Below are 72,089 nucleotides of genomic sequence, written 5' to 3'. Positions count from 1 at the left end.
CTTTTCGTGACAGGGACAATTCGATGAAATTCGGATTCAACAAATGCGAAACAGCGATATTTCCATATTTTCGTTGCCCATTCTCTGGATGATTTTGTAATACTTTTATCGGCTTTATTCTGTAAGTATCTATTGTGACGATTTTATTCTCGGCAAATGATTTCGTTTTAAGATCCAGCGCGAATTTTCAAATGGTGGAAACTCGAGTTTTGCATCTGCTCTTCGGAACAAAGCATAGAAATAGGAGCAGTAAATAAACAAACAAGAGCGGTGATTGGGCCAAGAGTATCATCCAAGTCTCGCCTTAGTTTTACCAAACACTTCTTTAAAAGTTTTTTCCTTTCCATTTTTGAGGTATTCGGAGGAGATTATTTTGTGAGTATGAACTGAAAATCAAAGGAATACTTAGTTCATTAAAGAGGAGGAAGTCATGCTTATAGTATAAGTAAAAGTTATAATGTGGGTCAAATTTGAAATATAAATGAATTTTGTATGAAACTATTAAGAACACATTACAGAAAATATTTAACTGACATTTTAGCCATCATCAATCCCGGCGAATCAACAGTGTGTGTGTGTTTACATTTCATGGAACCTTCTCTTTTCCGAATAAATTGAAGATTGTTTCGTGTACATCTCAATGATCTTTATTTTCCATTTTTCTCTTTTTTCTCAACCTTCTCTTTTTTATTTTCCAGTTTTGTTAGAGAAAATCTATTTTTGCTCTACTGCTCCACTTTTCATACTCTTTTAGTTTTAAATTCCTCTTGGATATATAATTAAAAAAATAATAACAGAAAATCTTTTGGGAAAAAAATAAAGCCTTGTTAAAGAAGCGAAATATAAAAATTATAATAATATATATATTCAAAAATGATTGTGATTTCCATTACAAAATATATCTCTCTTCATATACAAATTCCTATTAAATTTTTCAGCCTTAAACGATATTTTATAAAAACTGGTGCTACTTCAAACTAGATAAAATCGTTGGTCCAAAGCTCTATGATTAATGCCCCAAGCTATAAGCATTTTGAAGCTATATGAAGGTTATTTTAAGACAGAGCAAGCATGATCAGATGGCCCAGGCAATCTTTGTTCTAACTGCCACCCACGCCATAAGAGGTTTGACAATCTATATATTTAAAGCGTAAAGTTATTAGAGATTCAGATATTTTTGCGACTCCAGAAAATGAACGTCACGAGGCTGCTTTGAACAATTTAGTTTCACTTTTTTAATTCATCATAAAGTTAGTGAGTATCTTGTCTTAAAAAACTTTTTGTGACTAACCAAGTGTATTTATTGTCTCCAATCATGATACAATAGCACAAGGAAGAAGTAAGAAAGGAAGATCATTTTAATCTCTAACTTTCATTATAAGACTAGCAGTACCCGTACAGCGTTGCCCTTGGCATAACATTCAAGATGAAAAATTAGCTTTAAACTTAAATCTAGCCTCCACCAGATATGACATGGGAATGCCTGGCAACGTCAAAAAAATATATTTAGAAATCATCAAAAATAACTATAAAACATATTTTGGCTAAATTTTGATATATAGTCATCTGGCGCCTTGCGAGGTTGGCAATTTTTCGGTGGCGCTTTTGCTACCGTTACGCCGCTACTGCCGTTCGCGCCACATTTGGCCATTTCGCTAAAATTTGGTGATAAACTTTTTTTTTTTTGGCTAAAGTGACTGTATATCAAAGCTGTTCTCAATTTTTTATAAAACACATACGAAAACATTTAGACTGTTAAAAAAGTAAAAATGACATGCTCATAGACAAAACTAAAATTATTCACTAAAAATATACAATAGAAAAGCTGTTTTAAAATTTTAAAATATACAAATAACTCATTGTACCCACTGTTCCACACTTTTTATCAACTCTGTATATTCTGATATGAAAATAAAACTCAACTTGCTTCATAATATTTCTTTGTAATAAACTAAATTGGATGTTTTTCCTCCTGGTGCCAAGAAAAAAAGATTTTGTTTGGATGTAACTCTAGAAAGCGCCACATAACGTTGTCCATGGACTTCAATATAGTTAAACTTTCCCCAATAAATGCTCTATAAAATGGTACAAATATTTCCAATATCAGTTAATTTTTTGAGGCATTATGAGTTTTGAATCTCTTTTTAAAATCAAACGTAAACATAAAAATGTATCGCATACGCATTCCACAGCTCTTGCTTTTGAGATTTGCAGAAACAATCCTTGAGCCTCATTAGCTGGCATTGTCGGAAGAAGAATAGCCTCATTCTGCGCCAATAGATGATAAAGTGGAGGTTAACAAAGAAAAAAGTAGAGAAGTAATGACGTCATTAAGCCAGGTTGATGATTTTTCTTCACGAGTCTTCAACTACTTTTCAAAGTACACGAAATGATGGGTTGGATACACAGATTTATAGGGAATTGCCAGAAGATAAAAGAAGAAAGAGAAGACGCCGATTTAAAGGTCAATGAGCTAAAAATGGCAGAGAAATCTATCGTAAAGGTTATTCAACACGATTCATTTTCTTCAGAAGATATAAAGAAGCTGAAGTCACTTAGTGTGTTCAAAGATAAGGAAGACATTTTATGTGTTAAGACCAGACTAACTGAAAGAAAGGACCATCACAATTTTATTTTTCCCATGTTGCTGCCGAAGAAGCATGCCGTCGTGGAGAAGTTGATACTTCATAAACATCTATCTTTGCCTCATGCAGGAATACATGTATTAATCTCCAAACATCGAGAAACCTTTTGGATTATCAAAAGCAGATCAACTAACCTAGGAGCTTTGTCTCGATGTGTTAGATGCAGAAGGCATGAAGCTAAAGGACTGTAGACAGTGCCCGAAAATAGAGTTAGAGATGCTAAGATTTTCGAAATTGTGGAAGTAGATTTAGCCGGCCTTCTAGTTTTAAAGATCAAGAGTAAAGCCTGGATCAAACTTTTAACCTGTGCTGTTTTCAGAGCGTTTCATTTGGAACTGATTTTGAACCTCTCCATTCAGGGATTTTTACTTGGATTAAGAAGATTTATTGCGCGTAGAGAGCGGCCATCAATAATTTACAGCGACAATGGTAGTAATTTTGTCGGATCCAACAATCTCTTTGAATCAATTGATTGGAATATCATTGGAAGGGAAGCTGCCATGCTTAAAATATACTGGAAGCTTTGTCCACCAGCAACACCATGGTAGGGCGGTTTTGGGAACGACTTGTGCAAAAGATTAAGAAACTTTTATGTCATATCTTGGGCCAGGCGTCTTTAAACTACGAAGAGTTAATGAGTATGTTGTGCGACTGCGAATCGACTGTGAATTCCAGACTCCTTACATATGTGACAGAGGACTCTGATGATCTCATTCCTTTGACACCAATTGGTTTTATGTGAAATTCCAGAGTTTGGTGTACCTGACTTGAATCACCTAGATCGAACTGATTTCAACAAGAGACTTAGGCATCTTCAAGGTGTGCGAGAACTTCTGAGAAGAAGGTTTAGATTGGAATATCTCAGCTTATTGGTTCAACGTCCATCAACAATTTTAATTTCCAGACAGATTAAAATTGGGGATATAGTTCTCGTCGAGTGTGACAACAAGCGCAAAGTGCTATGGCCTCTATCCAAAGTGACTGAGATATATCCAGGAAAAGACGGCAACGTTCGTGTTGTCCGTGTCAAAACCGCTTCCGGTGAATTAGTTCGACCAATAAAGAAAATATCCCCCCTCAAAATACCTTCATCTATAGAGTCAGATGAGAAAAATGAAACTGAAACACTTGAAAAGGAAAATATAGTTTCTGAATCACCGATGAACAATTCTGTTCCAGAGTTGTCCCAGAAGCTCAGAACTATCGTGAATAAATCCGGAAGACAAGTTGAACTCTCATCCAGATTTATTACTTGAACTCTAATTAAGTAATTTTAAAGTTTAAATACTAAGAATTGAATTTTTAACTATTTAACTTCAATAGATTCATAATTGTTTCATCAGTATTTTGATTAATTTATATGTCATTAATCAAAAGGTGGGAAGATTGTTAAACAGAGACTGAACTGGTGAAAGCAAGTCTGAAACATTGTCTTATTCTATCGCGTAATGTACTACTTTCACTGTTTTAAAAGTGGCAATATGTAAAAAAATCAGAGTCAAAAATAAAAGAAAAGAAGGAAGTTGCTCTCAATTTTGATGCCTGATCATTTTACTTTTTAAAAGCTTTATTAAGAGAAAGATAAACAGTTTGTTTCTGCAAATCTCAAAACTTGCTATTTGCGCATGTGCGGACAAGTGCAATGCACAGACACTGCTGTTTTAAAGCATGCGTGAATCGTAGCAGGAAAATAATTAAAATCTCAATTATAAAACTCCTTTTTTTTACTTTGATATGACTTCAATATACTACAACTTTCCCCAATAATGCCCTACAAAATGGTACAAATATCTCTAACATCAGTTAAGTATTTCTCGAGTTCAAACATACAGACGCTTTCGGGAGACTTTATTTTATACTATGTATAGATGTATCAAATTTCCTGTCATCCTTCACCATTACACCTTTTTTTCCCCGACAATAATTTATTGCTTTCTACGTGTTTCAGTCATATAAACTGACTCATTTTCTTTATCTTTTAAGGTAAAATCAATTTTTCTATAAAAGCTGCACCTATATAATTCGATGTGAGAGGAGCAAGTAATCAGATAAAAACTACGAATAAATTTACCTAACAAAAAAAATGGAGCATTTCCTCCACATAAAAATGTACAGGGAAAATCATTCTGCCTTTATGATTAACGTTTGCAATAAATAAAGTATCTTTAAGTTTTCAAAAATACATTTTATACTGATCGATTATCTTAGATTTTATCGACTGAAATTTCAGAAGTCATTCTATGATGTGATTTTAAATTTAAAATACTTATCCAGTCATTTATGATTGTTTGATTACTTGGATATTTTCCTCTTATTTTAAATAAATCCATTTCAGTTTCAAGCTATAACCTGCACATAAAGAAATATATCGAATATTCTCATTGGGAGAAGTGGCAATAGCATTGAAATTAATTTCATAACTTAAAATTGTTATACCTAGAGTCAAAATTTGGCTTTTTGGAGTTTGGACCTTTACTTTGGAGATTAAAAATGTGCTCCTCGATGTGCTTTTTAAAATTTTAATTAATTAAAAATTAAGCTCAATTTTGAAGTTTTTCCATCCTGACTACCAAAAATACGATATTGTTTAATTGCTACATAGATTTTGCCCATTTTTAATTAATTTTTAAGAATATTTTTAGGTTTATATTTCACTGCAGTAATTAGTCAAATCGTATTAACTGTATTGTTTCATATATTTCATTCTAGTTTTTCTTATTATGTTGACAATAAAGGTATGAAGATACCGTTTCTAAGCTGTACAACTCTCCTTGTAAAGCATGATACTAAAAAGAAATTGTTTTTAATTGAAATTTTATTTTATTTTAAAGTAAGGCTTTACATCACAAGTTAGCAATGATTGAAAATTACTAAAGGGCGTCTATGTTTAAACACTGTTGCTATCTTTTGTAATGTAATTGGATGTATAAAAATATATTAACTCTATTTAAACATGAAAAGTACTTTCTTATTATAGCACGCTGAATTTTTTTGTTTGACCAAAAGAATATTTATTGAATAACCCTCGGAGATATTTTCAAATTTTGGATTCCTGTAATTTATACAAAAGTTCAAATATAGACTATTCTAATTTCTGTCCTTATATTTTTAATGGCGAGGTTTAATGTCATCAAGAAAGATATTGTATTAGTTGATATAATTTTCAATTCCACTTCAAACTGAAATTCAAATGTTACATAAAGTGATCAGTAATTAGGGAGAAATATACGAGTTGCATGTATATTCTGAAACCGTAGTAGGTGCACACCTATCAGAATTTAAGGTTTAAAATATTTTACTGATTAAAGAGCAAATTACACGAATATTTTGTAGCATTTGAATTTTGGCAGCCATTATTCCAGCCATGTAGTCGTCAAAAGTGGCATTAAAATTTTAAAAAGGAATGTGTTTTATATTCACTGGAAGTGACAACCCGCGCATTAAAAAAATTATTAAGCATGTCTCCATTTTGAATAGTTACTATGCATATACGGAAAGTATCTGCTACTTTTGATGAATTTGAATAAAGAACTAATACATATGATTTGGTATAAAATGCAGTGATAAATACTACCAAATGCCAAATTTTATAAATTAATTTTCGACTATTTTTATTGAATTTACTTATTGACGAATAAATATAAAGCTAATTTTGTTGACAATGAAAGATTTGAACTCTTTTAAGATTTGTGCGTCACTATTTATTTAATGTTATTATTTATTAGGTTTATTTTGTCGTTTCAATGCCTTTCTGTTTTATCAAATTTTTATTTGAATGGGGAAAATTATGTTTACATAATAAAGATTTCTTTTAATGAATTTATTTATTTGGCAACTAGACTATGATATTTTCAAATCGATCTGCTTGGGGCCCTCTCTCAACTCAGCCGTCTCGTCTGCTTAATCTGGAAACAGCCATTGCTTATGATTATGTGGCGTATTACAGTCACTCTTTTCATTCCAGAAACGATTTTTGGAAAGATACACAAACTAGAAACAGCAATTAAATGAAAATTATGTCTTCCTCTTCTTGCTGTTCCCCATATTATCTAATAACACCATTCCGGATGTTTTACGGAAAGATCCAAAACAAGTTTCGTTTTCTTTCTTCTAATTTAAATTCATTGCAGTGCATTCCTATGCTGTAACGATTATGTAAGCGGTAAACAAAACCTTGAAACACATTCGCGTGACACGTACCCCTCATTTCCGAACACACCTGGCAGAGCGGGTCAAGATGCGAACGTCTTTGCAACGGACAACTGAGTCATTCGTGGAAATCAATTTCATTTCATCATCTGTTGGAGTTGAAGGACGACGCTGAAGATGCATGAAAATTCGAAAAACCCGGTTGCCGATTTACCTTCTGACCTGGGCCGTGAAAGTGGCCTAAAACCTGTTCCAGACTTCGAATTCGTATTTCACTCATCCAGCTTAAAGCGAAAGGGTTTTCGTTTCCCTGGAGGGTAAAATTGGTTAAAAAAAAAAAAAAAAAAAAAAAACATTTTTTACAGTCTTGTTCACTTAAAGAATAAAACATTTTGACTTCAATGCCGTCCCTACTATTGAGTGAAAATATTTTTAAACTCTTTATTTATTTATTTCTAAATTGTCACTTGCAATGATTAATTAAATGTTATATTATTAATTATATTATTAATTAAATGTTATTTATTAAGGAAACACATCAAAATATTTTTATCTCTAACAATACCAGATGTATCACCTAGTTTCTATAGGCCACAAAAGAAATTTTTTAAAAATTCTGTGATTTATTCAGCCTAATGAAATGTCTATATATTGCGCGGATCGTATTAATTGATACACTAACATTTCTTTCTTCAGTCGTTCAAAGAAAATCTCCAAAATGACCTTTCATCGTCGAATTCTTGGTCCTACAGCCTTCAATCTATCTTCTCTAACTCTGGCATCCGAAAACAAAAGCATTTTCGATTTTGTCTTTCACCAACAGAATAATATTTTTCAACTGGACAGACTTCTTCTTTGAAAATTCTGCTGCTATTCAATTTATTGTAAGCGAACTCTGCAAGTCTGACTCTGAGTTGCTCAAGAATTTTCTTCCGTCTTTCAAGATGCGAACTTTGCCTTCCTCTGAAACGTTTTGAATTTTAAACAACAACAGTCATTTTTTTATTATTTCTTTTTGTCATATATTTCTTTTTTAATTATAATACTTTTTTTTTCTTTCTTTACTTTTCCTTCTCATTCTCTTTATTTTTTGATTATTATTTTCTGTATTTTTCTCCATTTTTTACCTTTTTTCTTTTTTTTCACCGTGTGTTTGTCACCTAATGTCTTTGTTCTCTTACTCCGCAAAACTTATTTTTTCTTAAAGCAAAATTGTGCAACGCAGTTGTTGACACACGCTCATATTCATCCATTTTTCCTTGTCGTTCTCTATTAGAAGGTATGTAATTTTCAATAAAATTTCATATCCGTCTCAGTTTTTTCCCTCAATAATGTAGAATAACATTATTAAATTTTAAAGTTCGCATTTTCATGAAACTATGGAATCATTTCAGAAAATTAAAGTTCTTTATTTTCAAATCCTATCTTTCATAACTAAAACTATCTTTGGCAACATATTGGATATCACTGCGAAAAAAGTTCACAAGATTTTTTATTCGTAACTCGGTCTTAATCATCTTAACAAAATATTTTCAAATTTCAAATTTTGATAGACATAGAATTTAAATTATTTAAGAAGCTTTACATCTGTTTAGCTGATGGTTCTGTGCAAATGCCAACTCTCTCTGCCTATTCGTCTTACCTAAAGTCTGAGTATTAATCTTAAACAGGAAATGATGATGCTTTAATGAACCCAGTAACTTGGTAAATCGAAACAGGCTCAGTAAACAATAACGATATCATTCAACGTCGAAATTTCTTATAAAATATCGAATATGCTTCATAAGTTGTGTAACTTCTCACAAAATTTTTAATTATTGGTTCAATTAGAAAAAGAAATGACGAATTTCCGTAATTATTCATCAGACCTTAAGTTCAAAGTTTAAGTAAAAGTTTGTAAAGGAAGCTTCAAATATTAATTTTTTAAGGGAGAAATTTTCTAGTAGTTTGATTTCATTTTGTAATTAAATCACATTAAATCGAATTAATATTCTTAAAAGTATTCTTTTCAGTACCATGATAACACTTTGGAAGTTTAAAAAAAGCGACATACTAATACATATTTCCGACTCTTTAAAGGTTTCGGTTGGGAAAATAAATTTTTAATGTTTTTCTCGTTTACTTAATCAATAAAATCAGTTAAAAATGGAAATAAATTTATTAAGAAAAATAGGAATACAGTCGAATTACGGTTATGGATCTTAAAAAAAAAAAAAGAAAAGAAAAGAAAAGAAAAAAAGGGGGGAGGGGTGGAAAATTTTAATTTGAAAATGACAGACCAAAAGAGAAACAAAAATTGTTTTAAAAACTGAGAGGGCAGATAGTACTAATAATCTAGTGTTATCCTCTTCCTCTTCCAGAATGATTGCGGCAATCACAATTTTAGTTTAAAATAATGTGGCCGCATTACCCTCACATTTTAATATATAATCATAACGAATGGGAGTGGTCTCTCAAAACTTTCTCGCATGCCTTCTATTGTTATAGGCGAATTTTTTCCCCAACCGATTGAAACAAAAATTTGGCCTGTAACTACAATTGCAGTCAAAAAATCATACTCCAAATTTGGTGAATGTAAGTCATTTTGTGTTTGAACTACGGTATTTACATGCTTCTTCAAGTACAGACCGACAGACGTTCAACCTGTTGTTGGATTCGGTCTCGCAGATTGTGCTCAAAATTTGATAGAAATCTACCAATCTGGTGTAAAAATCATATACCAAATTTCATCCCTTTAGCTTAAAGCGTTTTTGAGTTATCTTTGTCTCGTACAGACAGACATTTTCCAAAAAAGTGTGTTTCGAACTCAAGTGTGAAAGAGATGTGTGAAACGTTTAGATGCATCAAATTCTCGAATTCGAATTTTTTGATGATTATAATACTTAATACTTCGTAAATGAGAAAATAAAAATGACAGTTTCAGAAATGGAAATGTCGATTCTATTATCAAAATATTTCATTATTCAAAAAAAAAAAACTTATTGAAAATTATTTTTAAGTTCAGGGCAGAAACAATTGTTTATTCCAACATCTTACTCAGGCGGAGAATTGCTGTTTTGACTTTCATGCTGTCTTGTGATCGAGGTCACAGGATTTAGATGAACAAATCCTCTTTTCATGCAAGGAAAATAATTTGTGCTACCAAAATAATAAAAGCACTATGCAATTCTTTTATTATTATTATTATTTCAAGAGGCGCCTAAGACTGGATGCAGAACAGTAGAAAAAAACCTCCTACACATTTTATTTCATACGTCTGACAACGGAAAATACAGTAAAAAGAATTTGCAAATTTCATGGAACCCTTAATTTATTTTTAGTCTGATTCACATTTCAATTGAAGACAAAATGACTTGTGTTTTCTTACTAAGGAAAGCGTAATAAAAAAATTTAAGTGAAGAGCTCACTGATGACCGAATGAATGACGACAGCTCAGTTTTATGAAGGTTGCTGGAAAGAGGGAAAAAAAAATATTTGTTGATAGAAAAAAAACGATAATTGACAAATCCTAAATTGTAAAACTTATCTAAAAATATTTTTTTATAATTATTTTTGTATAGGCAGAAATGCAAAACTGACATTTATTTTCTTTCTAATGAAATGAATAATTAAAAGCTGTTGTCAAATATAGTATAACCCAAAAGTTTTCAGTTTTAATTATATTTTTCATTCACCAAATTCTAACTATTTAATTCTCCATTTGCGTCAGCAAAATTTCTTGAGATTTTGGGTTAAAAAACTCATTGCAAAAACCAAATAAGAAAAAATCTTGTTTTTTTGAAGCAAAAATGTTTATTTAGCTTTAAAAAAGGCATCAAATACACAACACAAGATTTTTACGTTGAATATTTAAAGTTCTGAACTTGCTCAGAAATAGTCTGGAATTTAAAAAAAAAAGAGGGAGCTATTTTATAAATTTAATTTTCTGTACAAACATTAAATTAATTTCAATCTCCATTGTTGCCCATGTATGCGGTTTTGTAATTTATTTCGCATAAAAGTTTTCTCACATGATTTTAGAAGAATTTTGTCAAAGAAAAATCCTTTTCCCCCGTCTAAATATTTATATAATTATTAAATTTGACTGCTAAAAAGTCTACAACTTGCATGAATGAATATATGTTTCCTTTATTATTTTTGAAAAGACAAACTATACAAAGGGCAAGTATTAAATCGTCAACTAAATCAAGTGCGAAATTTTCAAGAATCTTCCACGTTTTGCAAGTTAGAAAAACGCAATTTTGAATGTCAGCCTGTGACTAGATAATCCAAAAACTCAAATAGATAGATAAATGTAATTAAACATATCAATTTATAGTTAGAATTATTGATCTGCTCCAAATTTTGGACTCTGTCCATCAGAGGATAATTGTGGGTCGGTTTGCATATTTGAGAATATGTGGGGTAAATCACACAGAAACACGATGATTAAGACAACCTTAAACCGGCTACTCCGACTCGCTGGAAGGCACACGGAAAAATCTGAATGATCAGACCACTTCAACACATGGCAGGAACTGTGGTTGAATCATAAGGGCCATCATAGACCAAGGTACAACTCTTCCCTTGGGAAGTACATCCCACCGTCGATGGGAGGAGCCAGCCCCCGAACTTTTAGTGTACACATCAGGATGGCGAGAACCAACCACCATGCCGGAGGCTTCTCATCCTGCATTACGAGTTACCCCAGTGGGAGACGACTTAAACAAATGAGGTCTACTTAACAGTGATGTAGAAAGGGAAAAAAAACCATTAAATGCAATATCAATTTAAATTTTCTTTGCAATACAAAACGCTTCATATTGGATCAATATAAGAGGAAACGCTGAAAAGAATTTTCCCACTTTTTCTTGATTATATGAGTGCTGTCTCTGACCGTTCCTGGTTTTTCTGGATAACTACATTATATTTTCTCTACTAATAAAAAAGATGAAGATGTGTGTGTTTGTTGAATCCGTGTGTATCCGGAAATTGAACTGTTTGACCTATAATTACCAAATTTAGTACATATATACTATCGAGACTGTGAATAAGCACATTAAGTTCTAATTCTAATGTAGTGAAATTCATTCTGAATTTTCTGGGTTTCCAAGATAACTTCAGAAATTGTAATTGCTCAAAATTAATTTTTACTCTGTTTCAAAATTTAAAAAATTATCTTCTAAATTATATTATTCACTTGTACAGATTTTTCCTGAATTTTGGCAAATTTTAAAAAAATATTTCTTTTATAATTTCTAAAAATCTTTGCCATGAAATTCAAACGCTTTTTTATTGTTTCATCAAATATTTTATCTTGTGATTTTCGCCTATTGTTGAAAGCTATGGAAGAATGGTTTTCTTTAATATCTGTGCAATTTACCAGACGAATAAAAAACTAAATTTAGAGTACAGAGAAAGTTACAAGATAAGTGAACCGGACAAGTGCGATTTTATACTCTACCCTGTCCTGGGATTGATTTCATTCGAAAGACTCATGTACATAATTAATACCTATAAGATTTATTATAATAATACTGCTTTAACATCTAGGACAAATTTAATGCTCTAAAATAGTCTGATGACAGATTTTCGGACTTGAAGTTACGTCTAAGAGATTTAATTCTAAGGAAATAGAACTAATACCATCGGCTGACTAGCGCGTAGTCAAAAGGGGTTAGTTATTTATTAAGTGAAACAATATTACATTTGCAGATTCAAGAAAAGTATGAATTAAGCTAAAAATTACGGCATGAGAGATTTATTATAAAATAATCTGATTGAAAAAAATTTTTTAATTTTTTTTTTATTTATTTATTCGTAAATCCGTAAGTATAAGTTTAAAAATTAGATTTAGCGTTTAATTAAACTACCGAAAATAGAGAAATTTGAATTTTTAATTTATTTCCAATTGATAAATTATTGATTATTTTTTCCATGAATGGGAATATAGACTTAAATTACAAAATGCCATTTTGATATCAAAATGCCAATAAATCATTAAACAGTCGTTTCTTTACATTAATTATTATTTTTCATTTAATATGAGATGCGACAATGATTAAAATCAGTCAAATGATAATTTGAACTCATTAAGCTAGATTCTAGTTCATGGGGGAGAAAAGGGTGGATCTTCGAGAATTTTTTTGAAAAAAATGTAGGAATTATATATTGTATCTGCTGGGAAAAAATGTATTTAAGTGAATATAAACTAGACAAATTTTTTTCGCAATAAATTGGTATTAAAAACACGACAATACATCAATTAAGATTATTACGACTAACAATATGCTTTTTCTTAACCAGGGTATAAAACAAAAAAAAAATTATTTAAGCAGATTTATTTTGATTTGCATCCGTTACTTAGCATTCACTGATTTCACCCTGCTGTCTGTAAAAATGTCTGATGAAATGTCAAACAGCGGTTGCATTAGATCCAAAGATGATGCCATTTGGTCATCCGTTAAAAAAAAAAAAATGCACCGACAATCGTTAGGTAATAAAAGTCGAAGCCGGTGGAAACACGTGATCATCACACCGCGAACAGCCATAATAAAAATAAAACGAATAAGAAGGAAGTAAAAAAAAAAAAAAAAATATTATCCCCCAGTCGAATGAAAATCTTACCGAAATTTCAACTGTGAGTCGGGCAAACAAAAAGCATTCGGAATCCCCGAAAAATAACACGTGTACTCCCTTCTAAAAAAAAATCTAAAATTATGAACCTATCCACACGTGGCTATTAGTCGCATAGTTTTTTTTTTTTTTTTTTTTTTTTATTAACTTTCAAATCCAAACTCTATGCTAGGAACTCACCATCACGCCATAGCAGCCGATATTTCGCGTGGCTGCAAAAGATCACGCCATGTGGTTGTATGACAATCGTTACAGCCAATTGGGGGAGACCCTGTGCGTGACGTCACAAACTACTCTCTATTCTTCGTTACTTGAGCGTGGATTTCGAATTCTTATTTTAGAAATGCCGGTCTTTCGCCTGACGTAAGGACAAGTGGACTTTCTTACCTCGCATGGCTCTTTCGCTATCTGATAAGCCAAAAGCTGATTTATTTTGATCTTTTTTTACTCCCATCAGGATGTGTTTCTAAATTTAACAGGCAGTCAACCTTTGGACTCATCTCGCTTTTCTTTTTCTGATTAAAAAAAGCATGTTTTGTTTTCAATAATATTGGATTTCTTTTTTTCTAAATTCCGGTTGCAATAGTTCAGGTTAGAAATCAATACACTGAACGATGGACTTTGTATTAGCAAATTTTATATAAAAGAAAATTCGGTCAATTTCAAATATGATTTTGGCTTTGTAAATTGGCGAGAAATATTTGATCGGCTAAGCATTTGTAAAGGTTTGAAAAGGAGAATTATAAAGAAGATTTGAACATATAAAATTCTACATTATTATTGGTGAGTAATATTTTTTCTTGTCTTAGTCATTTTAATTTTTCTTGTCTTAGTTATTTGCAATTTTAAAAAAAAATTTCAAATAAAGTTCAAAAAAATTTAAGCTTATTCAAATAAATTTTAGTATGCCATTAATTATGAGCATTATTTTCAATTTTTCATCATGATTTTTCATTTTTTTTTTTGGTTATTCTAATACGGTTTTTCTTGTATTTTTTTTTTCAAAACTTGTTTAAAAGTTTCTAATTGAATGTCTGTAAAACAATTTTATGGTTCATAAACGATTGTTATTTTTTATGTATAGTATTGCGTCCATCATAATTAACTTATACTGTTTAATTTTTATTTTGTAACGTTTCAGAGCATAAACGTTTTCAATTTCAGTCACATTTAAATTTCTGTGCCTTTATTAATTTACTTTTACGTTATTAATTTTAGAATAAAAAGAAAAGGCTGAATTGCATTTCATATAGCATATTTTGGATAACTTATTTTAGTTATATTTTACTTGCTGGATAATACATAGCACATTAATGTGAAAGCGAGAATTTCAGAATTTGTAAAGAAAATGAAAATATAAAATAACCTTATCTATATATCTATGTGGGTGGATTAATATAAAATTCAGAAATAATTCTATTACACTGAAATAAATTTACCTCCAATTAGTGATTAATTCTTTGTAACTTATTATTATTTTCATAATTTTCTTTTTGCCATGAGCAATTTTATTCCTTAATTTGTTTCCAATTCTATTTCGCTTAGTAAAAAGATTACTTATGAAAATGTTGTTGAGATTTGTACTTCCATTATAAACTCGCATTCATTGAATATTCTGAGAGAGAACTTTTTACTTATAGTGTGTGTGAAATGTGATTTAAATCTCGATACAAAAGAACCAATCGCTTTTAGGGAAGAAAATTTAAATAATTTCTGTTATTAAATTTCCATTAGTACATGGTAAATGAAAATAATCTATATATTTTACTTATCTCAAAATATTTAAATATTTCTTGAATTCAATATAAATAGAAGACAATAAGGAGACGACAGAGGAGAAAAGAATTACAAGTAGCGTAGGATTAATTTTTGTAGGAAAGGTTCCTTTGTGAAATAAAATATTACTAGCATATATTTCACTTTTCAAAGCCAAATTTGAATAATAGTTGGATTTTCCAAGGTGCTGTAATTCTTTACTAAATTGCTGATTAAAAAAAAAACGAAGAAAGTTTTTTTTTTTCAATGTAATATTGATTTGTGCTGCACTTATGTTGAAATTATATATTGTTGAACAAGACAGCATTATGGTATTACATCAAATTTGCTTTTTTACAAAACTGTTTTAAAGATAGTACAAAATGGTTTTTTTGAAAGCATTAATAATAATTATTTATCAGCTATTTTTATTATTGAATCAGTGTATATTTGACGAGGGATTTAAACGATCATCTTCATTATAAAATCTTCCAAATGGATTCAGACTGAAATAGGATCTTCTATAAAAACTTTTTTGGTAAAATATTTTTGCGCTTCTAAGTGAAATATTATTGTTTAAATTTATTCTAGATTTATTGCTGTATATATAGTTTTTGTATATCTCGATGAATATTTCATCATATATATCATGAATATTTCATCCCACTAGAATTCCATTAAAGTTAATATTGTTTAGTTATTTTACTTTTTGTACTTTTTAAAGTGAATTCACGATTTTGCAACATGCTTTGTTGAAAAAAAAAAAGCCTTATTTGATCCAAAATATTGCTAAATGTGGAGGAACATTTTAATTATACTTATGTTCATCATAAGATAATGTTTCTATTTGAAGAAAAAAAAATCTTTCTAAGAAATAAGTAGTTAGAATAATAATTACCAAATAAAATTACTTTGTTTATTTTGCTTTTGTACATAAAATAGCAACAAATTAAAAGTATAATTTTCTTCTAAACACATTTAAAATTTCTTTTTCTAAAAAAAAGAAAGAATTATGTAAGCATTTCACGTTACTTCAGAATCCAAATACAAGTTGTTGTTTTTTTATCAGCACTTTTTCTTCTTTATCCGAGTGCATTTTCATTCAAAACCGAAATGTTTTGATCCAGTGCCAAAAAACGCGTTATCATCGTAGAAAGGTGAATAGTGCACGTGTCTAAAAGAACCGGAGCAGTTTATTTTGCTCTTGTCCCAGCGGCGCCATCTATATTTCAAAAATATGTGTAATCAAACAAAAACCTTTTAAAAATTATTTTTTTCATGTTCTACCATGCTGAAATTCTATAACTTTTCAAAAATGATTTCATGTATAAAAAAATTGAAACGACTTCAGGTAACCTGCAATTTTGCTTTCGATCCTAAGAAAGTTATGCTAAAGATAAAATGGTTCATGAATTAAAACGATATTTGTATTTGATGCTACGTTTGTAAGAATTTTTTAGAAAAAGCTACGTTTGTTTAATTGGTTTCGTCAACTAATCTTAGTCTTATTGCATCATATATCTTTCTTTCTTTATATATATATATATATATATATATATATATATATATATATATATATATATATATATATACAAAAAATAAAATCCTCTTACAAAAATTAAGCAAGCTATTACCAATTTTAAAAATGCGGTAGTAAATTTCATCTTACCTAAAAGTACATTAAATTTCTAAACGGAACTTTTGCAACATATGTGCTGTAAAATATGCTATTATCTTAACATGTAAATATCTCGAATAATGCAGTTCAATCTCTGACATCTTATAAATCTGCCGGCTTTCCCAAAACATATTTTACCAGAGACAAAAGAACATATAAATAATGTGATAAAAAAAGCATTGTGTAGAAATCTTTCCTGCTTTTTTTTAGCTCCAGTTTTATTACCTTTCTAAGACTGCATTTTCATGCCCATCCTATGTGCAAATTTTTGATATTTTTGTGTTGGAAGGAGAATACAAAAACAGACTAAAAAATCATAAAAAAGTATAATAAAATTTTTTTTAAATGTTGCCTTTTGCAGTTAAAAAATATAATAAAAAATTATTCTCATACGAATTTTTGACCGAGCAAGTTCTTGATAAAATGTGGAATGAGTTTTCTACATTTGTAATTAGAACTGGGATTCCCGTTTATTTTATGATCACCATTTACCAATCAATTTTAGAAGTTTAAATTATTTAGAAGAATAGAGTCTTTATATTAGTGTTATATGTATATACATTACAAGAGTGATGCTTTATTTTTTTCATAAGTGAAGGTTTCTTTTAAAATTTTGATTCTAATAATCAGTTTTCAGATTATTCTTATCTCTTATTTTGGCTTTCATTTTTTTATATGCTTGTAAAATAGGATTTTCTAAATATTTTACACTTACGGTCTCTTTTCGGGAGAAAGTAAATGAATAAAAAAACATCAATCTCATTCTTATCAGATATGTTTTGCCTTGATTTCTTGCTTGGGAAATGAATTTATAAAGCAATTAAGCAATCACTAAACAGTGAATTCAAAATTCACTTAAGTTTAATAAAGCCAAGTGTTCATTAAAATTTTATCAGATTTTAGTACAATGTTTCGAAACAAGATGATAATTTTTACAAAAAAAAAGAGGAAAAAAAAAAGTGTTGAAGAAACTGAAAGATGAAAATTGAGAACAGTGACGCACACTCTTACGTAGCATGTGAAGATGAAGCTTCGATGAGCATTTTTTGAATATTATTATCGTATATCGTTTCTTATTGCATCATATAAAGAACAATACGCGATTAGAGTAAAATATTGTGCTAAAACCGATCTGTTAGTGAATCGCGTTTTTTTTTTTTCCCCCTGTTTTTCAGTTGATCTAAGTTCTGATGTAATATATGTGTGCTTAAAAGATGCAGATGAATCCCTTATCATTTCGCCAACTGCAATTGGTTTCTTTAAGTCCATGTTATATTCACCGTCCTCATACTGGTCAATATGCTATTTACAAATCTACACATTTTATTATTATTATACATTTGCAAAATATTATGTGAATGAATGTGAATTTTTGTCAAGAATATTATGCGAAATGAATACTCCATTTCTTCAGAGATTTGATAACCATCTTACAGAATTAACTGGCAATGAATATGTTTGTTTAATCACAAACATCATGCATCAAAGGTGCATCTTCTTACTTTTTTTTTTGCACTACCTCATTTCAGATCGCCATCGATTGCTTTAAAACTCATATCTATGAGGATTTGTCTGTTGATTAATCGTTTATTTGTAATAAAGGGTAATGTTTGTTAACGTCCGTTCTATATTGGATCGTTTACAGACAAACTTACGTGTATTTTAATTATTAGTCGCCTCAGGTTATCAATGGGTTCACTTAGAATATTGGTTATATTTGATACCAGAAAAATCGTTTAGATATAATTTTAAGTCCATGGTTCCTTCAAATTCTTTAACATTAAAGACGTGTTATTTTAATGTTTTTAATTCTTTTTATTTCTTGAGTTCGTTTTATAGCGTTATGAATCTGTCTAATTGGGACTGTCTCGTAACACACCGTTTTTAAAAGAGTTAATATTCTGTGCATCTGTCTTCAAAGTTTCGAGGTATTGTAACTTCACTTTCTTTGTTTGCATCGTAAACTATACAGATGTTAAACAGAATCATTCTTTAACTTGGAATAATGGAAAAATCTGTATAGTTTGCGAAACTATACAGATGTTAAACAGAATCATTCTTTAACTTGGAATAATGGGAAAAAAATCATGCGCTCAGATAGTTGATGAAATAATAAAAATGATTTAAATATCAAGTTAATAATAAAATATATTGTTGAAAACTAAGTAATTTTTTTTTTAAATTACCAAAATTTAGAAGAAAAAAAAATCGCACAATTATTAAATTGGTACCATTAAAAACAATTTTTTTACATTTTGGAACGATGTAAAATTTATTTTTATGCTATAATATTGAAAGAAGTTATCGCGAAAATTTCGTTTAGTTTTTAATTAGTTAAAATTCTAATTAAAATTTCAAAAAAATCGCTCGCAGATGCACATTTCCTATCTCCAATTATTTATGCCAAATTTGATAGCTGTTTGTCAAATGATTTGGCCTATAGAGCACTAATATACATACACACACATATTCATCTTTATTATCATTATAGATAACTATTTTATAACTAATTTTAAAGCTTCATTTAACTATATTCGAATCGATCAACTAAAATAATTATTCCAATATTCACTGTGCGAAATAACAAATCAATTCAAGCATTTCAGGTACTCTAATTTTTAATTTATGACCGGGTATTTATTTAATTGTCGTTGCTTGGCAACATATACTGTTGATTTATTTTCGGTTTTCTAGCCAAAGGACTTTACAGCTTTAACCTCTTATCTCCACCATTATATTTTGGAGTAATTAGATAGTCTGATTGCTTAATATATTGATTTTTAAAAAAAGATTTTTTCAAAAATAAAGAATGGAAATTCTTTTTACTTAAATTTAGTTAAATTAATATAAGAAAGATTTTACGAAATATTTATAGTTGTAAGTAATAGTAATATAAGCTGTTCCTCTTACGATGGAAGATGACGTCATGTAATAAGAGACCAGCATGTTATGAATACTAATTTATACTCTTTAATTTTTTTTCACCTTCAAAACAAATTAAAAATGACCTTACATAGAATCAGGCATATTTTCACTTTTTTGATGGTAAGTAACTTTTTTCCCTTTCTAGTTTAATAATCGAGAGTTGTGCTCATTTAAAGATGGATGAGTTTTCATTTGCAATGCAAATCTTATAAGCTCCTTCTGAAAACTGCTTAACTCAACTTATAACTCAAACTTCAATAGAGGGCAAAGATTTTTATTTATTGTGTTATCTGTTTTGAAAATTTGGTTATCTTCAAGAATACGCTATCATCGCCACATTCATGAAATCCGTTTTCGTATGAAGCAGTTCGTGCCAAATGCTAAAATTATTTCATGCGATAATTCACCAAGCAGTTTGATAATAACAATTATGGTAATTGCAGCAAGTCGCCAATTCAGTGACTTGCTGCAATTCTTTCAAATCTTAAGGGAATTTAATAAATAAAATAATTATTTTGTTAAAATATCTTTTAAAAGAGAAAAAAAATTAACACATAATATTTAGTTAAATATTAAAACAGTGAAAAGTTGAATGTTATTATTAGTAAAATATTAGGATTTTATTATCTTTCGATAATTTTTCTCTAATATATATATAAAAATAATAATAAATAAAATATTATATTATGCTTTATATCTATTTTTTATTTCTATATTTGTATATGTATTATATCTTTTATTATGATATATATATATACTATTTTTATTTCATATTATTGTCCCTTTGTTCTGGTAATTTTACTGTTACAACGCAGTTACATGCCAAATTAATACCACTTTCATAATCATTTTCTCTTCTCTTAATTTTAGCTTAAATTAGTTCAGTTACTTTATGATAGCTTTTTGTATTATTGCAATAGTATTTTGGTTACTCTTTCTGTTTCTAAAAAATTACACCTCTTTTGTCGTTTTAACTTCTTTTTTTTTTAAAAAATAAACATGTTAAACAATTTCACCTAGTTTGTTTTCCTTACATTTTCGCCAACCTTTAAATCTTATTTGTGTTACGTCTCTTTCACGTGAAGCGAATTTTTGATGGCATTATCCTGAATTCTAATAAATGTTGATTAATTTTTAAAATTTTGTGGGACATTTTACTGGAATTTCAAGATTTCGATAAGTATTTTTGCGTTCTTTTTTTGTGTGTACATATCTTTAACATTTATTTAATGAATTGTAACGACCTTCATCGATTGTGAAGGAACTAATTCATTCATGGCCTAAAGCTGTTTCATCAGCTGTTTATTTTAATTGGTTGAAAGAAATACTTATTAATTTACTTTCTCTTTTCAAATAAGATTAATATCCCTCTATTTGAAACGTCAGTTTGAGCTGTCAAATTTGTCACTCGCGAGTAATATTTATTTTGCCTTTAACCAATCAAGGTCGTCTTTTTAAATTTCACTTTTCCCATTGTTTAGATCAAAAGAAGTTCACAAATTATCTCTTATCAATACTGCTTCCTCCACTTTTAACCTACTGAATGAACCAATTAGTATTATTGATAAGAAATTATCTTCTTTCTATTATGTTTTTTTCCTGGAGTGAAAGCGTGTTGTCACGTCATTTGTGCCTTTAGGCGATTTCATTCAAAAAGCTATCCAAATGAATAAAATGGCACTTTTTTTTTTTTTTTTGTTGTTGTTGTTTTGTACCTTTGAAAAAGTTTCACCGCGTCGGAGTTCTTTTTCTTTTCATTCATTCGGTTGGTATGGTAGGCAGTTTCAGCCTGTGCTGGATCAAAATAGCAATATAGAGCTTCTAAAAATTTTACCTCTTATACAATTAATCATTTTCGCGTGAAACAAAGGTGAACACGTGGCATTAATTCAATTTTGAAATTCGGGAAATTGTGGGAAGGTAAAGAACGCGAGATATTGTACATGAAGATGCCATGTTACAAGCTCAGATCAATCGATGATGATATCTACTTTGTATTTCTACTAAAGAATTTTTAAGAAGTGTACGAAAAACATCGCAAAAAAGTACATTCCAATTTATAATCCGAAGCATCGTAATCTGATTATGTTTTATGTCTGATTTATTTGTCTCGTCTTGTATCTGAAGCTGTTGCTTTCTTTAAATAATCAGCTTTAGATCACAATATATATTGCAAGAATACAAACATCAAAATACAATTAATTTAAAAATGGTAAAGTGAAAATTCTACTTAGTATCTAGTATCTTAGTATCTGAATTATTATCTAGATAAAATATTTTATTGTGACTTTAAGACGGGTTGAAGCACAAGAATAAAAGATTTGATAAAACAATAAAATTTTAAATTTCGTTATTAAAAAAATAAAGGAATATTGTTCCAAATCGCATTTAAGCTTAATGTTGATACATTTATTAAAATTAGAGAAAAATTTGTGCGAAAATAAAATTGACATCTCTGAAAATCTGTTTTTTGGTAAGGTGGAGAAAATATAAATCTTTTACGATAGTTTCTCTAAAATTTATTCCAAACAGAAAAATTAAAATTTCGATTAATTTTTAACTCTTCGTATTCCAATAATATTTAAAATTGAGGTTTAAATTTACCGATTTTTTCGTAATATAACAATTTTTCTCTGATGGTATTACAAAAAAAAGTAAGACCATTAAATATCAGCTAAAGGTCGAAATCAAAATTATGTTTAATTGTTTATTAAATTAAATTATTATTATTATTATTATTTAAAAAGGTTTTTGTCACCGTTCTGTTTCATGTTATTCAGCAGTATTAAAATAAAATTTAAAAATTGAAGTAAAAATAATTCACTAAATTTAGGGTTAATTGATTGAAACTCATTGATGAGATGTAACAGAAAAAGCAAATTAAAGTTGAGAAAAATTAATTTTTTGAAACCTAAATAAGAAATGTCACATTCATTTAATGCCCAATGCCATCTTTAAATATAGTAATTATAGATGAAAAAGATATTTTAATATTCATTAAATGAAATTCTCTAGTTTGTTCGAAAAGAAATACAGTTAAAATTCCTATAAAAAGCTGATCTCTAAATCAAGATTAATTTATACTAAAATATAATGAGCCAAAGAATGAACAAAAACCAAACCAATGAGAATGTGAACTATCTCTATTCTAAGGTGAACTACTCAAAATGTCTACGACTTTGTGTTTCTCTCCCATCAACAAGTGTTTACTCTCATCTGCGGAAGGCGGTCCTAAATTCTTCTCCTTTGAAATCACAAGTTCGCATTCGAAACAAAAAAGATAATCGGTTTCGTATGAAAGCAGAATACATCTCCCCAACCACCTGATAATCTTCCAAGATGTTGTCACTATTAGTTGGGAGCATGGGGGCGATTAATCCCGAAAACGCTTGACAGGGAGGCCTTATGATTTTTCTAGAAGCCCAGAGAGGGATATCGATCTGCTCTCGGTGACGTCATCGAGCGTCGTGGAACATAGCACCCCTGCCTCCCTTTCGAAATATTTTGCTCATGGCAATGTCGATCCTGGTTGGCATAGACGAGAGACGTACCATTGGACAGAGACATTTGTTCGAAAGCAAACGATTTGTCATCGAAGGGATTATCGAATTACCAGTGTAGTTTGCCATCGTTTTTCCGAAGGAACAATCTTGGCCAACAAAAGGTTGTTTAATCAATCGGGCGGCGTGAATATCGAATCACATATGCTCCCACCCAAGTTGAAGTAAGTACAGACACAGACGTTATGACGGTTGGCTGGCTTTCTCTCTGAGAGGAATATACACCGAATTAGGTAAGAAACTCTTTGGGGTGTTGACACCTGTAGTGAAATTCGCCATTATTGGGTAGTAAAGATTTTGGATAGTTGAAATGAATGTTTTTAAGTGTTTTGTCTTGTGTAAGTCGAAATTAGTAATTTTGTTATATACAATATTTCAAATTGGTCCTATTATTCCGTTCTTAATAGGTTAGATTGAATCATAGCAATTGAGTGAATTTTGCGCAATTTGACTGTTAATTGTTCAGTTATTTAGATTAGTAATAAGAAAACTTTTTGTTTTCACTTGTATATTTGTTTTATTTAAGCATATATGTATACTATTTTATTTATTATGTTATATGTATTTAAGATCTAATTTTTGTTTGATGTTTGTTCGTATGCCTCTTTTTATTTATTAAGTTATTTTTAACTCATCAGGTTTTATTTGTAACTCATTCAATGATGTTATTCCATTTTATGTTTTTGCAGAAAAGTTTAATGTCATTTACTTGATTTAGAAAATGATAAAATATGAATTGCAATTTTTCAAAATATGTAAAGGACATGCATATTTAATTGTAATACTTGATTTAAAGTTGCAATAAATTAAAATAAGTTTTAGATCATTCCCATTTTTATCTTAATAAATAACAAGATAAATTAAGAAAAAGGGATTTCCCCACCCCTTTGAACTCATATTTTTCCATTCAATTTAAAAATAAGTTATATTTGTCATGCAGAAAATAAGTATTCACTTGAATTCATCATTTAAACATTGGATTGCAAAAGAACATTTTAAAATAAAAGCATTTATCTTGACAATTCGTTAAAAGCATTATTTCAGCTAATTGCTACCTTAAATATTTGTCCCGGTAATTTTTTTTATCAATTTATTTTTTACCTTAACTGAATTAACCAGACTTTATTATCACTCAATTTTAAAAGGTTTTTTGATTCATTAAGTTTGGTTCTGAATAATTTTAATTTTGTAAAGCTATTTAGATATGGAAATCATTGACCTTAAATAATAAAACTAGAAGAAATGTCAAAGGGCCCCTTTATTTTAAGGAAAGGAGAGTCAATGCCATATCCTTATCCTACTTAAATAATTCATATTTTTATGTAATTGAAAAGAATGAGTAATTAATATTCTGAAATGTGTTAATATTTCTTCAGCACTTTATTCATTGATTTGCTTGTATATTTGGAATAAGATGTGGTTTTCACCATTATTATTTATTTTATCACAAATAGTGTGCAGAATTCAGATCTCACGTACACATTCTGTTGAAATTTATAATAAATTTTATACAGTATTCATTTTAGCTGAAAGATATTCTGTTTTTATCAGTTCGTGAAGTCTTTTTTTTGTTGTTGTTGTTTATTACCGATTGTTGCTATATCAGACATTAAGCAGCTGCAGATGCAGATTCAAATCCAAATTTGTGTAGAGTTTTACACGTTGTTCCATCATAGCCAAAAATCATAAAGTCATTCTAAAGATTATTGGCATAGTAATAAAATTGATACTCACTCACTGGAAGCCAGAAAAATAATTTTCTTTTGGATTTCTTAACATTTGCCTTTTGTGCAGCATGAATTCTCTTAGTTGAATTTCAGTTGTGGAAATATTATATTATTATTTTAATAATATATTATTTTTAGTTTATTCAAAATATTTTAAATTTTTATTCTGTTATTTTTATTCTAAATATGCAAATTACATTACTTTTTTTTCCCTCTTGAACTTTTCCTTTTCTTATATTATTTCACAGCATTGCTACTTTTTTTTATGAATTATTTGTTTTAGCTATCCAAAATGGTAATATTTCTTCTTTACGACAAGAAAATTGTTTTCATTTATTTTCTTTTATTATACATTAAAGTTCCTGAAAAAAAAAATTAATATTTTCAAAATCCGTTTTTGCTAAGCCTAAGCTAAGAAACATCCAATAACTTTTAGAATTGTTTAAATGCAACTTGAGATCGATTTTTGTACCATGTATGTTAACGTTTCATATGCATAAAAGCTTTCATCAAAATGCAGAGAGAGGATTGGTTGCAAACAATAATAATAATAATAATAATAATAATACGATTATACATTTGAAAGTATTTTATTTTCTATAACCGATACTAAATTTAAATTCAGGTTTAGATTTTAATATTAAATATTTTCCGCTTTGCAGAGAACTTATTCCGGGAATTACAACATCCGGTTTAACGGAAATTAAATATTATTTTGAAGATTTATTTAAATTCTTGTTTATTCTTCCTAATTGTAATCTATTTATTATCTGTTGCTTTTACGAAGGTTTCCTAATAGAATCTATGCATTTTTTTTTTTTTTTAGCTATGAAAGGCCTTAATAATCTATTTCCTGTAAAAATGCTCGCATTTTCTTACTTTGAAATGAAAAAGGAGGTAATCAAGGCATCTAGATCGAAATGAATGTCATGTCCAAATGGTTGTATAATATCTGGCAGAAGAAATAAATGTCCTTAACATGGACTTATCTTTCTCATTACGATTTCTCTTCAAGTGAAAAGAGAGAGGGGGGGAGAGAATGAAGCATTCTATAGTGATAACTAAAATAAATTAAATTTTAAAAAGTAATCAGTGCACTTTTAATAATTTCTTTAAATCAAGATGGCCATATTGATCATTCACAAGTGTTGCAAGAATCTGAAACAAACAGCAGCTAATTTTTTTTTTTCGTGATTTTCGTAAAAAAGCAAAAAAATGCTGTTCCTTATCTTTAAAATATTTATATAAAATAAAACCGTGTTAGACTTGCATATCCGTATATCTTAACATTTCCCGTGAATATTAGTTTTATTTTTTTTTTAATCAATGCTGATAAAATTCTAAATACCTGCTCTTCTATTAGAATTGTAAGATTGTTGCAATGATTTGTGATGAAATAATTTCTCTGCTGTCATCAAATCTCAATTCGGTGGAAAATAGAATAGCAAACGATAGAATCTCGTCTGCTATGAACAGGAAACTAATATAAATGCTCCGGCGAGTCATTTCGCCCGTTTTAACTGCCTGTTTCGAAATTGCTTGAAATGAAATCTCGTCACAATCCTTTACTGCTCTTATGTAACAATGACCTTTCGATCTTTGATGGTTTGAGGAGTGTTTCGCTGATTCACTGAAGTAGTTGCATGATATCGAGTTAGTAAAACTAAGCTTATATATAAGGCTCTTTCATTAATCCACCAAATGTTTTCTGCCACTTGACTAAGTACATATATTAAATCAAATCTTTAAATAAACTAAACTTTAAGAAACCAATGTTACGAAACAGGTGATTAGATGGGTCTTATCTTATAAGCCAAGGTTTTCCTTTAGCTTATTTAATGTTTAAAAGTTTTTAAAAAATGCCAAGGAGATTATGGGTAAGAAAAAACAAACAAAAAAAACTGCTTGTTATTTAATATATCAAAGTAATTTCTAAGGAAGATCGTCAAGTTATGATTTCGGAATGACAAGCAGTTAAACAGTTTCCAAAAGGTATTTTTGTTTCAAATTCGACAATTGATTTTCTTTTGTAAACGTATTCAAATGTATTTGTTGTTTAAGAAAGCCCGCGCCAATTTTCTTCACGTGCATTTGTGTTTCTTGTTTTCGTAAAATATACATGTCACACGTCGAAATTCGGCATTAATGCACCTCTCTTTCTTATTAAGAGACGGTCATCTAAATCAAAGGCCTCGCAGGTGACATCTGAAACAATGCTATTTTTACGATGCATGCAAACGATAATTAATGTGCTGACCAAGGCCACTCAGTTTCATGAAGCAGGTATTGTTTTTATGCCGCCACTGCGAAAAAGTATCACTTTTTAGATGTCATACGTTCGCGTTTGCAACAAATACACGGGTTGTTGAACAACTGGGCGACGTTCTCTTTGGTGAGTTAAATTTGGAATTTTTCTGACATTTTTTTTAAAAAATAGATTCTTCAAAGACGAACGAGGAAAATTTGTTGTTTGAGGCATGTATGTAATAATTTGACTTTATCCACTTTCTTAAAATGAATTATTCTCTAATCATTTGAATACTAACTTCTGAGTGACATTTCCACATGTGCCGAAAATAAATGTTATCTTACTTAAATTCCATGCCTGCTCCATAGATTTTCGATTGGGTTAAAGTGTGGACTGTCTATATTAATTTTCTTTTATTAAATAATTCTGCAATATTTTTAATATCTCAAGCACTTTTCGTATAAATGTATTCATTTTATTATTCAATTAATAATACTTATTTTATTTCTCGGCATTTATGTTTGGCACAGTTAATTATTTTTATAAATTCTGCTTTTTTATGTACTAGGTTTTGTGAAATGTCTTATATAATGCAAAAAAACAAAATTTATTTTGTATTTAGTTTTTCAATTAAAGATTTGGTTTGGATTATTATTTTTTTTTTTTTACCGGTAATGATTGAAATTATTTTTCTGAATGCTCTACACCTAAATTATAATTGTTAACATGCGATTTTATATCTGTTAATCACTTTTTAACACATCCTTACGCTTTATCGGGGAATTAAAGACCCATTTTAATAATACTTGCATGCAACAATTGCAAAAATGTTTTAAAAGGATTCATCTAACATCTCTTCCTTTTCTATGGTTAGAAAATGAATATGCTTAACAGCTGTGTTTGTTTTCAGGATATTGCAACAAGTTTTTGTCTCTTTTTTTTATATTAGAAACAGAAGTCACGTTTCTGATCTAGTTCCAAAAATTTACACTGTTGCAGTTTTTATTTATATATATATATATATTCCCCCCTCCTTGAGTAGTCTGGTGACAGTCTGATAAATGGTCTACTGTTATCTGAAAAGTATTTTTTATGTTTTACGTTTAAACACTTAGTAGAAAACGATTGTGGAATAAGTATCACTTATGAAAGGCAACAATACAAAATGCCATAATTCTCGGAAGCAATTTTCTAACAACTCAACTTCTGTTCTTTTGCCGACTAATTATGTTAGGCTTGTGTTAAAAAATATTTCAACTGTCCTGTCTATGTTGCTTTATCGTCGCTTTTGTTTACAATTTTTTTTTCGTCGTTAAATGCTTTTATAAATGAGAAATTGAATTGGCAAATTATATCAAGAGTTCATCAGAAAATGGCAGATTTTTGATTTTATTGTCTCGTAATGCGATCTCTCTCTCTCTCTTCTAACTTTTTCTTATACTTATTGTAATCATTAAAAAATTCGAGGTCGAGATTTTAATTTCATATATTTTAAAAATTTGTATAATTTGCTTGTGGATGAATCATTTCTAATTTATTTGATATCGCAGTGTGTGTTGCTTCAATAATTTTGCATTTCTTTTAAAGCAAACAGCTTTACGAATGGCGTATAGTTTTTTTCTTCCTTTTCTCTTTTCTTTTGTCAAAAGCCATTTTCAATACTTCACTCATGGTTCAGATATTTTTAGCTAACAAAATGCGGAGAATATACTATTAAAGAACAAGTATAATTTTCTTAATTGATTGGATTCAGAATTATTTTCGCTTTATCATGTCAATCGTTTTCTGTTCATTTGTCATTAATTCTTTAAAAAGGAAGGAGAGAAAACCCTCAACTCATTACTTTTTATTTGTTTATTAATTTTTACTTTCTCAGATATGAAATATACAAATCTAAAAATATTATAATTGCTAAAAATTTGATTTCGAGATTTTGACGAATCTCCCCGTTTTAAACCTCCCCGGATATTCATAAAGGATTTTTAGAACTATGTTTATCTGTCTGTCTCCGAATGCGATTACTCTCAAATACTTTGAGCTAGACGGATGAAATTTGGTATGTGTCTTTACGCTGAATTTCCAGAGTTCTATCAAATTTTGAACAAAATGCATTCCCAGTAAGGCTTGCCTTTCCGAGATCAGATGAAAATAAGGAGCTAGATGACTAAAATTTTGTACGTAGATTTAGCATTTAAGTTAAATATATGTCTTGAATAAAATTTGTAAGTATTGACCATTTGTCAGTCTTTATTTTCACATGCTTGTATGCATGATAACTGAAAACACTACAACTTACTTGGTTAACGAAATTTGGTATATGATCGTGTTATTAAAACTAGTTGTGCGCTAGATTTTGTCATCCGTGGAAAAAAAATGCATCCAAAATGCATATTGGATTTTCTTCACAAAGCACAAAACGCTTATGTGCAGGACATTGAAAGAAAAAATCTGAGCATCCATGGCATTTGTAACTAAGTCCAAGGTTTTATGTAGCTGGAATGGAAAGTTTTATTAATGAATATGAGAGAAAATATTGGGCAGATCACTTTCGCTGATTGTTTTTATACTTTGGGCTTCCGTCTGTCTCATGACGTTATATGTTCATAGAATAAAATTTTCTCAAATCTTTGCATCTCTCCGTCCAGAATAGAAAATTTTATCTTTCCTTTAAAAGCGAAATAAATTGAATCTTAGAAAAATATAGTTGGAATGGTATGCTTTTTCTACGCTTTAGTTTAAATTTCACATAATTTAGACTGAAGTAATTCTTTCTTCTTTATTTTTCTAGAAAATATAATGATTTTGATCGCATATGCGATAAAAAAAATGTAAAGATATGTAGGATTTATCTAATGCATTGTAGATTTTAGTCCGAATAGTGTGATGTCTTCAAACTTATCTCGGAGATAGCTCAAGAAATTTCGTATTAGTATGAATTTCCATTGAGGTTAATTTTCTCTCATGCACGGCACCTGAGTATCGCTACTATGACTGCGTCACATCTCATCACCATTTCTAGAGCTCCTGATCAGTTTGGTATGGGTGTGAGTGGGAAGAGAAGATATTAGGCGATTCCTTTAAAGGTTTTATGAGAAAGGATTAAAGGAAGTTTTTAAAATTATATGAAGTAAAATTTAGGAATATGGAATATTTTTTTAATGCATATGAGCTTTGAAATGTTCAGCAGAACAATTGATGTCTCTTTCAGCGATGTTGCTTAGTTTGTGAAGGAGAGTGATCTTTGCGTTTTTAGTTAGAATCTAGCGCGTAAACTATTAAGTTCAGCATCGACGGTAGAGGGAAGAAATCAAGAAACACATGGCTATATATTAATGTGAAATAAATTCTCACATTAATACAAAATATTATCTGGAGCAAAATGACGTCGAAGAAAGGAGTTTTAAAAGTAAAATTGAGAAACCAAAATAAATATTAAAAAAAAATAGAAAACTTGAGCTATTTATTTTAGTGCAAAATACTTATATATACTGGTTCACAAGGTACAAAAAACGTCGATTCAAAATAGCGAAAACATATTCTTAAAGAGCGGGGGGGAAAACTATACCGATTTACTGAGTGTATTTTTTTCCGATTTCAGCTGAAATTTGAATATCTTTTGAAACATGGCTCCATTATCCTCTTGCTCCGGTGTCAATCCGACTCAAACCCTCGGCGATCAGACATCCGCTGACTTTGAGATGGAATCTCCAGAAAAGCAATCCGAGTCTGTGATCCAAGAGCCGGAAGATATCCCCGACGAATGCGACAAAGTGGACGACAAGGAGCTCCCACCCGCGGAGAAAAGCGTTGAAGAGATTTCCGAGGAAGGTCCCATCATGCAGGTCGTGTGGAGAAACGTCATCCTCTTTGCTTACCTTCATATTGCATCTCTGTACGGAGTGTACCTCATGTTCACTTCAGCAAAGTGGCAAACGAATGTGTTTGGTGAGTGTAGTCATCATACAATGCGATGTATTATTATTTATTCTTATCAATTATATTTTATTCTAATCAATGTTTTATTAAGAACAGATCTTTTGTATACTTTTGAGCATAAGTTAAAATGCATGTTGTTTTTTTTTTTTGTTTTCTTATAGCTGTGTTTTTGTATTTGCTGTCTGGTATTGGGGTGACAGCTGGGGCTCATAGATTGTGGTCTCACCGCTCCTACAAAGCCAGGTTTCCTCTCAGGGTTTTCTTGGCATTCATTTTCACCATTGCTTTCGAGGTAAGCATAACATTTCTGCGCTCATCTTGTAATTCAGTCGTTTTATCCTAATATAAGGAAATGTCAATGTATAAGTATATATGTATGCATATTCCACATTTCCTAAAACACTTATATAAGATATGAGGAAGAATATTGTCAACTTGTCGTTACAAATATTAATTAAATATTCTTTAATTGGAAATTATAGCAAAAATTTTGTATTTCTAACATTTTGAACTATTCTACCACTATAATTTTTCTAAATTTCCCGTTTATTTCAATATGTCTTTTGACAATGCTTTTATTGGTCGTAAGTAGGGATTCTCTATTCGAGTTTGTTGAGTCGTTATTCGAAATGTTCGCTTTTCCATTCTAATTATAAAAGCGATGTAGTAGCAAAAACTCTTACATTAATTTTAAGAAATTAAGAAAAGCAATATATTTAAATATATTAATAGCAATATTAATATCAATATATTTTATATATATTTAAATTTCCAAAGCCCTAAAATGAATTTTTACACGCGCATTTGCATTATGCACCCTATTATTTGTAAAGCAAGAGAGAAATTTTGTTTTAAACTGACATTTGATATTTTCATTAACTGAATTATAGGCTGTCTGCCAATTCACCCTCCTTTCTGTCTCTTTCTAACCGAGCATGGAAATATTACTCATTTTGTTTTTTCGAATTGGAAAATCTCGGCGTGTGAAGTTTTTTCTGTGCTTTAATGCTAAACATTATTGTTTCTTATTAATTGATTCGTTTTTTTTAACAGAATGACATCTTCGAATGGGCTCGAGACCACCGTGTTCACCACAAGTATTCCGAAACGGACGCCGATCCCCACAACGCCAAAAGGGGTTTCTTTTTCGCCCACATCGGCTGGCTTCTCTGCCGAAAACACCCAGAAGTCGTCAAGAAGGGAAAGAAAATCAATCTCGATGATCTCATGGCTGATCCGGTCGTCAGGTTCCACAGAAAGTAAGCGTCAGCGTTGCTCACTTTGGTTCGAAATCATGTTTCAAAACCGGAATCTGAGATGAGTAAATGCATAAACATCACCTACGGTTTCAAAACAAAAATGCAGTCTTATTCATTAACAAGGTGTACCAAGAAAATGAGCTGTAATGGGCTTTAAAAAAGACTACGAAACAAAAAGATAGCGATAGATACTGAAAGAGACAAGATTGTTTAAACTAAAATATGCGATCGTGCAATTATCTTGATCAAAGGCTGTTTATAGGATCACCAATTTTCTTCTTCATTAGTTTCTGCCTTATTTTTAACTAGCCGCCTTTGGCGACCAGCCGGTTCGCCAATCTTAATGTTCGTTAAAATTTTAATAATTAAATATTTTATGCAATTTCTACTTTAATAGCTTCTTCATCAAAATATTTTAAAACTTCAAATTTTGATTATCATAATATTATAAAGGCCTTCAGTCATAACGTAATATGTATCTCCCTCATTTTCTGTTAGCACCCGTAGAATTTATGCTTTAAATTAAAGTGGAAAGAATTTATCTTCAATTAATATAATAATATTTTTTACTGAAACAAAGCATTTTTTTATAATCTGATTACTGAAAATAGAGTCACTCAGCGTTTAAACTTTATGGGCACTAAAGAATATCTTTTTTAATTTATGTAATATCTCAAGAGTTGGTCAACAAAATTTTCTTAGATTCATTATGAGCAGATCGATTCATTAACAATGCTTAAATTTAAATGCATCAAACACTAAGAAAATAAAACGAATCGTTTAAAATAAACGGTTGAAAACAGGTTTAAAAAAAACTACTTAAAAACCGATGTACTTAAAACTATAAGCATATACAAAATATATATAACTAACATAAATACAATTTACTTACAAAAGCATGCAACTAACCCAAAAATAATTTAAATCATCCATTGATAACGTTGTCATGGCAACAATCAGAATAGAATGCGCATGCGTGAATTTTCTTCGCCGGTTACGTAACGCAAATACGTGATTTTTTCTACGCCAGTTGGGGTAACGCTATGCGGATTAGAAATTTTTAATTTCCTTTATTCTGTTTTATTTTAATTCAAAAGTACTTCAGAATGAATCTGAAAGATTGATTCATTAACAATGTTTAATTTTAAATGCATCAAACATTAAGAAAATAAACAGAACCGATTGAAATAATCCGCCGAAAAATTTTAACCCTAGCCTCATTACTGTTGGGAGAAAAAAAAAACTGAAGCCTTTCTCGTTTGGCGCTGGGGATAATGGAAGATTTTTTTGGCGGAAAAGTTGGCGGTGGGGAAAATGGAAGATTTTTTTGGCGGGAAAGTTAGTTTTTAATTAATAATTAAAATTCTAATTAAAAATTCGAAAAAAGAAACCCCAGGTGCACATTCCCAACCTCCAAGGTATACATGTACCAAATTTGGTAGCTGTATGTCAAACGGTCTGGCCTGTAGAGCGCCAACACTCACACACACACACACATTGAGCTTTATTATAAGTATAGATTGAATTCAAGGATTCTTGCAGATCTGAAGTTATAATTTTGTTTGTAGTTCATGCTTTGAACTACGAACAAAAGTATAGAAAATTTGTTTTTTATACATAAAAGTCTGAACATTTTTTTTTCACATTAAATTCGAAGATTTCCCACATCCTACTTTTTGGCGATCGAGAAATTTATTAATTATGTAAGAGAAGGCAGGGTACCCTTATTAGAAATTTTGTTATTCTTTTCGCTAAACTCTAACATTACTTAAAAATGACCGCAATCAGTTATTTTTTGTACTATGAAAGCAACTAAAATGTATCTTGATGAATCGAAATTGAGAAAAAATATTATTAAATTCACATAAAAGTAGTTCGAAGTATCCATAAAATTAAGTTTGTTATCAATGAAAACTTATAATTTCACATTTATCATTAGGAAATGTTTTTCCTTGCAGTTAGTTAAATAATTTCAACCATTTTCTTAAGAGATTGTAAATTACTTAAATAGAATGAACTTGGAATTGCAGCCTCAATTAAGACTCTTTGAAAAAGATCGAGGTAGTAAAAATTTACACATCAGTTTTCTCATTTCGAAATTAAAAAAGTTACGAAAATCATCTTGCTTAAAAAAAATAATAATAATAAAATTTCTTAATAAACTGTTTTGAATTGAATTCTCATCGTTTATATATATATATATATATATATATATATATATATATATATATATATATATATAATATATTTTAGAGCTATGGCAACATTTTTTGACAGAACTAATAACTTAACTAACTCCTCTTAACTCATCTAGAATTTGCTATGATCAATGGCTAATCGGTTATATTCGCACTCTTTTTTAGGTAATTCAAATATTAAAAGGTGCATGATTGTGTTATGAAATTTAAATTATGCTCTTTAGTTGCATCTTAATTCTTGTTTTGGCCCACGATAGCTCAGGTTTTTATAAAACTCAATCACATACAAATGAAACACAAACTCTTGGACTGTATCTCCATTGCTTTATTCTCAACACACACTAAAAAGTTATATCATTTCACCACTTGGTGGCGCTACAAAATTAGTAGGTGGAGCGTTCTGCTGACTTATTGGCGCCAACAATGCTAAGTAAAAGAAATTTCGAATTTTTTCAGTATTTATCAAAAGATTGCATACATTTTCCCCCCCTTTCTTATTTATGGTTTCGTTATATTTGATCCAAACATACATTCCCTTGTTGTTATGAATAACAAAGCGCGCTATTTTATACTATTTTATCGTTACTTATTAAGAAAAGCATTCTCTGTAAAATTCGATCAATTGTTATAATTTATTTATTATTATTTTCAGATTTTATTTGCCACTCGTCGTGCTTTGCTGCTTCGTCCTCCCCACCATCGCACCCATGTACCTGTGGGGTGAAACATTCATGAATGCGTTTTTTATCTCGACGTTGTTCCGCTTCTGCTTCACCCTCAACCAGACGTGGCTTGTAAACTCTGCAGCCCACATGTGGGGAAACAAGCCCTACGACATTCACATCAATCCTCGAGAGAATACTCTGGTCGCCCTGGGAGCTGTCGGCGAAGGATTCCACAACTACCACCACACCTTTCCCTACGATTATGCCACCAGTGAGTATGGTATCAAATACAACCTGACCACACTCTTCATCGACACGATGGCCTGGTTGGGGCTTGCCTACGACAGGAAGACTGTCTCCAAGGGCATGGTTGAAGCAAGAAAGCTGAGAACTGGTCCACGCCAGATCCAAGCGACAGGTGGTTGTCCCACCAAGGAAGACTAAGATTGTGTGTTTGTGGATGCAGTAGATAAACTGGATCTTCTGTCGACCAAATCTGGAAACCATTAACTTTCATGAGACAATTCTAAAAAGAATGCTGTAAAAGTGATGAAGTTCCATTGTCTTTTTTCTTTGTTCCGCAGAATTTTGACCCGTGTCGTGGAATTGATCTGTGTCAATAAAACTGTGTTATAGAGCTTTCTTGTCAACTATGTTTATGGTCTGTTCCCCCCAAACAATTACAAAAGGAATTTGAGTCTGTGACTTTACAACCGGTGCAGTTTTAAATCTATGTTAGCAGGAATTTGATAACTAAATTAAGTTTACTAAGATATTTAAAGAAAATTTGTTAGATGCTTTGTTTATTTCAAAGTTTCGAGCTTTTTATTGTCTTCTATTGCTTAGTTATGTGATATCAATGCTTAGTTTTTCATTCATTAGTACTAAATACTTATTTTGGTATTAAACTAAATACCGATCTCTCGTGCAGCTTATTTTCTGAGCTTTGCCAAGCGTAGAAATTCCTAACAAAAAGAATTTGTAGAAATATTTATTGTCTTTCTTTGCTATTACTTTATGCCCGTATGCTTTAGTAGGAATATATTTATAGATTTGTGTTGTTTTTTGAGTTTTCAAACAAGTATTTTTCTATGATACAAGGATGTTATTTGTAATACATTTTTCCGATTATCCAAAATTTTATTCTCTAATGAAATAAAAATCTTTCTTAAAAAATATTTTCGAAGTATTTTTTCGCATAAATTTACTTAATTTTTAATTGCATCCTCAAAATCTATTTATTAGCTTATCTTCGTAAACTTTATGATTGCTTGTAGGTTAATATTCTAAGAAGCATTGAAATACTCTCAGATTGGTTTGCAATGAAAGCTTTTCAATTATTTATAAAAGTTTACGAAGTTACTTATTGTGTTTTCTTTATTTCTTTTGCTATCAGTTGGCTGGCATGTTGCTAATTGATATCAACCCCGCTCCCGTGTTCGGCTGTTGCGATAAACTAAAACAATTTCTAGATTTAATTTTTGTATAGGCAACCATTCATACAAAAGATTGTTAAAATTAATATTTAACTCTGTCAAATTTTATAATCAAAATGAAAATAAGTATTACAAATGTATTTTCTAAAGGAAAGTAAATGATTTGTATTATAAATTGTCTTTATCCTTCAATAACTTGATTTTTGTACCTATTCAATATTTTGATTTTTGTACCCATTTTTATGAAATTAAAAAAAATCAGAAATTTGTGGAAAACTTATATATTACGCTATTGGCTAGAGAAAATTTGTAAAATGTTTCAATAAATGGTTGTGTATTTATGTCTGAAAACTGATTGTTTATTTCTTTGTCTAGATATTTCCTTTTCTGTAAACTATATTAAAAATTCGATTATCTTTAATGAATACGATTTCAACTAATCAAAATGACGAAATCACATGTTAGTGCAAGCACAAAATGAGGCTGATAATGTAGTTTTTTATAAATATCCATGGAATGCATTTAAAGAACATGCACGAAGAAAATAGTCAGTATATTCTTCATGATCATCACTGAAGACGCATGAAAAAGAATTTACATTCATTTTATAGGTTACCAATCACAACAATGTCGAAACCTTTCATCAATCCTAATCTTTTCACTGTTGTATCGGAAGTCAATATTCATATTTTGAAATCACGTTCGAGTTCATATTGGAGGCTGAATTTCGAATACAAACCATTTTTAAATTAATCTGTAAGAGATGAATAAAAAGGGTATCATCGAAAATTATTTATTCTTATTGCTGTTAAAGAATGTGTTCTTTCCAAATTACAAAAGGCCACTTACTGTTTATGTTTAAATATAATACTTCTCGCCTGCATGTGTTTTATTTTTACTTTCTCGTACAATATAGAGAAAGATGTGTTATCGTAAAATTATTCCATTTCGAGATTTTTACGTACCTCCACTTTTTAGACTTCCTTGAATTCGAAAAACTCGGTTAAAAGGATATTGTTATAGAAACTTATACGATATTTTGTTCATTGCATATTTTCTGTCATCTGCCGTAAGATTTAAATTTGAATTTCAAATGGATAAAATAAAAATTTCATAAATACAAAAACGTTTTTGCAGAAATCAGACATATTTTTTAAAAAAATATGTCTACATAAAATCTACATTTTACATTTATTTTATAATGTCTACATTTTAATAATTTATGCAATATATCAAAGTATTATTTAATAAAAATTTCACCGATTCATCATAAAATTCAGTCTTACCTTTCAAAAAAATTTAAATGCAATAAATAATATTTTATTTTATTTCAATCAATAAATGTATTTCTGAAAACAATTATAAAGTCTGAATTTTATTTAGTCCTTCGATCATATAAATCATATTCAATAAAAGTATTTTTTCTGCTATCAAGCCTGACCGAGTTATAAAACTTTGGATATCATTATTTTGGGAAATCAACAATTATATTACCTTAAACAATCAGTCTTGGGGAACGTCCAAGCCCTTAACGGTTTCTTGACGGCCAATGGGGCCTAAAATCGCGCGTTTTTATTTTATAGAATAGAGACATTCAAGTTTTCATAACTCGATACGTTTTGATTTCAAAAGAGTGAAACTTTTTTCTTTAAAAGTTAGCGTCCCGGGAGTATTTTTTTAAATCTAAATCACAGAATAGAATCTGTATAAAAATTTAGAATTCGTAATTCATCAGACCATTTATTGACTGAAATTACATAAAAAATTATTATTGACTTCATTTAGAATATTTTATTAGCAGATAATGGGTATTATTAAAGGTTACAAAATAGCTGTTGGACTCTCATTAGACTGGATGTCCTGTATATGTTAAATTACATTCGGCTTCAATAAAACTGATTTATTGATTAATAATATAAATACTATAAAAAGTCATAGAAATTTCTTCCTTCCATTTATTTTTTTGAAAATATATTTTATATTTATATAATTTCATACAGACATGGACAGATGATTACACCTCTCTAGGTCCACTTATTTTTTTAATTTGAGCTTTTATCAATGCGATGGCAACACGTTGACAAAATCTTTTTTTTTTTTTTTTTTTTTTCATTCCCGTGAAACATGCTTGTGCACGTTAAATTTTATTTTTATTTTGCTCGAAATAATAGTTGAAAAAGAAGATTTAATTTTTTTTTTAATTCATTGAAAATAGGAACTTAATTTATAAGTTAAAACATTGGTATTAAAAAGATAATTTTTTGAACTTAACTTGATGTCGTGTTTTTTTCGTAAAATTTCGCGATAATATTTTGGAAAATTATCGCAGAACTCCCCCCAAATTTAGGTTAAGTTTTAAGTAATTAAAAATTAAAAAAATCGTTCTTTGTACATTCCTGACCTCCAAGGTATACATGTACCATATTTGGTAGCTATAGGTCGAACAGTCTGGCCTATACAGTGCCAACACACACACATATTCAGCTTTATTATAAGTATAGATAGATATAGATATAGACTATAGCTCACCTATGCCATGTAAAGTATTCGCGCTCTTGCCCGATTTCCAGTGCAATATGTGTGTGTTTGGAGGTGGAGGGAGAGAGTGTGAGAATCAGTTTCTGAAAGACCACTCTTCCTGAATTTTTAATGGGGGGAAATACTAAAATAAAAATAAAAAATTCTTAAAAAATTAAGTCTGTTATGTGCAAATCAAAGCATTTATTTATAATGGTAGATAATAAAGAAAGATAAAGCAAATATAACATTTAAAATTATTTTACCGAGCCTACCAGTCGGCATGTATCAAAACAATGAATGAATAATTAATATTCTAATGCATTGTGAGAGAGAAAATTATTTAATAAATGATTTTAATAATTCATCATACAAGAATAAAACACTTATTTACCGATGTGTGTTTGCTGCGATTCATAAAAATTACACATTTACCATTTCGTTAGAATTTAGAGAAAAATGTGTAATTTATTCATCTGATGGGATAGGAGATGAATATTTTAACTTAAATAAATTTCAGTCAAACAGATGAACAAACCAACAAAGAACAAGTTGTGATATAAAAATTCCCTATTTATCTTTATGTAACCGTAAACAAGACTAGTTACCGTTGGGCGCCAAAACCTATTCCTGCTAGGGAAAAACAAAACTCTTAAGGAAAGAAGTTTAAATGATTTAAATCTTTTAATGAAACATTAAAGGACATAACACACGAAAACAATAACAGGATAAACAATTAATACAAACATTTCAGGAAAAGTACAATTCTCGGGGGTAAATATCATGCTATCATGCAAGTATTATCGAGCGGCCGCTAGGTGGGAAGCTGGAAAAGTTGTCCGGTTACACTTGTTTCAAAAATTTTATCTATTTTTCCATGTATCTCAGTATCATGCTAAGAAAGTGACTATTTCAGAATTATGATTCCAATGTGAAGAAAACGTCAGTAAATCTAATACGATGAATTTGCAGATGACTATGGTTGCATGATACACGTTCCAGTCTATCGAGGCAGACTGATAACAAGAAAGGAGAAATAAATCTATTTTCTCACATATTTGGTCGTGATATTTTCAAAATTTCTCATGCCAAAACTTTCAATCTAATTTTTTTTTAAAAAAATAACAAAGATGTCGGAACAGATTGATGAGATGAAATGGAAAAGATGAATATGCGTACATCAATGAAGCTTCAATGTATTTGGAAGAACAGTTGAACAAAAAATAAAGGCATTAATTTTCGGTATAACTCGGCGTGCATGAAACTGTTCAATACTTCTTGCCAAGTTCAAAACTTGCTGACCGAAACTAGATTTTTCATTACATTCCTCCCATTTTGAAAGAAGTGTTTCAGAGGCTGATATATGATAGTGTCAGACTTTACGCTCTTATAGATTTCTAGACCGAAAAAAGTATTGTTTCGACATGTCTCATTATGATTTGACAAAAATTGACCTTTTAACTATTTTCTTTTCATTTAAGAGAAATGTTTAAAAGAGCTTTATATATATAGCCGACAACGTCCGCCCGCTCAGAGCATTAGATTAGACAAGAAGTGGCGTAAAAAGAGAGAGAAACAAATTATCCCTGTCTTATATACTGTGATATTTTAATAGGGATTTCCATTGCAATGTCAATCAAAAAGAAAGGGAAACACAGGGATCTTTTAGAAGAATTTCTCAAGTCAGCGGTATTTTGTCCCTTCACTCGGAGTGTGGGACAAGATACCGCTTTTACCGATTCAGCAGTTTTACAAAGCTTTTGTTGAATTAATTAGATAGAAAAAGTGGAATGGGATCAGGAAATAAGAGAATGTTCTAGAATGAAGTTAATATGGGCTAAATTGAGCTAAAAATTAAGAAATTAATTAAGTTCAAATTAAATTTTAAAATATCATTACACACACACACACACACACACACACACACACACACACACACACACACACACACACACACACACACACACACACACATATATATATAACAAATTTAAGCTCCATTATTCTTATAGATTGAGGATAACGAAAGGCCGATATTTCGATACATCTGGTGACATTCTCAACAAAATTGGATTTTCCGTTTATACTGCTCCAGCTCAAAGAAAAAGTTAAAACAACTTGATAGTATGATATGGATTGACATACGTAAACTACGATATACACATCTAACAAATCTCAATCGGGAAAAGTTAGATAAGTTTTGATATAACTAAATACAACTAAAACTGATAATTTGATATGATTGAAACTGATAATTGAAAACGCATAATTTTATTTACTTATTTTATTCCATTTGAATGGAAATGTCGAAAAAACTCAAGTGGACGAAATGGTTCATGAATCGATGGAAATAAAATAAGTTGCTGCTTAGTAGGATTAGAAAAGGTAGAAAAAAAGGTAAAATTGTTCAGTATATCTTCGTGAAAGATTATCGAAAATGCTCTTTTGAGGCATGTAATTTTATACCGGTTTACGCTAGGCGAGTTATAATACGGCCAGTAGGCAGCGCATGTATAGAAAGGCTGAAAAATGCTGTTCGGTTGATGGCAAGTAAGAAACAAAGTAAAAATATGCCACTGTATATTTTTTCTTACAACACATGCGTTTGTAGAATATGGCGGGCTTTTGGCGTGAAAAAATTGATCACTTTGCCATAAATTAATTCAGACATCTTTTTGCTCTTTGTTTTTTTTCTGATGGGAGGGTTTTTGTTTTGTTTTTTTCATTTTATTTGCCATTTCTTTTCTATAATTTTCCAAATTTAGGTATTTTGACATTTTTTAAAAAAATTTACCATGTTTCTTTGTGTAAATGACCATCATTTTAATACGATAGGCCGTGGGAAAGAAATATTCAGAGACGCGAAAAGAGCAATTTATAGCCAAGCATGGAATTTCTGAATCTATCATATGAAATTGTGGCAAACGTAAATCAGCCCCTTTCTACGCATGTGCTACCCACTGGCGTCTGATAAATGGGCGCGTGTATACCGGCTTAATCTCATGAAAACATTAAAACAACTATTGATGAACATGTGAATATAAACGCTTCAAACCTAGCAACCTCTTATGACGAATAGATTGCGAGAAATGGAAACACAATTTTTTTTATATATATCTTGTATCTTATCGTGATCACTGAAAATGCATTTTTTTTTTTTTCATTTCATATATCATTTCACTTTAATTAAAACGTCGAAATGACTTCAGTGGATAAAGTAGCAGATAATATAAGTTTTAGCGTAGTTAGACAAATACATTGCGAAAACACATAGCAATTTTTTTTTTAGATATATCTAGCATGATTCCTCGGAAAATGTACTTTTCATGTGTATCATTACAAATTAATGAAAACGTTTGAATTGTCTGTGATATCATATATAATAATGAATGTCTATTAAATGCATTTTATAATTTCGTTTAAAAACGCGCGAAATATCTAAACGGATTTAGTAAATTACTTACAGAATGTTTGGTAACATCGACTGCAATATAAATAGTATTGAGTGTAAAAGAATTTAAAAAAAACCTTAGTGAAAATATTTTCTTATAAAAAATGTTTTTATAAGCATTGATATTTTAAAATCCCAGAAATATTTAAATAGATATAATTTTATTTATTTTATTATTTTATCTACAACTGGCTTTTATTATTTTTTTTTTTCGCAAAATCCTAAATTCTATGAAAGGCACTTAGTTTTCTTGATGAGCCCCTGCTGCCATCTATGTTCAAAGATGGCAGTTAAAAAAAAATTAAAATGACTTATTAAAGAATTTCGGAAAACAAATAAAATACTTTTTGTCTTCATTTCAAGATTTTGGCAATCAATTTAAAAGTACTTTCAAAATCACCAATATGTTTCTAAAAGATATAAAAAAGGAAAATGAAAGTCATTCCGAAACATTCTAAACATAGTTGTTGGAATGAGCATATAAGATTCTTCATTTTTTTCATTTTGATTTAACTATTTATATTATTTTATTTTGTATATAATGCATGAATATAATAGTCACAAATTCGAACTGTATTTTTATTTTCTTAAAAAAAAGAATCTATTTTCATACCCTTTTTGCGAAATATTTTTATGGTGAACATTAGCTTTGTTATGTGTGAGTTTTCTTTAATTCTTCCAGGAATAAAATAATTTAATATAATAAAATTTTGAAAAATTTGAAGGCGAATATATATATAAAATATTTTTATGTTTATCGTTATTAAATATCGGTTTCACAGTTAGTATTAAATATAAAAATTGATCTAAAGACAATATTTCGCGTTTATTTACAAAATAAGTTTAGCCCCATCTCTTCATAGAAAAATAGAAAAGGGAATTTTCAAGTTTTCTATTTTGAGTTCATTTTTATAAATCCTTGCCATCGCAATAAATTAATTTAATATAATATATTCGAATAATATATTAGTTTGTACATGCATCACTAGATGGCGAGACGTACAAAGTGAACTCCAAGGGGCCGTAAAGAAATTTGTTTCTCTGAAACTGAATGAAGTAGGTGTTAATGCCCCTCCCCCCGCAGAACAGAAATTTCTTACATATGGTTTTTCTGCATTAATTACTTTTTAAAGTCATAAAATAATTGAAAATGAACAAAACTGGGTATTTACTTTAAAAAAAAAACCAATTAATAATAAATTTTAAAACATCAAGAAATTTTTTGCAAAGAACTGATTTGCTTTGCCATACTTTTATCCTTCTTAGATTAATCATAATTGCAAATTTTTGGATTAATATCACGTAAATAAGATTTTACTGTTTCTTTTATCACATCAAAAAGTGTCAGAATTTTTCAATATATCACATATTGAATAAAATATGCTGAAAGAGAGTAAGTATCAGCACGCACTTTCTTTGTGTAGAATTACTAGAATTATATTTTTTCTTCATTTGGTATGATAATGGATTTTAAAATAGCGATTCAAACATCCTGTGTGATTTCAAAGCGAGAAGATCCTCTAACAAAACAGTATGATATAATTGATGATAATAACTTCTAAAATAGCTGCAAAATGATTTTAACTCAAATATGCGCATTAGATCAAGATTACTTTGTACCATATTCGCTTGACAATTTCACTTTCCTTAATAGCTAATTGCACTAAAATTTACAAAATAAATCTTTTTTTTAATATTTATTTTACCCTTCTATAAAATCATAAGGAACAGACAGCATTATTATACAAGCTATTTTTTGATACCGAAGGCGTGTTTCAATCTAAGTTAAGTCATTCTTCTTCTTAAAGACAAATGACTTAATTCGTTCAAATACTCAGTTTTGTAACTGTTTCAATGTTTTATTGAAAATACATTTAAAATATCATTATATTTTAATATATTGGAGAAACTGAAATCGATTCTCTTGAAGATAACCTACACTTTAACGTCTTTTTTTTTTCTAAGTTTGTTATAAAATTTGATGCTTAAAAACTATAAATACAAGGACTAAATTGAAAATCAATACAAAACAGGAGATTAAGAAAGAAAGATAAAAAATTCGAATCGTTAGATTGCCCTTGCAGAGTTTAACACAGAGATTTAACATCATTATTTAGAATGAGAAAATTTTGCAGTAATGTAGTATTTTGTTGTAGTTTTTATAAGCGAAAAAACATTTGGCCAGTGGTACTCTTTAAGTCTTTTTAGTGCGTCACTCTTTAAGTCTAACGGTTTAATTTAAAGTTAAAATTATTGGTAAGAATGCCATAAAGATATCAGTACTGCTTAGCTAATCGTGGCTGACACAGTTAAAAGTTTAAGTAATTTAAAGTTAAAATTATTGGTAAGAATGCCATAAAGATATCAGTACCGCTTAGCTAATCGTGGCTGACACAGTTAAAAGTTTAAGTAATTTAAAGTTAAAATTGTTGGGATGAATGCGATAAAGATATCAGCGTTGCCTAGCAATCATGGCTGACACAGTTAAAAGTTAAAGTAATTTAAAGTTAAAATTGTTGGGATGAATACTATAAAGATATCAGCGGTGCCTAGCAATCATGGCTGACACAGTTAAAAGTTAAAGTAATTTAAAATAAAAATTGTTGGGATGAATGCCAAAAACATATCAGTAATGCTTGTCAATCGTGGCTGACATGTGTTTTATTATTCTCTACTTAAAAAGATAAGCAATAGATGTGCACATCTTTCCTTTTGGAGATGCACCATTGTAGGAAATACCTTGTTGGCCACAAGAAAAATAGGTATTCATATTTTATGGAGAATGGAAGAACAATGAATGAGCTATAAGCATTCCGACAAGGGAGCGCCTGTTATACCTGTAATGCTATGAGTTGCCCGTGACCTTCTTTTTCTTGTGTAAGCCGACCGTTCCGCCACCACTAAACGTAACAGTATCGACAGGATTTGTTGTGGCCGACTTCTATCTTCATCATAGTCCGTCCGTAACACTGACATCCTCTTCTAGACAATTGGGCACTAGCCACGAAGTGGTCAATCACTGACCTTCCTCCTCATCTTCCCATTCACCTATCTTCCTATTAAACAAAGAACAAGCCATCACTAAAAAAAAATCTTCTCGAAATTCTCAATATTCCTCCAAATTCTCGTTTCAGAACAACAGAAATCCAAATAGTCCCTGGCAATTTTTAACGTCATGTTCTTCAGAGTTTTAAGATTATATGGTGCGATCAGTGCTATTGGAATAGTCCGTGACCTATTGTTACAGCCGCTGCCAGGAGGCCTGTTTGAAGAAGTTAGAATGATTGTCATGACAGAAGCCAGGTGAAATAATTAAATATGTTCGATAGAGTGAAAAGAAAATCGCTCGTAGAATTGTTAGCGAGAGAAAGGTGAGTTTTCGGTTACTTATCAGAGATAGTTTCGTTAACTGTCCAACCAATGATTTTCTGCTTCTCAAATACAAGTTACATCTTTATTTAGTCTATAAATATATTGAACCTAGTAAAAAGAAATGTTACTTATTATAAAAAGTGTAAAAAAAAAAAAAAAAAAAGAACTCGGACAAAATTATTGCATCATAGAATAGATGTTAACTAATTTCTTTTTAATTTGTATTCATGTCTTTTTGTTTACTACTTCAATTATAACATATTTCATAATATATCACTTAGTTCACGTATTTTTTTTTTTTTTTTGGACTGGCTTTTTTACAATGTCAAGAAAAAGGTCTGCTATTTTCGAGTTGTTTAAGCAAGGAAAATGACAGAGTGAGATCGTTCGTTTGCTTAATGTGCCTCGGCAAACAATGTCTGATGCAATCAATCGTTTCAAAGAGTTTGGCAACGATGGTTGACGTCCAGGAGATAGAAGAAAACGTACGGTGAACACTTATAGTAATCGTAAGGCCAGCAAAAAGCGAGTTCAACGAAATCCATAGGTCTCCATGAGAAAGATCCCTCTGAAATGGGAATAAGTGACCGATCAGTACGGCGATGACAAAAGCAGAGCTTGGACTGAAGCCTCACAAGATCCAAAAAGTTCTGCTTCTCACTGAAGAAACAACCTCTTGCGGCTTCAAAGATGCCGAACATTTTTGAGACAGGCCGCAGGTCAGAGCTTGGAGAGATTCCTTTTTACTAATTTGAAGCACATAGCTCCCAGAACGATAGGATCTCTTTTTTGTAGATGGTCCAAGCACTTCGGCAAATGTTTCAAAATCGCCAAAGTTTCCTTGGTGGAATTTGGCAAACGATAAAACATCTCTGGTTTTTGTGGATGAGGGCTTTAAAATAAATCAAAAAGTGTACCAGTGGGACGTTTTAGAAGGTGTTGTTTTTCTGTGGGCCAAAAAGGTATTCGGCAATGTAAACTGGATATTTCAAGAAGACTGCACCAGCTCACTAGATCAAAAGGATACGAGTCGTGCAAAGCACATTGTCCGGACGTGATATCATCGGGAAAGTGGGCACAATACTCACCGAATCTCGCTACCATGGATTACAGTCTATGGTTTATTTATTTATTTTTAATAAAGTTATATTGAAAATTGTTTGTCAGGGTTTTTCTGCTGCAATTTGTATTTGCATATTTTATAATTAGATCGTTAACTGGTAAATTTATTTTTTGCAATTTTCGGCCGGATAAATTATATATATGCACAAAAAGGTGCATATATATAATTTATGAGGTGCATATATATAATTATAAAATCATCTTAAAAAAACTGTGTAATTAACATGACCATTATTATAACCTCTAAAGTATATATTTACGTACAGTATTATTATATATGTATATGTCTTATGTACGTTAACTAAAAACATAATGCTCCAAATGTGACAATTCTGTTCTGTTCACCTCAAGACAAATTTCAAATTTGTTTGTTTGTTGTAAAGAAACGATACTTAGAGTACACACGTGCTGCTATACATAATATTGACTGATATATACATATAAAATGAAATTAGAATGTGAGGCGTACCAAATATATTTTTGGCGCCGAGTGATGTAAGTAAAATTCCAAAATCTCCAAATGGGAATCGTGGCAGCTAATGGGTTAAATATCTATCTTAGATTCACTAGGTGCTCCTAAAATTCTGTCTCTAGTACGTATGCAGGAGAATTTAAGGTAACTCATTTAAAATCTTGAAATTATTTTTAAATTTAATTCATTAACATTTTTAATCTCACTTATTTGCTAAAATAAATAATTTTTTTTTTCTATGGCTATATACAAGGGATGGGCAGACTTGTCCGGAGTAGGGATACCTTCAATTTTTTCAAGGTGTTGCGGAAGTGTGGTGAAAAATAGGTCTACAATATTTATTATAACTTAATAATAAATACGGAATATGTATTCACCTACATAACTACAAACATAATAATAATAGCAAGACACAAAAATAACGACAATAGCCACAAATATAATAGTATCAAATAATGCCTTTAATATCAAACAATTCAAATATATATTAAAAATAAATCATTTTCATTAGTTCTCGTAGTTCATTCAGTTAGTTCTCTTAGTTATAGTTAGTAGAAGACTTAGTCTGCATACTGTCCGCCAATTTTGAATATCTCAGTATTGATATGATGACTGATGATTATCAGCCATCATATCAATATTATTAATACTGTGATTATTAATACTATGTTCACTGATTGTTATTAATCTTGCAGTGAATTCGTGGTCGTCTGTGAGTCTAATTCGTGGTCTAGTCTGAATTCGTGGTCGTCTAATCTTACACAAGTGGTCGTCTGTCAGAGGGGAACGATATGTTGTCTTCATTATATTCATAGTTGAAAATCCATATTCACACAGGTAAGTAGAGACAAAGAACGATGTTAAAAGATGTGCAGCTTTTTTTGAAATTAAGATACTTTACTTCGTCCATCAGATTCTGAATCAAGTGCTTTTAAAATTACGTTATTTTGAAAGAGAAAAACTCCTCATGAGATAAAGAGAATATACAGCTTATATTTCATAAAGTTAGCACATTTTCAGATATAATTTCTTATAGCAAAGCGGCTGACGGAGCGCAATTAAACTGACCATCGTTGTCCCTTTTATAGCATTGTCAGGCATGGAGAATCGGAAAGCAACTCTTTACCCATTTAGGAGTTTTGATTGTGTTCACGATTCAGGTAAAATCTTATCTCTTCGGCAATCTCTATGAGGTGCCGTATTTATGACAGCATGCCCAAGCATGCTGTCATAAATAATGGGCTCTAAAGTTTGAGAAGAAGACAATTTAAAAGTATAGAGGAAAAAAATAATAAATAATAATCAGAGGAAGTGGTCTTCTCAAAACGTTCTCGCATACTTTTTAATAAAGTTGTCATCCCAAAGAACGCCTTGCATAGCACTGGCTTATAAAAGTTATGAAATATTAATTTTTGGCATGGATTTAGAATTTTATCTAAATCCATCGCGTGTTCCTTGGTGAGTCTTTTGGCTATCAATCCCTGAAATGCGGTTAATAGTATTCGAAAATCGAATTTGTATTTTAGACGCACTTTTCCCAACTGATTGAAACAAACATTTGATATAGAACTTGTAAAACTTGTAGTCACAAAATCACATACCAGATTTGATGTATTTAAGTCGTTGGGTTATTGGAGTTTCCGCGTTTGTATGCTTCTGAAAGTGCAGACCGACAGATGGTCAACCCCCAGTTGGATTCGGCTCAAAATTTGATATTATACTATATTAAATCCGTGTATCGTATTTTATCTATCCAGCTTTCTCCGTTTTGTAGTTATCATGTTAATTTTCGAAAAACCGGATAGACAGACTCAAAGGATTTTGCTCAAAATTCGAGATAAATCTACAAAGTCAATGTAAAGACCTTTATACCAAATTTCGTCCATCTAGCTCAAAGCATTTTTGAGCCATCTTTGTTATTGACAGACAGACGGGCGGATAGGCAAAGATAAAAGCAAAAATGTATCTTTCTATCTCAAGAAGACCTAAAGCGTAGATCTCGATTCCCAAAATCGTCAAAATCTCGAGTTTGAATTTTTTGACGACTACAATATTTTTTTTCTATACTTGATTTATGAAAAAATAAAAGCTATACAAGTATGATTTTAGATGGACAGATACTATTTGTGAATGGAAGATCGAAGACGTATATATACTTTCTTGCCAAACTGTATGTTTTAAATATATTAATTAAAGAAAAGGAATAAATTTGTTTTGTATAATAGTATAACTAAATACGTTACACTATTTTGAATGATGAAAGTCTCCTGCTAAAGTAATATTCATTTTTGTTTCTATAAACAAATATAAGTGAAAACATTATAAGCAATTGTTTTTTAAATATGAAATCTGACCATCTTTTTTGCGATTAAGATCTTTATTGCTCCTGTCATACTGTTGATGCATAACTGTATCGTTCTTTTTATCTCAGGATAACGGTTTCGTACCACAAATTCAACAGACAAATATCTGAAAACATTCTTGCGTCATCATACACGTTCTGTCGGAACAACGTATCACTGATTTGCAAAATACTGTGTGTGTGTATATATATATATATATATATATACTCCCTTGTATTCGTCACTATTTATATTATTTACCCATGTCATGATTTCGCATGAAAATTACTTCATTTTGTACACCTTAAAATTAGCATAAATTAAAAACATTTTCGACATTTTCCTTACATTCAATTTTCGAAAGCACTTCGTTCATTTCGTTTGAAGCCTTTCGTTAATCAAAAATAAAATTCCAGATAATAACTTCAAAATATACATTATTTTAATGTTAGTTTAGCAATTATAAAATCTAATTACTTATGTAAAATTTTTTTTAAATGTTGAGAAGTGAGCCCTTGCTTATTTTCCCTGGCATCCTCTCCATTTTATTCGTCTTTCTTTTCCTTCCTATGTAATACAACCCAGATTTACTACAGATTAGTTTTACGAATGTAACACTGATAAGATGCCGTAAATCACAATGCCGAGGTAAAATCTTTTTCAAAAGCAGATTCTCTCAGTTTTGTCCACAGAGACAACTTCAAACTGAAGAAACCTCGATTTTCAGGATCTTTCCCAAACTTTGATGTACTTGGGCAGTCCTTCAAATAAACCAATCGTACAAAAAACAACGTAAAAGCTTGAAATCCCAGGATCGGTCTTCCCTTTGTACCATTCCGACAAAGGGCATCCATTCCATTGAATGTGATGCAACCGTGGTCAGCATGGTCAATACAAAAGATCTAAGTACACAAATAGCCCCGAGGAGAGAATAAAAGGCTTCGGTTCTTTCGTTTTAAAGACGAAGCGGCAAATACGATAATGGAGGCAAAAGAAAGTCATCGTAAAATAGCGCGGTGGCTTAAAGTTTTGCAGATTCTCTCTTTTCAGTTGCGTTTAAAAGATTGAATGGAGCAGCCTCGGGCAGGGAGCAATCCAACATAAGTAGCGTAGGCTAATGGTGTGAAAATTGGAGTTGTAAAGCATCAGTAACATACAGCCATAAAACTGAGTTGGTATTTCCAGGTAAAGCCCATTTCAGGCATTTTGTCGGCGGTATACTTTAGAGTAAAACATGGGAAATAAAGGCACAAATAATAGTATTTAATTTTTTTTGGATGGTTTGATCATTTTATAAAGTGTATATTCGTTAAATGATTATCAATCGCAATCAAAACTCTTTTCAAGAGAGGACCATTTTGATTGCAGCTAACGTAATTTAATTACTAATATTAATTCCTTTACTGAAGATATTTATATCAACATAAATGTAAAGACAACATTTAATATTAGTTTGTTTATCAATGATTTCCCACATTCATCTGTAATTTATGAAAGTACAATGAAATATGATTTCATCCTTTACGGAGTAAAGGGAATTTAAAATGTTTAAGTTGCACTGAAGTTTTCCATAGTGAGTGGGTTAACAAGAATTGTTCAAACAGAAGAATACACAATAATAATAATAAAAAAATAAAAATGCAGAAAAAAATTTTGCCTCTTTATTGCATTTTAGATTTTTTTTTTTTTTTTGTATATTTTTGTGATTTATGAATCTATAGCTATGTATAAACTGAATATCAAGAATTCATAAAAAGTAATAAGAAGGGGTTTATAATAAAGTGAAATAAAACTTTTTTCAGTAGATCTTATGTATTAACTTTTTAGGAAAAAAAAATAAAGATTTTTTTTTTTTTTTTTTCTGAACCGTTAAAATTATGGTTCATTTTGCTCTGGGTGCTCAATTTTATATTTTCAGAGCGACAAAATAATACGCTCATATGACACGTCATTCTAAAGTAAATATGTCATTCAAAATTTCACGATGTGCAGTTTCAGAACATCTCTCTACATTCTCATACTAATAGAATATTACACATCTTAATTTGCTGTCTAACAATAGATATTTTATCCTTCTTTTCGTATAATGATTTTCATTTTTATCGGAAAATTTTTATATCAAAACAAAACAATAAAAAGTATGCAATTCCGATAAAAATATTTTAAGCAAACTGGAAATTCAATGAAAATGAACGACAAGAAATTTTTCTGTCTTATTCATAGTATATTTATTTATATTTTATAATGTATGTTAAAAACATTTATTTTTGTTATTTTCTATGCTTTAATTTTTAATCAGGGCTATAATGCGAAATGTAAATATTTAAAATTTTAATTTTATCTTCCACGTAGTCTAACATAACTTTAACTGGTTATCTATCCAGTTGGATGAGTACAAGATAGGAAGAAAGAAAGAAAATGGGGGCCGGGGTGGAGAAAGATACGGCACGGATATTCACGGGATCTCTTCAGACAACCCTATCGGAGTCATCTGAACAGCTATTATTAATGTTATAGAAAAATAATAATTAATATCTTCTAGGTAGCACCCCCCATGTGAAATAAATATCTAATTAAATCAATAGATTAATTCACACTTGAGAGTTGTAAACTTATTAAAATATTATATAGTCACATGGGAAATAAATTATTGCGCGAAATTCCACAACTCATATGTACATCAGAAAAGGAATGAAAATTTGCTTATAAGACTCCGTCTTTTGAAACATGAAACATTTAAAGTTAAGTAAAAGTGTTTAAAAACGAATAATTTGTAATAATATGCAAAAAAAAAAAAAAAAAATGCAATTTTATATGTTAAATTGCAAAATTTTAACTGAATTCTGTAGAATGAAAAAGAAGAAGAAAGTTACCAGCTATAAAATCTCTCTCAAAAAAAAAAAAATGCCGTTAATATTACCTGGGGAAAGAATTATTTCAATATTGTACGTATAAAGTGGATATATACATTTTAAAATTAAAATCGAAAGGCAATTTTTTTTCTGCTAGTGAAAAAAGTGAAAATTCTTGTAAATTTTTATCTCTAGATATAATAAAAAAAAGAAGGTCCGCTTGCGTATGTTGGCATTCCACAGGAATGACCGTTTAACATAGAAATGTTAAATTTGAAATATACTTTGGACTGTGAGAATATGCCTTTCTGAGCAATATTTTAAAACTATACGTAATTAAAAAGCGAGCAAGGTTTTATCATTTTCCAGCGATAATTGCGGAAAATATTATTGTGCAAAATTGATTTCTATGCACCATTTAAAAATTCAAAAATTAATTTTATTTTCCAATTAATAATTAAAAATCAATTTAACTGTCAGTCAAATTTTTCATAAACTTCAATTAAAATTTAAACCGTATTCATGATTTCGTCAAGTATTTAATTGCGTGATTTTCTTTCATTATTAAAAACTGAAGAAGGATTCTATTTATATCGATATAATTTATATGAGTATTAAAGAAATTACAGTGACAAAAAATCAACAAAATAGACTATTTTAAAAGTTAAGTTTTCACTTTGATGCCGTAGAATTTCACAAGAATGGTTTATATACACAAGGGACAGAGCAGGTATAAGGACTTTTAAGAAACAAAGTTTTGACATCTGTCTTAATTTTATACTTAAAAATATTTTTCTCGAGGGAATCTTATGCATTAAGTTATGCAGATGAGATTTAAGAATCACACCCAATATTCCTGACAAGCAAGCTAGTCACCAAGGAGGCTATTCTTTAGAGAATACAATTTTAGTGTTCTTCCTATTTTTAACATAATTTCCATGTTTTTATTTAAAAATTTTCTCTAAGTTTTGTTTGTTCTTCGCTTTAAAAAATATTATTAATGCTCTTCGGTCGACTTCTTCGAATACCTCCACATAAATATATCATGTCTAATGAGTGTTTAATAGATAGTAATATTTTTCAACAATTAGGTATTATTCAATAAAATATTCTCGATTGGCAACCATAAAATACTCTTCAAATTTCCGAAATTGCCTTTCCCATTTGTGATTCCTCATTTATTTTCTGATTCATAATCTTTTTGTTTGGATTTAGAAAATGTTATCAGAAAAAAAATTATGTCCCATCTTAAGATTAAAAATAATTGTGGTTCCATTGATATCAGCTTATTTACTATGCTCTGTTTCTTTTCCTCCGAATCTAAAATTAAATCTTTAAGAAAAGTGTGCGCAAAAGACTGAAATGATCAATCACATTTGTTAGGTTGGCAACAATTCTCTTGAGAGGAGGGGCATCCCGAAGTACATGGATGAAACGCTGTCTCGATGAGTGCAAAAACGGCTTGAAATCAAATCATTCCCATTCCAGTGGCAGGATGTATTTACTTCAAAACAGGCTGGATCTCAGACTATGATGGTCTTGACTCACAGCAACGAGGGATCTCAAAACCCGCTTTGATGTCGTAGTGATTACCATACTAATACTAATATATCATGGCTAATATATCATATATGCCTTCACTATAATCTCATATATATTTAGTGCATTTAACTACTGCGCGCAGTTTCATGCAATAATTAATATTCATAATATTTTCGTTTCATGTGAATGTAATGCCCACTTCAATTATCAAGCAAATTCGTAATTATAAGCCTTTTGCTCTCATGGTTTCTTCGTATAGTAAAAATATTCATCATATACTATGGAAATCAAAGCTGACAACTCCGAACTCTCCAAAAGCACACGGAAAAATCTGAATGACAGGACAACGTGACAGCATAAGCAGGAACTATGGCTGAGTCGTAAGGGCCGTCTCCGGCCATGATGTAGGAGACTTATTTCGTCATAGGCAAGGAATAGTCATCCCACACCATTTTTGCACCCACTCTTGAAGCTTTTCATCATATCTGAGGTGCCCTCAGGAGGGATCATATGTTATGGAGAAGTATATTCTTTCCATCTACAAATTCGATGTAAAATTTGGCGCTGATTAATCTTTGGTGTAAGACATAAAAACAAAGTTCTATGTACAAAAGTTGATTATACTAATTCCATTGTCATGTCATCGTATTTACGTTAACACGAGCAAATGGACATTATTCTAAAAGGGCAATTTAATTTTTTGACAATTGAATTTCATTTTGAAACTACTACACGAGAGCTATTTTTGTGCGATTTTGTAATGTAGAAACATGGATGAGGACGACATCTGAGCCGACCTTCCGGAATCATGCCAGTAAGAGGATATTAGACCGCTGATAGATACATCAAGAAGAGCAGATTTTTGAAGGAACAGGGGTCTGAACTCTAAGCTGCTGTTACGAAAACACCAACATTCATGAAATAATGATGATAAATAATTCAACATTCAAAAAATATATTAAAATCTTGAAATTTTTTTAAAAAAAGAATTACGATTATTTCTTGTTGTATATTTAATATTGGATAAGTAATAATACATACGATATTTTTTACATTTACAAATAAAGTATAAATCTTTTCAATTGATAATACTTACTGTAAACCATTGAAATAAAGGAAGCGAAATAAATTGAAAAAGGGTTCGACATGCTGATTTTTTCCGATTAAATTTCCTTTTAGTTATTATCGATTAATATTATATTTCCTTATTTATTTTCATACTTAATGGTCAAAACAACACAATTCTGACGGAAATAGGGTCATAATTGCACTATGGTATTGAAAAAATATCTGGAGTTCTCGTTTTCGAGAAGTCCATGATCTGAGTAGTTTCAGTTATATAGACACTCGTACTATAGTTCTTTCTAATCCAATAAATAGTTTCAAACGTCCCAGGAACTCCTACTATCTTGTTAATAATGGGGGCTGAAAATATTTTTTTTTTATCCCAAACGAAATGATGTGTGGAAAATATTGAAAACACATGCCGAAGAAGGGTTGGTGATCTACTTTCTGCCAATTCGAAAAAATAGGATGGATTTCAGATCACACACTCCTCCCACCAAGAACCAGATTTAATGACGTCATTCTGGATGTCACACCTGTTTCTAGAAGGAATTTATGGCTGAACCCGACAACCACTAAAGAAAGTTGTTTCCAGTTTCTGTATTTTCACGTAATCCGTTCAACTTAACATCTTTTTCTCACAACAAGCGTCCGCTGCTTTACAAAACTGAAGAATGGAGCGTTCGAAAAAGCTTTTTTTTCCTCCTTCCGATTCATCATTTATTTCCCGTTTTCTGGAATTTCTCTCCATGTGCGTGTGTGCTGGCCGCGTCGAATTTCTAGTAATGGCGATAATAATAAATTGCGCTGCTCCACCGCCGCCGCGTCATTGTGGTATTTTCATCAATGAGACGGTTTGGTCACACTCTTTTCACAAAGTATCGAGTATTTTCTTTTCATTCCAGAACAGGGACCAACTATAAAATGCGTTTGCAGGCAACTATATTCTCATATGCTTTGGAGTCTTTATAAAACCACAATTTTTTTCTTGCAGATTAGGGAAATGAGAACCTGCGCAAGAGAAATCTGATGGTCAGTTTGATACAAATTGCAAGAAAAATTTAATCTTGTATGACAGGTTATTTTATTCATCTTCTAAAAACAGAAGTGTTCATACAATAGCGGGTTTTTTTTTTTTTTTTTTTTTTTTGTTTGTTTGTTTTTAGTACTGATAAGAAACAGAAAAACTGGTGTAGAAGAGATCCATGTTCTCAATTTAATGCAAATTAGAAGAAAATAAATATAAGAGAATATAAAAAGTCATTTCATTATTCTTTCAACATAAAAGCCTCATTAAATAATATCCAATCCAATATATTTGACGTTTTCCTACAAATTTTTTAAACATATTATTTAGTCAGTATTAAATTCTGGTGTAATAGACATCCAATAATTTTATGTGAACTGAAACTGAATAGAATATACATTGAAGCGTATAGGATTTTTATTGATTACCGTTATTCCTTAATTCTGCATTGTTTTATATTAACTTGTTAAATAAGTAAAAATCCAAATAAATGCAGATTTTAGAAAACAATTGTTGTTTTAAAAAGAAGTGATAAAATTTAAAAGTTGAACACGGTTTGAGATAATATTAAATTTCGATATAGTTTTAAAAGTTTTTTTAATTCTTTTATATAATTGCTACATCATTGAAAAAAATGCAAACTTGTGATCGAGTTTCATTCACTTTCAGGTGTGCCATGTTGCACAAAATTGGAAATGGTTTCAGTTATTCGTGCTTTTAATATTACAGTTACTGATACTTGAGGTGAACATGTATATGATGAATCATTTGGTTTTTAAGTATAGTTCTAATCGGAGAGGTATATTAACAAAAAATGATAAATATAAAGATAAAACATTCAGCGTTTCCTGCATTTCCTTTTAAGAGCTTTTCAGTGAGCAGATGCATGAACAGACCCGCTCCATTTATCATCGTAAACAACTGTTTCAATGAACTGATCTCAGGCCTGAGTTTTCTCTACTCTTTGACTATCACCAGTAATTATAATATTAATAAAGGATTCGTTTGGATTTAATAAACAAGGATAAAGTTACAGTTGAATATGCTTTATAAATCGAAAATCAAGTAACAGTAATAAGATCAATTTGATCTTAAAAATCAATACCTGAGGGAGTCTCCTCCTCAAAACTTTCTTACATGTCCTCAAATGAAAATAAATTTTGTGTTTTAGGTGCATTTTTTCCCAACCGAATGAAACCAAAATTTGACAGAAAATACAACCGCAATCCTTAAATCTGATATCAAATTTGATATATTCAAGTCATTGCGTTTTTGAGTAATCTCGTTTACATACTTCTGAAAGTAGAAACCGACAGACGTTCACCCCTCGGTTGGATTTGGCTCGAAAAGTGATAAATACAACACATTTTAGTCATCTTCATTTTGTAGTTTTCGTATTAACTAAACTTTTCTTTTCGTATTATATTCAAACATACAAGACTTCCCCGAAATATATTTTGCCCAAAGTTCTATAGAATCTACAAATTTGGTGTAAAGACCATATACAAAATTTCATCCGTCTAGCTCAAAATGTTTCCCAGTTATCTTTTCACAGAACAGACAGACATAATCCCAAAAAATGTGCTTTTCGAATTCAGGGAAGTATAAAACGTGGAGGTTGGTCAAAATCTTGATAGTCAAAATACTTTCTCCATATTTCATATGAAAGAAAGGAAACAGTGCCAGGCATTTTAACTATTTTGATTATCGATATAACTAATGGAAACCAAAAGCAGAACGTATCTCATAAAAGATCTCCAATAAATGTGCTTGTGTGATAGTTTCAATAATTCTTGCTTTATTAGATAATGTTCGAGTCAAGTGTTTTACTGGCAACCGAAGTCACTTTTTCAGTTCAATTCTTCAAGGTTTTCTAAAAATAGAGCCATTTTTCATCATTATCTAGCTGAAAATAGAGTTCACCCCTCTTCTACGTGGAGGGCGTATGTCCTGTCATGGTCCACTACCTTGCCGTGTTATGAGGGATCTCCTAAACGTTTTATGGAATTTGTCACAAATGCGACTTTTCTTTTGAAGAAATGTACTTCTTTTCAATTTATTCATAGCGGAATAAATTGATACAAATACAAATAGAGATTCATAAAGGATTTATATGAATGTAATAGAAGTTGAAATGGCACAATAGCTTTTTTTTTTTAGTTTTAGAAAAAAATATATTTTATTTTATTTTTACTGAATGAAAACCATAGAGATATTTCAACTCATTCCCTTCATTTGCCTCCGAGTTGCTTCTAAAAAGATTTAATTACATAATATACTATTTTTTTATAAATTATTCAGAACTTATGGAAATAATTAGATATTGCCAAGAATTTTTCTGTATTACCGACCTTGCCACTTTTATTGAAAATAAAATTGCAGACGATAAGGGTTGTGTAAGAACATATTTTATAGACAATATTTTTTACTTTAAAAATATAACAAACATATAAAATGCATATTTGAGTGGACATATATTTGAGTTAAACATATTTTTACTCCCCTATGGAGAAGATTATTCCGTGTAGCCGTCTATTGTTCGTTATGATAATAATATCTCTTTGATGCTTTAAATATTTTAGATTTTGCTGTCAAAGAAAAAAGAAGAAGAAATAATGAAAGCATAATAATCTGTATCTATACTAATAATAAAGATGAATATTTGTGTGTGTTGGTGTTCTACAGGTTAGATGTTTTGATCAACTTTGGCACATATATATCTTGAAAGATGTGAATGTGCATCTTGGAGCGATTTTTTAAAATTTTAATTAATTAAAAATCAAACTGAATTTTTAAAAGTTTTTCAGCATAACTTTTGAAAATTTTATTGCAAAAAAATAAATTTTACGCCGTTTCAATTTTTTTTTTTTTTAAAGTCTTTTTGGTGATTCCAATTTAATAGTCGAGAGAATTTTCAACAATAGTTATTTCTCTGAAGTGCAAACCATTTTCTAGTTTCATCAAATATCTGATTAATGTTATTCAATTGTTAAAAGCTAAAGAAGAACGATTCTTCTTAATATCTGTGAAGTTTACAATACTGTGAATGAAGAAGTGAAGCTACAATATCAGGAAATTTAGAAGAACGATGATCATTTAAGTTTTTAATAGAGCTTTGTGGATAAAGGACTGTCTCTAATAGAAAGGTTCATGCACACGAGAATTAGAACTTAACCAAGACAGTTATTCATGAAGATATTCTAAATTTCGAAATACCAAGCACAGTTTTTAGAACACATTACTGCAACAATATTTATCTTTTTTTTTGGTGGGGGGGGGGTTAACCGGGGTTTAAAATTATCATGAATAATTGTTATTTAAATCTATGGAACTGGAAAGATAATAACATAAATTTATGTACAAGAAGAAAAAAGCAAATGAAAGCATCAGTCTCTAGTATTTCAATAACTAGACGTTTGTCAAAATAGAAATTCTGGAATTTTTTTAATTCATGAACCTATTTCCATCCTAATTGCTTTCACCTAGCTCTTAATTAGAAATAAATGTGATAGTTAACAAACAATGGATAACTGTTTTAATCAGTTAACACATTTTAATGAATAATTTTAAATAAAAAAAGTTTTCTTTTAAGTTTTATATACAAATTATGCAGAATTTGGCTATAGGACCTGTTATTGGAATTTTCTAATATTTTTCTGAGTGATCCCTGGTTTTTAAAGCTTCAATCATAAAGCTAACAGTCTTGGTCGCGTCTCGAAATGCGGTCATCAAACTATTTTTCTTTATAATCAATTTATATAGATATAAAGCTAATGTACGTGGTACAGAAATTGCTCATATTACGTATTTTCAAATGGCATCAGTCAAATCTAATCATCAGTTTCAGACTAATTCACTGAGCGCTTTCCTAATTAATGAAGCAGAAAAATAGTATTAGATATGCTCTGAATAGTGTTCACCAAAAAATTCTATCCACTCAGAAAGAGAAGATAAAAAAAAAATTAAGAAATAAGTGTTGTTCTACATTTAATCGAGAACAAAAATAGGCTTCACCATTACCAAATGGTTAATTATCTTATCTACGGAAATTGTTAATCATATCTTTCGGAATTATTATCTCACGAAAAATGACTTTAATAAAATAAAAAATTCAGTTTTTAATGATATCAATTTCATTTCTATGTTTTACATTTTAACAAAGTTCTTGAATGTAATACACAATTTGTAACAATTAATTTTTAATATTAAGAAATCTGCCAAAGAAAATGCTTTTTTCAAATATTAATCCGAAATAGCATTTTCTCTTCCGCTTTTATTTCGTAGTAAATACGTGTTTTAATATGCGCGAATTATAATTGGTTTTGGTTATTTTAATTAAATTCACTGTTTTATTCTATAAAATAACAATAGAACTTTAAAACGTATGCATTTTAATATCCTAAAAAGTAATATGGGCGAACAATCTGGTCGCCAAAGGCGGCTATGATTTTTTTTTTTTTTAATCTAAAGTTTTGCCGACTATACATTTGTTTAAATGTGATATTTTCAATTGCTCTAATGGAGAAAATTGTAATGTCATGGAACATTCAATGACATTATAATGGGAATTTTTCTCGGAGTTTCAGGTGCTAGGTTCATTATTTGGATATAATGCATCAAACAAGTCAAGCAGTGTACAGGTTTTGAAAAGTGGTGTTAACAGTGCAGATTCATATAATTGTAAAATTTTCTGGTGATATTTGAAGCATTATATCAAATTCGCAGCACGTTTATAAAAAGTTTTGTTTTACTGATATTTGTTTTCAAGCTGATTCAAGGACATAAACCTTTCTTTTTTTAGAACCTGACTTTATAAGAATTTAATATAGTTAAACTTTTTTTTTTTAATTTCAGCATGTTTGTTTTCAAATTCAATTCAATTTGCTTTCCATTCAAATATATTTAATAAAAATTTTGCATATTGCTTCCCCCTCCCCCTGTCTTGAATAAAGAGTTGGATCCAAACTTAAGATCACTGCTTTTTCCTATCAGACATATTTTACGTCTTTGTCTCTCTCTATATCTATATGTATATAGCAGTAATCAATGTCTTTTCAAACGGCAACTTATTGAATGACAACATTTAAATGTAAACAAACTGTCATACGAACATTAACCTGAACGTTTTAACAACTACTAATTAATGGAGCTACAAAATATTATTCGAAATTCTCTGGTGTCATGTCACCAAAAACTCTATTCCATTAGAAGAAAATGTAATATGTAAAAGAAATCAGAATAATAGAAATAGATATCTAACAAAGTTTAGTTGAGCGTTAAAACGGACTTAACCGTCACTAGATGAATAATTGCTGAGACTTTCTTTTAGAACTTCATATTCGTATCTTTCAAACTATTATCTCGCAAAAATAGTTTTTGAATTATCTTAAGATTCAACAATTACCTTTCTAATAAAATTTAATTAATAATTAATTTTTAAAATTTAATTTGGTTCACAGTCTGTTTTTTAATATGACGATGGAATTCTAATGCACCCACCAAAATACTCAACAGCGTGCTTTTGTCAATGTTAAAATTAATATTTAAAACAATTTTCTTCGGACACTAACTCCAAAGTAGGATTTCTATTTTTACTTTTTATCGTTGCATATACACTTCTCACTTCTTACTTTGCCATTTAAAGCAAGCCGATTAAATTAAAAGCATTTCTTTTTGTCGTATTAAATAATAAGATGAAATTTAAAAACAATGCAATCTATATTAAACATTTACAAACAGTCAATGATTTCGGCAAACAAGTTCATCGCCAGAGGGAGTGAATGTAAAAAAAAAAATTCGGAAACAATTAATTTTCTTTTTTTTTAATTTATTCTTAGTTTAAAATTGATTCTACCCCTTAAAAATATTAAATACAGCACATTGTCTCTTAATTAGAGCTATTTACTTTTGAATAACAGTTTGGTTCATTTGGAAGGTGCAGCCACAATTTGGGATTACCCCTTCTAATTCGGGTGGTCTTCTGAGCTGCCTCCCCCCTTCTTTTTCAAATTCTGACAACTCTATTAAGTGATAACAACGCTTCCTCTCACCCCGCATGGAAGACGGATGAGTTCATTATACTATCTAAGTGTATTCAGCAACATTATTAAAAAAAAAAAAAGTAGTGATCCCCCGAGTTCAAGATTCATAAATTCTGCAAAGGGACATAATCATTGTTGAACACTTCTGCAGTGATCTCAAATTCGGCTGATTCAAAACCACCGAAGATTGAGTGCTCCTCCCCCTTACATCTGATCCCCTTTGAAGACCAGCAAAAGAAAGACCCCCGAAGGGTGTGAACAAGCTCCCTTCAGGGCTCAAAGAAAGAAAAATTCTTTAAAAAGGTGAGGGGTTAGTGGTGTTGTACACAATATGCCCAAATAGATTTTTTTCTTTTTTTACTTTTTTTTAACTATTTGCAGGTTGCAGCAACATCTATTTTAGTTCCAAAGGTAGACAATTTATCTTAATTCTGGCCTGTACCTCCAACTCCCCACAATAGTTCTGGTAACAGTCAAGGGGTGGGGGGTATTGTAGCGGACCTCCCACTTGGAACACACAGCGGGAGTCAAGATGCCTCGTCTTTTAAACTCTCTCCACAGGTATGTATACGAATCATACTTTAAGGTGTGTGCCCGCAGGGTGGCGAGGTAAACACGTGGGGTGGCGGAAAAGGCAAAAAGGTGATTTGTTGCTCGGGTGTCAGAAGAAGCACCAATTAGCAGCTTTTTTTCTTTTCTTTCTCGAGTTCTTGCGTGATCTGCGTAACTAGGGAAAGACTGGACTGCTGGGGTTTGAGTCATTCCGTTAATGGATGGTGAAAAAGCAACTGCTATCTGTTGGCGGTAAAGAATGGGAGCTTTTAACTCGGGCACTTTATCTCGAGACCTGCAGCATGAATGCATATCTAGGTTCGTTATTACCTCGTTGGATATAGTTGGAGAGATCACTCGTGGACGAACTGTGTCCAAGTGTTTTGATCTGGGGTGGACATATGCTTAAAACGATTTCGTAAGGAGGCATTCAGTTGTTGAAGACTGGGGAATTTGTTTGCCTTTGCCAATTGATTTACAACAGGATTTCGCAACATTTTTTCACTTACTATCCCCGTTTCGGCTGAAAAAGTTCTGCCAGTTGACCAGAAAATGTTTCATGACCTCAGAGGTACATAGTAACATCTGTCTGGGACACATGAAATATTTTCTCCCTCATGAGTTATCATGGGAGTCAGAAGGAGAATTCTACAGAAAATTAAGTTAGAAAACAGGATCCCAAAGTATTTATTGATGATATATAAAAACAAATTAATGATGGTCGACAATATTACTCAATTAGAAATAAATGCAAATGGAGGATAGTATTAATCGGAAAACTTTTAGTGAGGATCGCATTGTAAATGAATGGCATGCTACATATTTTTACCATGCCAACGGTAAGAAGTAAATGAAATTAAACAATTGTTCGTTTTAGCTGAAGAATTTAAGTAAGCATTTAAGGATTATGAATACATCAGTTATTTTTCAGTATGTTGGTTCATACGCAGAATCAGCTAGCTGCCTTTGATGAAGTGCTTGCTCGCCGGGAATATTGGTTGTATTTAATTACAGTTAAATCTCTTATGCAAAACAAGTACATTACTCTGTCTGCATATTCCTATAGGAAGATTACCTATTGCAGTGGTTCTCATGACAAGACTTCGGGAAAATTTTTTCAGTTCTTCACCAATCATGGTCCTTAGAACCGAAACTTCATTAAGGCTAGCAACTTCTGCATGTAAAGTTTTCCGATAATTGCTGCTTGATAACTTTTTTTTTTTTTAACTGATAACTGGTTTTCGATATTTTAGAAGTTAGGGGCTGAAAAATGATTTTCAAACCCTGATTTTGACTGTTTCTAACAACAATTTAACTTAGATGTAAAGGAAATCTACCTTTACTTTCCAACTTGCCAAGTTTTATTTATTTATTTATTTATTATTATTATTTTAATTTTAAACTGTCATCTTTATGCTCTGTTCAAGAATTCTTGTAATGATAACCATTTCCATGACTTCATAGCGTTGTTAATAGCTTAATTATATGTTTCGTATATTTTCTAAATAATACAGCTTGTACCTTCATTTATTTTATTCGTCTTATGAGCGATATATATATATATATATTAGAAAGCATCTTTTGCCTTAACTTTCAACGATGAAAGAAATTTATATTGTAAAGTTTAATATTTGATTAAATACACTGGAAGGCGATTTAAATCGCAGTGCTGGGATGAAAATTGTTAAAAATGTCGATTGTTAAAAATTAGACAATTAAAAAAATGTCAAAATTTAGAAGAAATATGCACAAATATTAATTTGTATTAAATATTAAGCTTTATTTTTACTATTATTTTTAAATTCTTTTATGCTGTAATGTTTTCGGATGTTAAGGTGGAAAAGTTTAAGAATTTCGCTTAATTCTTTATTAATTATAATTTTAAAAGATCGCTTTCAGGTTTTTACTTCTCCAAATTATATATGTACAAAAATTTGGTGGCTGTAGGTTATGCCTGAAGAACACAAACATATATACATACATTCGTCTTTATTATTTGTAGAGGTAATATATTAGTACATAATGTTAGATGTCGTAATTTTAGCCGTACTATCCATTTCAGTTGTTATTCGATACAGAATGCAATAAAAATACGATGAAACTAAAGAGAAGAAATTCAGGAGCCACTGATGACTTTGAAGCAAAATTCGGGATTCAAGAAACGATTCCGAGGAATGCGAACCTGTCAGATCTGTCGCGAGGAAGCTCAGGCGTAGTTCTTTTCATCTGATTAAAATTCAAAATTAAGAGATTAGCTCTCCAGAGCTACAAAATAAAATATTAAAATATTTAAATTCGGGATAAATTAGATTCCGAACCCGAAAATCAGTTTTCATTATAGAATTTCTATTTCGTCTTTTTGTGTTCATTCGATTCGTAAAAAAAGTGATGGCTCGAAGCCAAATGATATAAATATTTTTGTAATAAGAACAAAAAATAACGAAATAAAAATAAAATGCTATAATTTAGGATTTAGAATATTTTCAAAGAAAGGCATTGCTTAAGATGATTTTACCCATCTTTATTCAAACTTAATGTTCATTATGTTTATGATGTGACTGTCAGATTAATCGTACAATAACTGGAGTTAAACGGGTAGTGTCATATTTCGGAGGAGACTTTAGTTTTCAAATATGGTGAGAATAATTTGCTTTCCAACGGATAAAAAAAAGAAATGGGTAAGATAATCAATTATGATTAAATTCGATTTATAATTTACAAAAAGCAATTTGTGTTCAGTTATAAAGAAATATGCAAATAGTATTCAATGTAGTATTGAAATGAAGGCTATAATTTTTTGAGTTGATTTATTAAGAATGGTAAGTTCTTTTTCCCAGCGTGAAACACAAACATTCCCAGATATTTTTGCTAATGGAAAAGGAACCCATTCATTTGTAGTGAAATTCTTCACTTGTTACAAACTCATTTGGATTACTTAAAACAGAGCTTTGTATACCGTCCTTTGATTTCAGCTCCTCAACAATACCCATTTCTCATTCGATTCCAATGATTTACAACAATACGTGCCAAGGTGGTCGCCAATTAGCGAAAGTTAGGAACGAAATGATGCCAAAGCCCCGTTTCATTCGCTATTTCCACGCATCATTTTTTATTCTCCCCCCCCCCCCCCCGCCTTGTAAAGTATAATCTTTGGAAGTTTTCATCTGGAAAGAAAGATGTTTCTGAACCAAGTTGTGGAATGTTAAACGATTCCAGAGCAGCTCCTTGTTGTTCGGGGATGGCTAATTAGCGTATCGGGAGGGGGGGGGGGGAGGGGTCCCGACCAAAACTTTCCGGTCGGATGTCGGTTGAGTTTTACACGCCGCTTTTATTCGCTGCAAAGGTAGTGAGATGTTTCGCTTCGCCTTATGGAGAACATAAATTTTATAATTTAGTGTTATGCATCTCGCGATTGTATTGTAAAAAAGTCGTAAGATTTGTGGCCTGTTACATTATATGCTTAAAAGTTAACTGTCGCTTCTTTCTTTCGCTTTATTGGCCACTTTTCCAGTTCAATTAAGGGGAAATGAACCGTAGTTGAGATGAAGCATTCATTGCCTCAAAAATAAATAAATTTTAAAAAAATTAAAAAAAGAACCTATTTGTCGCAGTTGGGTTTTAAGCGTATTCTTGTTTTCCTTTTGTTTGCAAGCTTAAAAAATTAAATCACTTTAATTGCGGCAATTTGCGTAAAAACCAGGCAGGATTTAACACTCCAAATGAAGAATGTTTGAATTTGAATGAATGCATGTGAAGGGGATTTAATAACTTAAAATTTTCATGTAGACGAATGTGAAAGTTTAAATTTCACAATTTCCTTTTCTTCGGTAATTATTAACTTAGTATAAGTGAAAGGGCAAGAAGGGGAGTAAAAATTGTTTATTTATTTATTGCAATCTCCAGTTTAAATTTATGCTCCAGATGCAAATTTATAATTAATTTTTGTAGAGATAAATTAGATCGTGAACATTTTTTTTCCTTCTAAATACCAATTATGTGGGAAGAAGAGTACAAACATGAAAATTATGTCTTTATTTATTTATTTTTGGAGAATAGCAGAATTTGTGTGGAATTTTCTTAAAATGTCTATCATTTTGCTTCTTTGCTTGAAGAGAAAGATCTAAGCTGCGTGATCTGTAGATGACAAATTCAAGCATTCAATCTGTCAAAAGGTCAAACATATTAATGCACACACACATACATTTTAATAAATTTCTGAAATTTCCCTATTGCTGGTTATACAAAGTAAAAACATACACATTATTGTTTTGATTAATCTATTTTCACAGCGTCTAATTCGTTCGCTTACGGGCTTCTTTCAATTCTATGACATCAGTGAATTTAATTTAATTCCATTCTACAGTGAAAAAACAATAAAATATTAATTGATTTGTTTTGCATATGAAGAGCCAATAGTGATCATGCTGCTTCATATACACTGTAAAAATTGCATAAATCGAAACAATTTAATTCATTTTTTTGATATAATTTCTTAGGCTTCAGCTGATATAGAATACAATCTTATGAAAAAATGATTCATTAAACTGGAAAGGAATTTGAAAGTTTTATGCATTTCAAGTGGGAAAATAGGATCATTTGGTATCTAATCAGAAGTGATTAAAATTTTATCCTAAACATGATCCATGTTTCTAACAATGCTAGCATACAATATCTTTTTTTTTTTTTTTTTTTTTTTTTGCTATCAGCTCTATCAGGTTATTACTAAGCACACAACATTTTTTTTTTTTTGTATGCATGATAATGTGCATAATAAAGTGGTTTAGTTATTTTTATTTTTTTTTCTATGCTAAAAATGTTTTAAAAACCGTTTTTTTTTTTTTAATTAATACGGATTTTTGTTCTTGCTGTTGTTATTCTTTAAATTTTCTATTATTGAAGAAGAAAATTAATTCACATCGATTTCCTTTTTCGCATCTTGCAAATCGATTCATTAGGTTTGCGCATACTCATTTTCCATTCATTTATATATTTACAATGGTTGGAACCCTATATCATTTCAGATTTCACTTAAAACATTGGTTAAAATTTCTTTTTTTCCCAACCTAGTCATCTAACGCTGCACTCTAGAGAATAGACTGGAGCTGAAAAGAATCGAAGTCAATAAACTGCGAGAAGTCAACAATGGTGGGGAGCAGCGGGAGATTTATTCGCCAGACACCGAGTTATCTGCGATGGAATTGGCCGTTACCAAACACTCATTAAGAGCTCCATTCTCCAAATAGACGGGGGAGGCCCTCTCTAAAATATTGTCGTCACAAGGGAGCGATTGCAGAGGTCGCCTGGTCAACAGCGTGGGAAGTGAGCGCAAACATTTCTCCACGTCCAGGCAAACTGTTTTTATCTCGGCCACTCCGGCGGCTATCGTGAACTCCGATTTATTTACGATGATGCGAAGTGCGTTTTCGTGAGCGTAAGCCACGGCCGAGAGGGCAGTCGATATCATTGAAGAGATATTGACTGCTGCTTCACTCTTCATCACTCTGCGGCGCACAACAACAGCCCTGCTGACGGGGGAGAAACGGATACTTTGTTTGTTTTATAAATAGCGCCGTTGGTGTGTGGAAACAAGTCGCTTTTCAAACCTATTGTAAACATTTCAGATGCAGCTTTGCCCATCGGTTTTATTATTTATAAAAGTGAAGTTACTTCGTTTCCTCGCCATTTTTTTTTTATTTTATCGAGTACAAAATATAGAAAAAGTATTACAATCATCAAATATTCGAACTCGAAACTTTGATAAATCTCCTCGTCTTAGGACCTGCCGGAGTTCTTTTTTTCTTTTCCAGTCATATAAACGTCCCATTTGAAAGCAACACTAGGGCTATATTGGGACGGACCTCGTTATTTCGAACCACGGTCAGATAACGAGGACGACACCTGAGTTGGCATCCCACGTCTCCAAACTTCCGAACCACACCAGCGGGAGGACGGCTGAACCCGACGAATTTAATGTGTATCGGACCCACTTACACCATGGTGAAAACGGGCCTCGAACTTGAAACCCTCCGGTTCCGAACCCGAGACCTTACCACCAAGTCAGCGCGGCTCAGCTGTTGGGTTTCAAAAACCATATTATTCGAAGATGTTTGTCTGTCTGTCATAAAGATACTTTGAGCTGGAAGGATGAAGTTTTATATATAGTCTATAAATCAAATTTATAGATTATCATCAAATTTTAAACAAAATCTGTGCAGAGAAAGTCTGTTTGTTCGGCTGTTCGAATCTAAGTTAACGCGATTACTAAAAAATAAAGAGAGTTAGCCAGATAAAATTCGGTGAATAAATTTAACATCTATAGTGTAAACATCTGTCAAATTTTGAGCCATATATAGCAAATGGTTGATCGTCGGTCGATCTGTACTTGAAGAAGCATGTAAAAGCAGTGATTCAAAAACGCAATGACTTAGATATATCAAATTTGGTACATAATTTAGTGACTGCAATTGTAATTCTGTGCCGTTTTTTTTTTTTCAATCGTTTAGAAAAAAAAACCGCATAAAATACGAATTCGTCTTAATTAGAGTATATGCGAGAAATTTTCTCTGTAACCACTCCTGCTGGTTTTAACTGAGAAACGTATGGATGAAATCTTGCATTGGGCTCGTATTCTTACAAACTTTATTCCTCTAAAGTGAATGTAGATCTACCACACGTTAAGTCATCCTCTCATTAGTGTGGCGCGAAAATTTGCAGTGAGAGAATACAGCTCAAGTGTTAGTCCTAACTACGGATCAAAATTACGAAGTCCTCTTCAAAATATATATTTCTTAACTTCTTTTATATGGATTCGATACTAGACATGAATGTTAAAAACAAATGTTGTGTTGCTATTTTTGAAATGAGAGTGGATTTACAGATGAAGCATTTAATAAATTTTAAATTTGCTACTTTAGTTCATAATTCTAGGCATATTTGTTTTTAGAGTAAAAATTAAAACATTTTGGACAACTACCTGAGACGTGATAAGATTTCTTAACTCTTATCAGTAGCTTAAGATGTATAAATAATACGACATTATTTTTCCTGTTCGTTTCCCCTCATTAAATTTGTCTTCAAAAGTGCTATAAGTGAGCAAATTTTTTTCTTTTCCCCCACTGTATTCTAAGACTACCTACCGTCCTTGATATCCATATTTCCCTAAGCCTTCCATCGCTTAACCATTAAGTGAAAAAAAAAAAAAAAAATCAAAACAGCATGTAATTTTAAGCGTAATTTTTGTGACAGAAAAAATAGACTGCTTTAAAAGTAACAGCTAATAAATGCCTAAAAGTACGACTAATAAAAGTTACACAAAAATAGTTCTGCTGTGAAATAAAAAAAGTAAGGTTTTATGTGCATGTTGTTGTAGGGAAGGGTAAACTATATTAGTCATTTCTGTGTATCATACAGTGTATTATGCATTAAAATATAAATAAATAAAATATTTTTTAAAAACTTTTTGAAACGAAATATATTATTCCTTTTAAAAAAATATATATACTTTTAAAAATTTCCCAAAATATTCCAGGCGACTTCATTTTTCTATTATTTTTTCTATATTTTCCAATATAAATTTATTTGGAACAAAACTACGTAGTATTTTATAATTCCAAGTAAAAATAAATTTTTGTGACATATTTTTTAATGCTCGTGCAATGAATTTGCATAAGATTCTTAAATTATTCTAAACTGAAACAGACTTTTCGAAACAACTCGAAACATAAAATGCATTCTCTGTTTACTTTTAGAGTTTAACTGAATCTTTATTATCAATTTTATTTAATTTTCTCAAAAATGAAGGCAGCTGAAACACGTCAAATATATTTAAATCTAATTAGAGCATTGTTTTGAAAAAAGTTATTAAAATTTGCTTTTTTTTTCTTCTAAATCCTTCAAATATTTATTTCATTGAACAATACCTTTTACAATGATATTTTAGCTAAACAGCATTATGATAGAATATATATAACAACGTTATAATCAGAATCTATTTTGTGATAAAACGATAAAAAGAAAATTTCATATTTTCTTCCATTTTTGTTTATTTCAAAGTCGACTGTCTCTTTAAATGATGTTTCATCTTTTCAACAACAACAACAACAAAAATAATAACTGTAATAAGGCATTCTTATCCTTTTCTTTATTTGCGCCACCCTCTGAACCTTCACTTTTTCAAACAATCCCTTTCTGAAATTCCCCAAACTCAGAAGCAGTTACCTGTCGCTCTAGCTTTTATCGAGCTCACCGTCAACACAGAAAAAACAAGAGGAACCTCATTAGGTGATAATGTACACTCCCCCGTCCCCCGATTTAACCCTTATCGCATCTAAATTACGAGCTACATGCGTCGAAGTGGGGGGTCGTCAGGTGCGACCCGCCTACCGGCGGGGACCGCAATATCGAAACTGAGGAAAAAACGAATGCCGCAGTCTGCATACAAAACAGAAGAAAAGTGCTGGTACGCCTCCTGAGAAAGAGTATAAAGGCCACTGGCGGTACCTTTACTTCAAATGCGTCTTATAGAGACGTAACTGAGAAACCGTTCACCTCACGCAGAGGAGATTGGGATAAACTTGGAAAATATGAATGCCGAATTGCGGTTATGAACTTTCTATTCACTGCTCCGAATCTTGGAAAAAGTACTAAGAAACGTATTTTTCAACTTTCACACTCATGATTTCATGATGATTAAAAACTCGCTAAAACTTTCTCGCACTCTCTTTGAAAGTAAATTCTTGTTTTAGACGCGTTTTATCCCCTTCTCCCCCAACCAATCAATTAAAAGCGAAGTTTGGTACATTTGCAGTGAGATTAAAAGTACAATTGCAGTTAATAAATCACATACCAAATTTGATACATTTAATTCATTGCATTTTTGAGTTATTGAGTTCAGAGTCTGTGCTTCTGAAAGCACAGATAGACAGATGTTCAACCTCTG

General features: G+C 30.5%; 1 protein-coding gene across 3 annotated transcripts; it reads left to right on the top strand.

The window, feature by feature from the left end:
* The first annotated feature begins 13,738 nt into the window (after positions 1-13,738).
* Positions 13,739-37,108, top strand: LOC129977113 (stearoyl-CoA desaturase 5-like). 3 transcript variants are annotated; one of them, XM_056090538.1, is made up of 5 exons: positions 13,739-14,192; positions 30,901-31,247; positions 31,400-31,530; positions 32,292-32,497; positions 35,348-37,108. In XM_056090538.1, exons 2-5 carry the CDS (start codon positions 30,926-30,928, stop codon positions 35,802-35,804), a joined length of 1,116 nt encoding a protein of 371 aa, XP_055946513.1. In that variant the 5' UTR covers positions 13,739-14,192; positions 30,901-30,925; the 3' UTR covers positions 35,805-37,108. The 3 variants fall into 3 exon arrangements, with proteins under 3 accessions (XP_055946513.1, XP_055946522.1, XP_055946531.1); XM_056090547.1 differs by lacking the exon at positions 13,739-14,192 and adding an exon at positions 23,314-23,560; XM_056090556.1 differs by lacking the exon at positions 13,739-14,192 and adding an exon at positions 27,333-27,446.
* Positions 37,109-72,089: the final 34,981 nt, after the last annotated feature.

Source organism: Argiope bruennichi, chromosome 1 (genome assembly GCF_947563725.1).
Source record: "Argiope bruennichi chromosome 1, qqArgBrue1.1, whole genome shotgun sequence".
Lineage (NCBI taxonomy): Eukaryota > Metazoa > Arthropoda > Arachnida > Araneae > Araneidae > Argiope > Argiope bruennichi.
This window is presented reverse-complemented; position numbering and strand designations above follow the sequence as displayed.

What these genes read in the sequence shown, in the direction of transcription:
- LOC129977113 (XM_056090538.1), top strand. Translation starts at nt 30,926, where the DNA reads ATGGCTCCATTATCCTCTTGCTCCGGTGTCAATCCGACTCAAACCCTC. An exon ending in TTTTCACCATTGCTTTCGAG is followed by an intron (nt 31,531 to 32,291) that starts GTAAGCATAACA and finishes TTTTTTTAACAG; the next exon opens with AATGACATCTTCGAATGGGC. An exon ending in GTCGTCAGGTTCCACAGAAA is followed by an intron (nt 32,498 to 35,347) that starts GTAAGCGTCAGC and finishes TATTATTTTCAG; the next exon opens with ATTTTATTTGCCACTCGTCG.